This window comes from Capricornis sumatraensis, chromosome 1 (assembly GCF_032405125.1).
Source record: "Capricornis sumatraensis isolate serow.1 chromosome 1, serow.2, whole genome shotgun sequence".
In the NCBI taxonomy this organism is placed as follows: Eukaryota; Metazoa; Chordata; class Mammalia; order Artiodactyla; family Bovidae; genus Capricornis; species Capricornis sumatraensis.
In genome coordinates, this window is record NC_091069.1 from 224,787,318 (window position 1) to 224,859,406 (window position 72,089).

General features: G+C 40.4%; 1 non-coding gene across 1 annotated transcript; it reads left to right on the forward strand.

Moving 5' to 3' along the window:
- Positions 1-31,802: 31,802 nt before the first annotated feature.
- Positions 31,803-31,874, forward strand: TRNAC-GCA (transfer RNA cysteine (anticodon GCA)). The gene has a single exon. It is a non-coding gene; the product is annotated as a tRNA-Cys (tRNA).
- The last annotated feature ends 40,215 nt before the right edge of the window (positions 31,875-72,089 follow it).

Genomic DNA, 72,089 nt, shown 5'->3' on the forward strand with positions numbered 1-72,089 from the left:
ATGTCACAAAAAGTTGTAGCCTTTGGATTTTTTTCTCAACCACCAAAATGTAAAAATCATTCTTGTGGGCTGTACGTAAACGTGGCCATAGTTTGTCAGAGGTCTTAATCTCAGATTCTGATAGGATATCAGACTGGCTGAACTCTTACAAATCAGTTAGTACAACTTGTTCTTTTATATTTGGCTTCCCAGGTGGCTCAGTGGTAAAGAATCTGCCTGCCAATGCAGGAGGAGACATGGATTCAGTCCCTGGGTCAGGAAGGTACACTGGAGAAGGAAATGGCAACCTGCTCTAGTATTCCTTCCTGGAAAACCCCATGGACAGAGAAGCCTGGTGGGCTACAGTCCATGAGGTCACAAACAGTTGGATGAGACTGAGTACGTTCTTTTAAATATTAGAAAATAAGGACTAAGTATTAATGATTGACCAAGTTGTTTGCACTGTTCATGTACACAAAGAGCATCAATAGCACTGACTCAGAAGTATTGACTTCTGAAGTCAATTAAAAAGGTATGTTCGAACTGGGGAAAGAGTATGCAGGATTTCTTCTGCTTATTAGAATTGCATATGGATCTATAATTACCTCAAGAAAAATTTCAATTAAAACTAGATACATTTAAGCTAAAGAAAATCCAATTTTTTAGACACCACATCCTGCTGTAGAAAGAAATCAGGAAACTCTTTCCTTCTAAATAACATTTGAAAATATTTCCTTAGCAATCAATTAATTTCTTAATATAGAAACAAATGCCTGTAAGAGTTAACCATGCTGCTGCTGCTGCTAAGTTGCTTCAGTTGTGTCCGACTCTGTGCGACCACATAGACGGCAGCCCACCCAGCTCTCCCATCCCTGGGATTCTCCAGGCAAGAATACTGGAGTGGGTTGCCATTTCCTTCTCCAATGTATGAAAGTGAAAGTGAAGCCGTGTCTGACTTCTAGCGATCCTGTGGACTGCAGCCTACCAGGCTCCTCCATCCATGGGACCTTCCTGGCGAGAGTACTGGAGTGGGTTGCCATTGCCTTCTCCTCTGATCTGTTAACCCTATTCATAAAATAACTAATGATACAAGCAAAGTATTTAAATTTCAAGCAAAGGCTTAAATACTCGAGTGGGTTAACCATATAGATGCCAAAATACCAAAGAACTCCAGACAAATTCACATCCACTTAGAAATATGCACCATTGAACACGCAATGACGCAAGCCATCATCCTTTATAAAGTGTGTTACAGGGAAGTTTTACAGTTAATCTTGTCATTAAGGATAAACCTGGTTAAGGAGCGCCACTCCCAATGCTCTTGGCCAACAGGGAAGTCTCTGGGCTGTTTCAGTGTTAGCAGTCAGGACAGTACTTTGCACTGCAGTAAAATACTCTGTGACCATCTGTATTTTCTATGGTAAAGGTAAAGATGGAGAAGACTTCTTAGTCCCTGCTGAAATGCAGCCGTGTCTATAGTGAGACCTACTTAAATTCCAAACCATCTGTAATAGAAATAAAATACTAGATGCCTGATTATTATTGCTGAATCTCTTGTAGAAGACCTAAGCCTCTATTGGAGCTCCTAATGGCCCTGTATAGTTTGGAGTTTCAAAATAATAAACCAAGGTAGCATGTATAAAAGGAGGGTTTTATACATTGGTTAGAGAGTCTCACAGTTTGCTAGAATCTACAAACTGATTTAAGAAATGATTGATTGATTCAGCAATTGAATGATTGATTTATTCATCATTCAACATTCATTGAACTTTATCCATGAACCTTGCCCTGGGTTAAGTACTAGATCAAATTAGAAAACTTTATTTTGGGAAGACATGAAGTAATAGTTGAAGTTCTGGCTCTAAATGTGGCTAGAATATGTTCAAAAGTGATAAGATGGTATAAAGCAACCCAAATATCTCCTGAAGTTCTGTTAAGCCTAATAAAACTGCATGTGTAGTCTTCTTTGTGAAGATTCCCTATATGGACAGAAGGATAGATTGTACAGAGATGTTTTGTCTTGTGCTCATGCTGTTGTGTCTGACCCTGTGAACTATAGCCCGTCAGGCTCCTCTGTCCATAGAACTGTCCAGACAAGAACACTGAAGTGGATTGCCATTTCCTATTCCAGGGATCTTCCTGACCCAGGGATCAAAACTGCACCTCCTGTGTCTCCTGCATTGCAGGCAGATTCTTTACACACTGAGGTGTTGGAGAAGCCCCTGTACAGAGATGCAGACATTTTAATAAACTTTTATAAGTTACCTCATTTAAAACCTTTCAGCTCTCTCTTAGATGATTTTATAGAGTAGATGTTCTTTAATCTATTTTACACTGGAGAGCAAATTAGACCTAGAGATGGTTAGAGACTTGCTGATACCAAGTTAGGGAAGCAACCAGTCATTCAGGCAGCAGTATAGTATAGTAGAAGCAAAAGGTGGGCTTTCGGTTCAAAGTGTCCTAAATTTACATTTATAAACAAGGCTGCTAAGTCACTTCAGTCTTGTCCGACTCTGTGCGACCCCATAGACAGCAGCCCACCAGGCTCCCCCGTCCCTGGGATTCTCCAGGGAAGAACACTGGAGTGGGTTGCCATTTCCTTCTCCAATGCGTGAAAGTGAAAAGTGAAAGCAGAGTCGCTCAGTCGTATCCAACTCTTAGCGACCCCATGGACTGCAATCCACCAGGCTCCTCCGTCCATGGGATTTTCCAGGCAAGAGTACTGGAGTGGGGTGCCATTGCCTTCTCCACAAACAAGGCAACTTGGGCAAATTTCTCAGCCTCCTTGAGACTCAGTTTTCTTATCTTTAAATGAGAATAATACCCATCACTTTGAGTTGTTATGAGAATTAAATGAGAAAATGTGTGTCAAATGCTCGGTATGCAGTAGTGAATTGAGAAAAAGTGAGCTTAGGTGTCCTCAATTTTCCTCTTGCCTCCTAGAAGAGGAACACTGAAGATATAGGCTTTTTGGTTTATGAGTCAGAGGTATGGATTTATGCTTTGCCTTGTGCCCACGGGGCATGATTTGGTGGGTCGCGTGGAGGAAGAGGGCTGTGGGGTCAGGGGTTTCTTAGTATCCAATTGCACAGTCTTCACTCTGTCCCCTTCTCTCTAGTATGTGCTTCTATATTCAACTGCACCTGTCCTTCCCCCAAGCCCAGACACCTGTTTCTCCAGAGCAGTGCTGTCCAATCAAACTTTCTATTATACAATAATGGAAATGTCCTATATTTATGCTTTCCAATACCACAGTCACCACATGAGGCTTAGGCACTTGAAACACAGCTAGTGTGACCGAGGAGCTGAATGCTTAATTTTATTTAATTTTAATTAGTTAGCATTTAAATTTAATTAGCCACATTTGGCAAGTGGCTACCCTATTGGACAGCTCAGCTCCAGAGAATTAGCCTCCAGCAAGGGTAGGGTAAGTTCAATTTCCTAGCTGCTTGCACAGCTTTGATCCCATCCTGCTAATTGCAGTCTGGTTTCTTCACCTCCACTTCCAGAGACAGCAGTGACACATTTGTGGAACTCTGGGAGATTTTGTGTTGTAAATTGCTTTGGGTCTCAGCTTTCCCACGGTAGGCTCAGTGTTGTGTTGATTTGTGATTCCCCCCCAAGTTTCATACGTTGGAGCCCTATCTCCAGTATCTCAGAGTGTGACCTTATTCTGAAACAAGGTCTTTGTTAAGATGAGGTCATGAGAGTGGGCCCTAATCCAAGATGACTGGTGTCCTCATTAAGAGGAGAAAATTGTATACAGAGACATGTACACAGGGAGGACATGATGTGAAGATGAAGGCAGAGATTGGGTCGTGCTTCCACAAGCCTAGAAACTCCAAAGATTGCCTGAAAACCACCAGAAGCTAGGAGAGGAGCAAGGAAGAGATTATCTTCCACAGCTCTCAGAAAGAAGCAACCTTGTCCACACCCTGATCTTGGACTTCTGGCCTCCAGAACTGCACGGAGATAAATTTCTGTTGTTTAAGCCACCCAGTTTATGGTACTGTGTTACAGCAATCTTAGGAAACGAACTCATTCAGGACTCAATTCTTTCCTGCCTGCATCCTTGGTTCCCACTCGTCCTGTCTGAGCACTTTCACACTTTTCTTGTCTCCTATCTTATTGTCCACATCTTCTTGATCAGGTGGCGCTAGTGGTAAAGAACCTGCCTGCCAGTTCACAAGACATAAGAGACTTGGGTTCAATCCCTGGGTAGAGAAGACACCCTGGAGGAGGAAATGGTTACTCACTCCAGTATTCTGGCCTGGAGAATTCCATGGACAGAGGAAGCTGGTGGGCTATGGTCCATGGGATCACAAAGAGTGGAACATGATTGAAGCAAATGAGCACATGTGCAAACCTTAAAGAATAACAGTGAAAACATTCTTTACTGTCATATAAGTATGGATCAGGAAGAGGCCACACTGGCTGGGTTCCATACACCATCTTTTCTGGTAGGAGCTTCTCTGGTGGCCCAGACAGTAAAGTGTCTGCCTGCAATGCCGGAGACCCGGGTTTGATCCCTGGTTTGGGAAGATCCCCTGGAGAAGGAAATGGAAACCCACTCCAGGACTCTTGCCTGGAAAACTCCATGGACGGAGGAGCCTGGTAGGCTACAGTCCATGGGGTCACAAAGAGTTGGACACGACTAAGCGACTTCACTTCTTTCTTTTCTCAAGTTTTGGCTTTTAAAAGTTTTATTTGAAAATATGAGTCCGTCTTATGTTCCCTTAGCATTTCAGAGAAATGATGATGCCCTTAGAGAAACAAGATTCCCTTATTGAGAAAATAAATTTAAAAATTTCCCAAGGGGCTAACTGCTGCGTGGAAGAAGGAAAGAAAATCATTTTTAGGGAAGAGATGTCTCCACGAACATCTCTCTTCTGTTTAAAATAAATGAAGAAAGTTAAAATTCCTGATGTATTCGGGTGGCAGGGAAGTGAAAGAGGGTTGGAACATATACATTTTTGCTTAGAGAAGGTACTCTATCTAGAAATCTGGTAAGTGATTACTGCAATGTCTACTTAGATAGCAATTACACAAAGTTGCAAGTCAGGAAGAAAAGCAAGAATATGACAAGTCCTATATTTAAAAGCCATTTGATGGAAGCAAGGTTCTAGGTTGAATAAGAAATAAACAACTGAGTGAATCAATTTCACCTTGGAGATTTCAACCATTCATAGCAGCAATGATTTTCCAGGTTGGAACTGAAGAACTGAAGTTTTTATTTTGCCTAACAAAGAGAGAAATCTATAAAGGATGAAAGAGAATTTTCTTAATCATCCCATCCTTATTCCCATTTCCCATGTAACCAAAAGTTTTCTGCTGACAATTTGGTCTAAATAAATGTCATTATCCTTTATACAAGACTTCTGAACAGTAGTAATAATATACTAAATGTTATATTTATGAGCATTAATATGTTTCAACATGTCAATAGTTTACTGCTGAGTAGCAGAACGCACCAAAATGTAATGGCTTTAAACAGAACCTAACTTACTATTTATTACTCTTTATAATGAAGGTTGAATGGGCAGTTGGTCCTGCCTGGAATTGCCCATGTGGCTGCATTCAACTGGCAACCTGCCTGGGGACCAGGTTCAGCTCAGGTGTCTCTTCAGGGGAATTTAGTTCTTTGTGTGGTTGATTTGGGCTGCCTAATAGCATGGTGGTCTCAAGCATTCCAAGAGGGATCATTTTAACCCAAAGAAATAAAATAAAAAACTGTTAGTTTTCTTAAGATTGGGCTTAGAAGTCCCAGAATATCTATTTCACTGTATTGCATCTATCATAAGTATTGCACACTTCAAATTTCCTCATCTGACCTCAATACTTGTTGAAGTAATCTTCATAATTCGATTTCAGTAGATTTACCAGGTACAAATTTATGTGTCAATATTCCTATTTGTTTAAGATAATTTTTTTCATGTGGACCATTGTTAAAGTCTTTATTGGATTTGTTACAATATTGCTTCTGTTTTTTGTTTCGGTTCTTCGGCTGTGAGGCATGTGGTATCTTAGCTCCCCAACCAGGGATTGAACCCTGCTCCCTGCCTTAGAAGGGAGAGTCTTAACCACCGGAGCACCAGAGAAGTCCCTGTGTTTTATTCTTCACAGGGGAAAAAGCCTTTTTAATTCAGTGATTATGGAGATTATTTAGAAGTATACCTAAAAAGTGTGTCAGTGAAATTAATAATTTCCACAGCAATAACCAAATGAGCAGCTGGCATCCCACCAGAGTTTTTTTAAAAAAAAAAACGTCATCATATAAATTTTAGAAATGAGTAAAAGCCCACCCAGCTTCAAGGAGAGTAGGAGTGGACTGCATGGCTTGTGTGAGGAGCAGCTCTGTGTACAGGGACGGGAGGAATCATCTGGAGGCCATATTTAGAGATGATCACAGACAGGTACTGTGCATACTGCTTCGTATGTATTATCTCATTTAATCTTCACAACAACCTGACCAGATAATTACTCATTTCGCCGCTTTGTGGTGGCTGAGTCCTGTGGCTTGTGGGATCTTAGTTCCCCGACTAGGGATAGAATTCATGTCCTGCACGCTGGATCACCAGGGAATTCCCTGCCTCTAATTCTTAATGCTCAGCCAGAGCCAGGGCTTTCTCCAGACCCAATAGTATCTTGCCCTTTTTACCAACTCTGAAAGCAGAAAGGATTCCAGATTTAGCTGAAGAGCTGTGGGTCTGAATCTAGCTCTATTACTTTTTGAGGGTGTTTCATATCTTTCTGTTTGAAGCACTTCACCTGTGACATGAGAATTGTAGTGTTTTGTCCAAAGGGTTCCGGCAAGGAGTAAATTTAACACAATATAACACAATAAACAAAGTATACAGAGTTGGGAAAGAGAGCCAGTGGTTTTAAACACTGGGATTAAGAATATTTTTATATGACTTCCACTAGTGTTTCTTTTAGTAAATCATACCTACTGGAAAACAGTTTATAAAAAAGACAAAAGCTGAGGATAGATTAGAAAGCCTGCTGCATAATAAACCACTCTAAATTTTCATCTATTAAAACAATAGGTTATTATTCCTCACAGATGTGTGGATTTACTGGATCAAGAAATCATTCAGGATTTATAACTGTGGTTGTCTTCAGAAAATACAATCTTCCATCTTAGTTGTTTTGGTATTTAGATTGGTATTTACAGAAATCTAATTACTGTATCTTTGATTAGGAAAACCTCTGAGAATCAAAAGGGGTCTGGTGTCTTGATATCACAGTGATCAATTTCTTTTCGATGCCTACAAACCTTGATAGAAATATTGGCTGATTGACCACCTTCCTCAAAAATCTGCCACCAACTCCCTTTGTGTTCTTGGGAAAATCTCTTTACCTCCCTGAACTTCAGCTTGTTTCTCTGGAAAGCTGTGGAGAGATGGTTGAACTACATGGTCTCTAAACTCCTTTCCATTGCCAACATTCTATCATTAAAAAAAAAAAAATCATAGGCACTATGAGTGTGTGTGTGTAAGTCACTTCAGTCGTGTCCACCTCTTTGAGACCCCAAGGACTGTAGCCTGCCAGGCTCCTCCATCCTTGAGAATACTGGAGTAGGTTGCCATTCCCTTCTCCAGGGGATCGTCCTGATCCAGGGATCAAACCTGGGTCTCTCACATTGCAGATTCTTTACCATCTGAGCCACCAAGGAAGCCCATTAGACACTATATGAAGTGAAAATATTTCATAATCTAATTTTTGCAGAATCTTCAAAGGCCAGGAGAATATACACTGACAATCATGCTCTAACACAAAAACATGCACATGGTATAAATCAATGTCTTGGGTGTGTGGAGCATCTGAACAACTTTGTAATTTCTACTCTTTAAATTTGATTAAAAAAAGTCACAATATTATATATTAGGAAGTAAGATGATTTATAATAATCTCATTCTAATTTTATTATAGAAGCTTGATTCCATGTTAAAGTTTGGCTTACATCTAGAGACTAAAGAATTTTTAAAAATGCTAAATTATAATCAATTTAGCAGAGCAAGAGGACTGAGAATCATTTTGTAGATGGAGAAATAGGGAAACAGAGAGAGGCATTTTATTAGGAGCACTGAGTTTGGGTATGTCTAGAAGAGAAAGGTCAAAATAACGAGGAGCTTAGAAATGACAGTAAATGAGTGGTTGAAGGAACTGGAATGTTGGTTTGAATGTAGGAAACTATTCTGTTATCAAAAATTTAAGGGATGCCATCTGCTGAGAATGATATTTTGGGGAGCTTCCTCTGAGAGAACTAGGTAGAAGTTACTATTAATAAGTTCAATATAAAAACTTCCATTCAATATAAGACATTTTTCAATTATTATAGCCCATATTCAGACCTGATGTCCTTAAAATAGTGAGGTTTCTATTACTAGAAATGTTTAAACAGAAGCCAGATACACCTTGGCAGAGACGTGGCAGGATCGATTCATGCAAAGTACTAAAGTACAGGGTGGACACAGGACTGGGTGGCTTTGGGAGCAGTTTTCATTTCAGGTTGGGGTTTTTTTTTTTTTTTCTTTCAGTGACAATCACTGACAATGGTAAGAGGCTAAGTAAGCAATCAGTGGGAAAAATAGTAGCTACATCTCTAACACACTTTCATGGAGATCTCATAAAAGAAACACTAAGATTGCAACTGGTGAATGCTCAAAGGCCAGGAACAGATGGAGCACTAACAAGGAAATATAAATAATTCATAAGCTTAAGAAAAAATATGCAACCCCACTGATAAAAGAAATGCAAATTCAAATATCAATAAGATAGCATGTGTCATTTATTAAATTGGTGAAGGAAAGAAAACTAACACATAATTTTGATGAAAATGCAGTAAACAGTCTCAAACATGGTTGGTGAAAATATAAATTTGTTTAGAGACTTCAAAAAGCAGTTTAACATATTTAAACCACTCTATATAGGCATTTAATCATATTAAAGAATTATTATCATTAGATGCAATTACTGCATTGAAGTTAAGGTAAGAAACAAACTGCATTTTTATATTCCAGAAATACAGATTGAAATATTAGCAGATGAAATCATGGTGTTTAGAATTTGCTTGAAAATTATCCATTGAAGATTAGCAGTGCCTACATGGGACTATAGATGAAAAGTGATTGATTACACACTGATCTTTGTTGAAGCTGGGAAATGGCTACACAGGGATCCATTTTGCTATTCATTTTTTTATTTGTATAAAATTTCTTATAATAAAAAGTAGAAACAGTGATCAAAAAAAAAAACCCACTTTACATTCTCTGACTTAGATAAATTTCCACCTAGGAAAATGTCCTGATGATGTGTGCTGATTGGCATACAAAACTTCATGCACAAAGATAATTTCTCACTGTTTCCTGGCTCACTATTCTGCAGTGTCACTCACCTGTGTAAACCATTCAGGGGCACCCCATTGCTGTCAGTATTAAAATAAAAAACTTGAACTCATCTGCAAGGTCTTAGATCCATCTGACCTCTGCATACTCAACTTGGCAGGTGTCCAGAGCACACTGTGCCCCAAAGCTGTGGCCTTTTCTTAGGGAATACCCTCTTCTGACCTCCTCCTTCAGGTCAACTTCCACTCCTACTCCAAACCCCAGGTCAATGTTATTCTTCAGGGAGGCATTTCTGCATTTCCCCAGATGGCGTTAAGCCTTCATCATATGCTCTCACAGGACTGGGTCCTTCACTCTTGCAACTCTCTTCTCAATTCTAAGGCATTTGTGCTCAGTAGTGTCCAAGTCTTTGGGACGCCACGGCTGTAGCCCACCAGGTTCCTCTGTCCATGGAATTTTCCAGGCAAGAAAACTGGAGTGGGTTGCCAATTCCTTCTTCAGAGGATCTTCTGGATCCAGGGATCAAACCCACATCTCTTGTGTCTCCTGTATTGGCAGGCGAGTTCTTTACTAACTGAGCCACCAGAGAAGTACCTAATTAGATAATTATATACTTGTTGCTGGATCATGGAAAAAGCAAGAGAGTTCCAGAAAAACATCTATTTCTGCTTTATTGACTATGCCAAAGCCTTTGACTGTGTGGATCACAATAAACTGTGGACAATTCTGAAAGAGATGGGAATACCAGACCACCTGACCTGCCTCTTCAGAAATCTGTATGCAGGCCAGGAAGCAACAGTTAGAACTGGACATGGAACAAAAGACTGGTTCCAATTAGGAAAAGGAGTATGTCAAGGCTGTATATTGTCACCCTGCTTATTTAATTTATATGCAGAGTACATCATGAGAAACGCTGGACTGGAAGAAACACAAGCTGTAATTAAGATTGCCGGGAGAAATATCAATAACCTCAGATATGCAGATGACACCAACCTTATGGCAGAAAGTGAAGAGGAACTAAAAAGCCTCTTGATGAAAGTGGAAGTGGAGAGTGAAAAAGTTGGCTTGAAGCTCAACATTCAGAAAACGAAGATCATGGCATCCGGTCCCATCACTTCGTGGGAAATAGATGGGGAAACAGTGTCAGACTTTATTTTTTTGGGCTCCAAAATCACTGTAGATGGTGACTGCAGCCATGAAATTAAAAGATGCTTACTCCTTGGAAGGAAAGTTATAACCAACCTAGATAGCATATTCAAAAGCAGAGACATTACTTTGCCGACTAAGGTCCGTCTAGTCAAGGCTATGGTTTTTCCAGTGGTCATGTATGGATGTGAGAGTTGGACTGTGAAGAAGGCAGAGCGCCGAAGAATTGATGCTTTTGAACTGTGGTGTTGAAGAAGACTCTTGAGAGTCCCTTGGACAGCAAGGAGACCCAACCAGTCCATTCTGAAGGAGATCAACCCTGGGATTTCTTTGGAAGGAATGATGCTAAAGTTGAAACTCCAGTACTGTGGCCAACTCATGGGAAGAGTTGACTCATTGGAAAAGACTCTGATGCTGGGAGGGATTGGGGGCAGGAGGAGAAGGGGATGACTGAAGATGTGATGGCTGAATGGCATCACTGACTCGATGGACGCGAGTCTGAGTGAACTCCGGGAGTTGGTGATGGACAGGGAGGCCTGGCGTGCTGTGATTCATGGGGTCGCAAAGAGTCGGACACGACTGAGTGACTGAACTGAACTGATACTAGTTGCATAATGACTGCCTCCCCTCGTCAGTGACCTCCACTCTCTTACTTACACCTGTATCGGCCAGAATTTCCAAATATAGTAGGGATTCAGTAAATGCAGTTTGAACTAATTAACTAGTAAAAATAATCTAAACCCAATTTAGCCATCTTAATTCTCTGATGAACTTACTTGGTTATATTTTAGCACATTAAAATGGAATGGCAGATTTTCAACCTTTCAAGGGCAATGGTAGGATGAGGGGCTTAAAAGAGAGGGTGCTTCCTTTACCTTAGTAGAAAACCATATCTCAGAACTTCCCCAAAGGAAAACTGCCTTCACACTATAGCTAGGACCACTTTGCATGGTAGAGCTCACAAAAAGGAAAGAAATTCCAAAATGTCTAATCTTGTCAGGTAATTAATAGATGAAAGAGATGGGATGATTAGGGGTAAAAAAGAGTGAACTTTAAACTGCACAGTAAAACCCTGGCTTTTAGTTCATTATCTCAGGAATACATGTTCTAGGGACAGCTGCATTCTCTTGGCTTCTGGTCTAAGCTAATAAGGTCAACAAATTTTCATCAAGGAGAGAGATGTTCCTGTTAATTAGGTAATGAATGGGACTTTGCCATTCTCTATATTAAATTACTTTAATTTTCAGAGCAAAAGAGTCTATTTCCTGGCTAGCTCACTTTCATAATCTAGACAGTGAAAATAGGAGGCAACAGGAAAAAAATGCAGTAAATTCTACTGCATTTCCTGGGGGTTCACATACACATGCTGGTTCATTTTTAGGAGTTTGAGCCAGAATGCCCCTCCGTTGGGGTCTGTCTGCTTCTCACAGTTAATGTGTAACTTTTGTGTGTGTGTGTGTGTGTAAATTCTACATAGATGATGGTGGGAGACACTTGATGTCATTTGTTCTCCAACCTCATTCCTTAGCCTCCACCCCACTACACACACTCACTTTAAAAAGACAACACTCAAGCAAGTTGTAAGGCTAAGCTTTTGAGAATTCAAGTGGGCAGCTTTTTATTTCTTTATATCCAGCTACTTAACAGTTTTGTTTCTGAATAAACAAGATTCTCACCACTGACTTAGCTTTTCAATTAAATCCCATAAACTTCAGCTAACGACCCTGGACATGACTGTAAAGATGCCAAGGCAGTTTTTAAAGATTTCCCTGAATGGGGAGGCTATAATTTGTTTAGAAGTGCCCAAGGGTTGCACATAGGGAAACAGGAAAGAAAAAAACATGAAGAAGTAGATATTCTCAATATACAGTTGCTTTCTTGTTTAACCGGGAGATGTTATTTGCTTCCATTCATTCAAACCGTTAGCTAAGTGCTGTTCTAACTGTGGGATTATAGCCATGAACTAAACCGACAAACTGTCCTCCTTCTGCTCAAACAAAAAATTTGCCCCTTCTTTTAAAACTGAATGCTATGGTAGTCTAAAAGATATTTCCTTTTGAAAATGCATCATTGCTTTTTCTATACTTATAGAGATAAATAAGTACAGAGAAAAAACAAAACAAAACACTCCTGGAGGGCTATGCCAGAATGTGGATGCTAATTTTTTCCCCAGGGGAAAGCAGTAGTTTCAGTGCTCATACTTGCCTGATTGGCATTTTTCTGTGTTTTCCATGTATTACCATGTTTCTGTACAACCATGAACAAAACGAATGTCTTGTTACCTGAGAAATGAAAATCTGCTCTTGAGAACTTCACTCCAGGTAAGGTCTCCAAAGCCCAGGTGTGCTGGTCTGAGGCTGAGTGGTGTGGAATGAAGGAACCCCCCAACTCCCCACCCCCCATTTATAGGTTGAGGAGAACAAGAGCTGGCTTTGAAGCAAAAACTTTCTCTGGAGTCCTGTAAGAGAGGAGAGATGAGGAAGGGCACAGAGAAATCTCCTCAGGTTCTAATCCAGGTGAATACCACAAAGGTGCCACTTAAAGTTTTCTTTTAATCTGTCAGTGAGCTGTTTCTTTTAGTCTTGTCTTTGTTGAACCACCAAAGGCATGGAGGCACCTTAGTTTAGTTCTGGATTTACTCTGAGCAAATACTAGTGTGGAGTAAGGAGCCAGCATGCAACCACATTACTCCATGGGAATCCATTTATCCTGCTTCTCCCCAGGGAACCCCGTGAGAGAGAGTCATAGACTTTAGGAGAGCTGGTAAGATCCTGAGCTGAGCATATCTGGAGAACTTTCAAATGTGTCTTCCCATCAGATACAAAGGGAGCCATCATGAAAAGAGGAACGTCAGCACAGAGGCTCAGAGATCGCTGATGTGAACTGTTAGCTCACCTCTGAAGTTGTCTCAGTCAACAGGTGTACCTGGAGGAGATGCATGGAGTCTCTGCCTCGTGTCTGGCCCTGAGCTGGATGCTGAGACCAGGGTCTTGTCCTCATGGAAAGTCCATCCCAGGAAAGGGGACAGATGACGGATGTGCAGCGCAAATAATCAATGAAGAATGTGTTAAATATTGGAACCAAACAGAAAGGGGAAGAAAGCGATGGGCAAGGAACTGAACAGTCTGGAAGGTCTCTGAACAAGACCATTGAGAGGAGATGACAGAGAGTAAGAATAGCCAGCATTTGTAAGAGAACCACCAGGAACTGCTGTATAGTTTAGAGATGACTTTTTTGTTTCTTCACAAAGGTCCAGACTTCCCCTCCTGTTTTTGTTTTCTGGATATGAGCTGGCTAGGAAGTAGTCTCTTTTATTCTAGAAATTTGACATGTTGAGAAAGAGGAGCATAAATACTGTAGAAGGCAATGGCACCCCACTCCAGTACTCTTGCCTGGAAAATCCCATGGACGGAGAAGCCTGGTAGGCTGCAGGCCATGGGGTCACGAAGAGTCGGACACGACTGAGCGACTTCACTTTCACTTTTCACTTTCATGCATTGGAGAAGGAAATGCCAACCCACTCCAGTATTCTTGCCTGGAGAATCTCAGGGATGGGGGAGCCTGGTGGGCTGCTGTCTATGGGGTCGCACAGAGTCGGACATGACTGAAGCGACTTAGCAGCGGCAGCAGCTGTGCCATTTTAATTCACGGAAAGAATTCAAGTCAAGTCACTAATCAGAATCTGGGTACTAATATCTGTATTTTAAGCACCGACAGTGTGCCAGGAGACATGCAATGTTGGGTTTTCACATAGGACCAAGTGCTTCTCCACCCATCAGCAATTGCTGTGGGGATCCCAGATTAATTTTTCTTATAATATTTTATCACAGTTCCATAAAAGGATCAAAAGTAAGTCTGCACAGAACAGGACTTAAGAGGGTTCATGGTTGGAAGGATTTTCTAAAGATGCTTGAAAAACCGAATCACGATGAAGCAGCATATCATAGCCAGAGATCATCTCTGCAATGGTATTGCATCCACTGAACCCAAGAGTCGCACCATTTATGGGGCACGTACCATGTGTGAGGCCTGGAACTAAAACACTTGGCATGCATCTCTCATTTACCCTCACAAAACCTCCCCCAGACTGCTTGCCCATTTAACAGAGGAAGAAACCACAACCCAGAGAGGAAGTGTGGGCCACAGATAGATTGCTGGCTAGTAATCAGGGCTTTCTAACTCCAAACCTGCAACCACATTTAATCACTATGAAATGCTCTCATCCTGGTTCACTGAAAAAAAATGGACATTTCGCAGAAAAGCCACACAGCTCATCTGCCATTCACTCTTTAACCCTTCTCATCCTGTGAAGAAATCCACAGGCAATGAAATGCCATCCAAGAATCATAGTTGGAAATCTTTAACTGAGGTGAAAAATAAGAAAAAGAATACCTGGAGTCAATATTGAAGCATGAAGCAATAATGATGGTGATGATGATGATAATGTCTCCTGGCACTTAAAACATACAGTCAACAAAGAACAAATATACATATTTGCAAATAGTTATCACTTTTCAATATCTGCAACATGCTATTTAGAGGTTTGGCTGCTCTCCCTCTAAATTTTTAAAAAATTAATAGCCAAGATGGCAGGTAAATATGAATGTATTTGATATTTTTTAAATAATTTCAAATTAATAAAAGCATGATTATCATATTAAACAAAATAACTAAGGACATGAATATTTCAGAGTGGAAATATATGTGAACTATAGTGCTACCAAAATAACCAACCTTGAAGGTAATAAAAGAAATGCAAATTAAAGTCCACGACTCTATACCCTATTTTCCCTATCAAATTGACAATGATGGAAAAAAGATGGTAACATCACAGCCTGTGAGAGTGTGGTGAAGCAGGACTGATCTATTACTGGTGGGAAAGAAATTGATATAATTTTTCTAGAAAGTAATCTGAAAATGTTTCACTAGCCTTGAAAAATATAACATCTATATAAGGGATTTTTACGTACCAAAGTGTTACTTATAATATTTAATGCCATGATAAAATGCTATAATATTAACTGAAAAAGATCACATTGCAAAATGATGATCAGTTTTGTAGCAAAAATGCTTTCCATAAATATGTGGAAATCAGACTAGAAGTAGAAGCTGAAAATGTTAGAGGGATTATCCACAGGATGATGACAAAGAGCTGAGAGATGCTATTTCTTTACTGGCTAGTTTGGCTTCCTTTCTCTGCCAGTTCTAGTTTTCTCAGCCCTGTTACATCTGAGACCTCCTAACCTGACCAGTTCTCCCTCCACCCGGCTGTTTCCCTGGGTCTGTGAGCAGGTACTGGTAGCCCCAGCTTAAAACCTCTCCTATAGCCCCTCTAGTCATCTCTGTCCTTGAGTTCCAAATGCTTTCATTTTGTGTCTTAATTAATTTTCCTATTATTCTCAATGCAGGTTTATTTTTTAAAGTTGAAATTGAAAAACTTTTTTTTTCCAGGTTTCATTAATTTTCTCTAACCTTTATATCATACCTCACAAATAAGATTTTGTCACAGCTGGATTTAGTAGATGCAGAGAAATCAAGTTCACTCTTTCCTGAAACACTGATAAGAAAAGAAGGGAGCAAGTCACTTAGAAAAGGTTTTCATAAGAAACCAGCTAAGTAATCATTAAGTTTATTTCTAATTGGTAGTGGGTTTTATCACAATTAGCTGGTATTAAGTTTCTTAAGTTCACAAGTCTGCCCCTAATATGGCGCATAGCTAGGTATTGGAACATTCCACAGAAAAAAGAAAAATAATTTTCTAGTTGATCTGCCCCTGAATGAAGGTAAGACCACAGTTTACCTTTTTCCTGTGTCCATCCCAGGTTAAGGGAGCAAACGTGCTCCCCCCAACTTTCTTCTTCTCCCCCAGGACCACCCTCTGAATGAAAACAATGCTTACTAAAGTGCAGCCTGAGAGGAAAAAAGGAATCAGGAAATGAAAGAGACTTGGAATCCGACTACTCAAGATGAGAGTAGTGAACATCTCAGTGGATATTTTTCCTGTTTATTTTATCAAGGCTGAGCCTGCCAGAAAATGTGCCTTCACTCACAGCCTCCATCTCCTCATCTCTTTTCTCCTCAGTCTGAAAAGACTGGCCTTCCCCTCCCTTACCCCACCTTCCTGGGCAAGGTAAAAAACAAAACAAAAAAACAAAAAAAAAACCTCCTTTGCCAAATTCAATGATTATTTTAATGGAGCTCTCTACTGCTCTTAAATTTATTTCTTCTGGTAATTCAACTTGCTTAGTTTATAAAATGTTTGTCTCTCCCTATTCTCCTTGAATCTCTCAGACGCCCAGGGCCTTTTTATCTACTGCCCACATTTCAAAGCAGGAACACAGCTCCATCTCTGACCAAATATTCTTCTCTCTCTGCAGCCATTCTCCTTGGGCAGTCTAAAGCAAATTTTCATTTCAAATCCTTATTTCCAGCCTTGACCTGTTCAGCTCAACTCAGGTGCTACTGCCTGTGGGTACATATCCGCTCAGCAGACAATAGAACATTGTTGGAAAGAACAAGGGCTTTGGGGTAAGGTATGTCTAGGTTTAAACATCCAGATCTGCTCTCTCTTTTAAATCTGTTCGTTTATTTAATTGGAGGGTAATTACTTTACAACACTGTGATGGTTTTTGCCATATATCAACACGAATCAGCCATAGGTATACATGTGCTCCCCCCATCCTGAACCCCCCACACACCTCCCGCCCTATCTCTCCCTCCCGGTTGTCACAGACACCGGCCCTGGGTGCCGTGCTTCAGGAATCGAACTTGCACTGGTCATCTGTTTTACATATGGTAATGTACATATTTCGGTGCTATTCTCTCAAGTCATCCTACCCTTTCCTTCTTCCACTGAGTCCAGAAGTCTGCTCTTTACATCTGTGTCTCCTTTGCCTTCCTGTATGTAGAATCATTGGTGCCATCCTTCTAGATTCTATTTATATGCATTAATATATAGTATTTTTATTTCTCTGACTTACTTCATTCTGTATAATAGGTTCTAGGTTCATTCATCTCATTAGAACTGACTCAAATACACTCTTTTTTATAGCTGAGTAGTATGTACCCTAACTTCCTTATCCATTCATCTCCCTATGGACATCTAGATTGCTTCCGTGTCCTAGCTGTTGTAAATAGTGCTGCAGTAAACATCGGAGTACATCTGTCTCTGTGAATCCTCCTTTTTTCGGTGTATATCCCGAGCAGTGGAATTCCTGGCAGTTCTTTCCCAGTGTTTTAAGGAAGCTCCACACTGTCCTCCATCTGCTGTACCAGTTTGCATTCCCTCCAACAGTGTAAGAGGGTTCCCTTTTCTCCACACCCTCTCCAGCATTTATTGCTTGCAGACTTTTTGTTGATGGCCATTCTTACTGGCATGAGATGGTACCTCATTGTGATTTTGATTTGCATTTTTCTTATAAGTGATATTGAGCATCTTTCATGTATTTATTAGCGATCTGTATATCTTCTTTGGGGAAATATAGATTTTTTGCCCACTTTTTGACTGGGTTGTTCGTTTTTCTGGTATTGATTGCATGAGCTGCTTGTATATTTTGGAGATTAATTCTATGTCAGTTGTTTCATTTGCTATTATTTTCTCCCATTCTGAGGGCTGTCCTTTCACCTTGTTTATACTTTCCTTTGTTGTTCAAAAGCTTTTAAGTTTAATTAGGTCCCATTTGCTTATTTTTGTTTTTATTTCCATTCCTCTGGGAGATGGGTCATAGAGGATCTTATGTTTTATGTCAGAGAGTGTTCTACCTATGTTTTCCTCTAAGAGTTTTATAGTTTCTGGTCTTATATTTAGGTCTTTAATCCATTTTGAGTTTATTATTGTGTATGGTATTAGAAAATGTTCTAGTTTCATTCTGTTTCACGTAGTTGACCAGTTTTCCCAGCACTACTTGTTGAAGAGATTGTCTTTTCTGCATTGTATATTTTTGCCTCCTTTGTCAAAGATAAGGTGTCCATAGGTGTGTGGATTAATCTCTGGACTTTCTATTTTGTTCTATTGATCTATCTTTACTAGTTGTGTAATTAATGGAAAATGATTTACTATCCCTATCACTCAATTTACTCATTTTCAAAATGAGTATAGCAATATTAATTCCCTTATATGGATGTTTTATGGATTAAATTAAATAGCGCATGTGAAGCACCAGTATAAAGTAAATGCTCAATAGATTTAGTCACTATTTAAAAATATATTTATTTTAATGTAATTTATTTACTTGGTTATGCTGGGTCTTAGTTGTGGTGGGATCTGGTTCCTTGACCAAGGATTGAACCCAGGCCCCCTGCATTGGGAGCGTGGAGTCTTAGCCACTGGACCACCAGGGAAGTCCTATCACCATTGTTGTTATGTTCCAAATTCAACATACCTAAAACTGAAGTCAGTGAATTCCATTACCCTTATCCAATACCCCAAGCCAGAGACATAAACTGAATCACTTTGCTGTATACCTGAAAATAACACAATATTGTAAATCAACTATACTTTAATAAAAAAAATACTAATCATACACACACAAAAAAAATGACATGTAGATTCTTGGATCTCAGTTCAATTCAGTTCAGTCGCTCAGTCGTGTCCGACTCTTTCCAACCCCATGAATCGCAGCACGCCAGGCCTCCCTGTCCATCACCAACTCCTGGAGTTCACTCAGACTCACATCCATCGAGTCAGTGATGCCATCCAGCCATCTCATCCTCTGTCGGCCCCTTCTCCTCCTGCCCCCAATCCCTCCCAGCATCAAAGTCTTTTCCAATGAGTCAACTCTTCTCATGAGGTGGCCAAAATACTGGAGTTTCAGCTTCAGCATCATTCCCTCCAAAGAAATCTCAGGGCTGATCTCCTTCAGAATGGACTGGTTGGATCTCCTTGCAGTCCAAGGGACTCTCAAGAGTCTTCTCCAAAACCACAGTTCAAAAGCATCAATTCTTCGGCACTCAGCTTTCTTCACAGTCCAACTCTCACATCTGTACATGACCACAGGAAAAACCATAGCCTTGACTAGACGGAACTTTGTTGGCAAAGTAATGTCTCTGCTTTTGAATATGCTCTCTAGGTTGGTCATAACTTTTCTTCCAAGGAGGAAGCGTCTTTTAATTTCATGGCTGCAGTCACCATCTGCAGTGATTTTGGAGCCCCCCAAAATAATGTCTGACACTGTTTCCATTGTTTCCCCATCTATTTGCCATGAAAGGATGGGACCCTATGCCATGGTCTTTGTTTTTTGAATGTTGAGCTTTAAGCCAACTTTTTCACTCTCTTTCACTTTCATCAAGAGGCTCTTTAGTTCTTCTTCACTTTCTGCCATAAGGGTGGTGTCATCTTCATGTCTGAGGTTATTGATATTTCTCCTGGCAATCTTGATTCCAGCTTGTGCTTCATCTAGCCTGGCATTTCACATGATGTACTCTGCATATAAGTTAAATAAGCAGGTGACAATATACAGCCTTGACGTATTCCTTTCCCAATTTGGTACCAGTCTGTTGTTCCATGTCCGGTTCTAACTGTTGCTTCTTGACCTTCATACAGGTTTCTCAGGAGGCAGGTCAGGTGGTCTGGTATTCCCATCTCTTTCAGAATGTTTCACAGTTTGTTGTGATCCATACAGTCAAAGGCTTTGGTGTAGTCAATAAAGCAGAAATAGATGTTTTTCTGGAATTCTCTTGCTTTTTCTATTATCCAATGGATGTTGGCAATTTGATCTCTAGTTCCTCTAACTTTTCTAAATCCAGCTTGAACATCTGGAAGGTCTCAGTTCATGTATGATTGGAGCGTTGCTTAGAGAATTTTGAGCATTCCTTTGGTAGTGTGTGAAATGAGTGCAACTGTGTGGTAGTTTGAAAATTCTTTGGCATTGCCTTTCTTTGGGATTGGAATGAAAACTGACCTTTTCCAGTCCTGGGGCCACTGCTAAGTTTTCCAAATTTGCTGGCATATTGAGTGCAGCACCTTCACAACATCATCTTTTAAGATTTGAAATAGCTCAACAGGGATTCCATCACCTCCACTAGCTTTGTTCATAGTGATGCTTCCTAAGGCCCACTTGACTTTGCATTCCAGGATGTCTGGCTCTAGGTGAGTGGTCACACCATTGTGGTTATCTGGGTCATTAAGGTATTTTTTGTGTGGTTCTTCTGTGTATTCTTGTCTCCTCTTCTTAATATCTTCTGCTTCTGTTAGGTCCATACCATTTCTGTTCATTGTGCCCATCTTTGCATGAAATATTCCTTTGGTATTTCTAATTTTCTTGAAGAGATCTCTAGTTTTTCCCATTCTATTGTTTTCCTCTATGTCTTTGCATTGATCATTGAGGAACGCTTTCTTATCTCTCCTTGCTATTCTTTGGAACTCTGCATTCAGATGGGTATATCTTTCTTTTACTCCTTTGCCTTAGCTTCTCTTCTTTTCTCAGGTATTTGTAAGGCCTCCTGAGACCACCATTTTGCCATTTTGCATTTCTTTTTCTTGGGGATGGTCTTCATCACTGCCTCCTTTACAGTGTCACGGACCTCCAACCATAGTTCTTCAGGGACTCTGTCTATCAGATCTAATGCGTTGAATCTGTCACTTTCACTGTATAATTTTAAGGCTTCATAATTCCTGACTCAGGAAGTTTGGACAAAGATATTTACTTTTGATGACTGAAAAACTCAGGAGGATAAGATTATGTCAGGTCAGAGCTTCTCAAAATTCTGTGTGCAGTGAGTCACAGGATATCCTGTTAAAACACAAATTGCTGTTTTTTTTTTTTTTATTTTATTTTTGTCTGAGCTGGGTCTTCCTTGCTGCTGAAAGACTTTCTCTAGTTGAGGTTCTTGGGCTTCTCGTTGCAGTGGCTTCTCTTGTTGTGGAGCGCAGACTCTAGGCACATGGGCTTCAGTAGCTGTGGCCCTCAGGCTCTAGAGCACCAGCTCAATAGCTGTGGCCCACGGGCTGCCCTGCTCTGCCACATGTGGAATCTTCCTGCACTAGAAATCAAACCTGTGTCCCCTGCATTGGCAGGCTGATTCTTATCCACTGTCCCACCAAGGAAGTTCACATTGCTGGGTTTTAATAGAGGGAGAGGGAAGAATATAAATATATGTAGGTTTTTTTCTATATCTGGAAGCACAACAGGGAATGACCAGGAATGGCAAGAAATGGTGGGGGCGGCACTTAGGCTTTTCGCCATGTACTTTTTCATATTCACATACATCAGGTGAGTAATTTTACCTCAAAAATAAAATAATTTATAATATATGTATGCTGCTGCTGCTGCTAAGTCGCTTCAGTTGTGTCTGACTCTGTGCGACCCCATAGACGGCAGCCCACCAGGCTCCCCCGTCCCTGGGTTTCTCTAGGCAAGAACACTGGAGTGGTTTGCCATTTCCCTCTCCAATGCATGAAAGTGAAAAGTGAAAGTGAAGTCGCTCAGTTGTGTACGACTCCTAGCGACCCCATGGACTGCAGCCTATCAGGCTCCTCCACCCATGGGATTTGCCAGGCAAGCGTACTGGAGTGGGGTGCCATTGAATATATAAATAATTGAGCAGCTTGCATCTTTAGAAACACTGATTCTGGCCAATTTTGTCATTTAACTTAGTCATATAAACGATTTTAGTTTTTTCTTTCCCAGAAACTAGGTCTGTAACTTTGGTAAACAGCAGATTATAGCACAAGTAATTCGTGAACTCCTGTGAAAGGTGGGTGGGGTCACGAGAAGGGAATTTTTAGCCATGAATTTAAAACAGCGAATGCACACTACAAGCTACTTGCAAGTACTTGAGTGTTTAAAATGTGATCCTTAAGATCTTTTGTCATGAGAATTGATCTCGTGTGACACCATCGGGTACAAACTGTTAGAAAACTGCATTTCCTTTGTGGTGGGAAAGGATTGCTAACAAAACTGATTCATAACTATTAGCATCCTCTTGAATGACAAGATCATTATGAATTCAGAGCAAAACATTGCTTCTTGGTCTCTCCTGTCTTTTAAAAGCTTACTGAGATATAATTGGCAAATAATAAGCTGCATATACTTAAAGTATACAATTTGATAAGTCTTGACACATGTATACACCCACGGAGCCATCACCACAATCAAGATAACAAACATTTCCATTACTTCTCAGTCTATGTGGGTTCCTTGTAGTCCTCGCCTCTCACCCCTTCTCTGCATCCCTCACTCACAACTACCGATCTGTTTTCTGTTCTCATATTAGTTTGCATTTTATAGAATCTTATGCAAATGACTTGCACAGTATGTACACTTTTAAAATCTGTCTTCTTTAATTCAGGTCATGGTTTTGAGATCCAAAAATTGTGTGTATTAAGAGTTAATTCCTATCTGTTGCTAAATGGTAGGTATTAGTGAGAGCAAGCCTCAATGTGTCTATCCATTCATCTGCTGATTGAACTGGGTTGTTTCTGACAAACCACTGATTGTATTTTATTTCCTCATAACCATCTACAGGTCATTCACTCTCCCCATTTTATAGATGAAAAAATGGAGACTTAGAGAGGCCAGGGAACTTGTCCAAGGTGCACACACTGTAGCTGGAACATAGAACCTTAAATGTTAGGATGTTTGAGCCGAATAAGGCATTAGAACACCTATTTTTCTCTTTAAATAACTACTTGGTGTTGAGATTTGAATTGTGATCAGTAAGAAATAGGTTTTTCTCTTTATTCAGGATAACATCAGCAGGTCTTACCCTGATAGTTAAATACCGATATCCCTTTATTAAAATTCATTCTTAATGTTCTCTGGGAAATTTTCTGTGATGCTCTATCAACCTAAGGTGACCTCCCCCCCTCCCCGCCCCCATAAAACAGCAGTATGCAGGGCTGACTTGCACAGGGTCACAAGAGTTGACTGTTACATTTTCAGAACTTAAATACTGTTATTATAAAAGTTTGCCTCTACCTGAGATGTCTGACTGCCATAGCCTTTCCTGTCCCCCCTTGGCTCCTGGTTTTCCTGACCTCCCAGGTCTGGATCAGGTGCCTTTCCCTGGGTATCCTGATTGTCCCCATCGTAGCACAGCCCTTACCAGGCCATGCGGGAGGGGACTGTTCGTGTCTGGTTCACAGTTGTATCTTAAGCCCTTAATTCATGTTTAAAATTGCATGTTCTAGAGTCAAGAAGATCCTTACCTACATTCTTTTCATTGATCGTCTCCATAACTCCATGAGATAGAAATTATTATTCCCATTTTACAAACTCAGGAAGTTAAATGATGTTGGAACTCAATACCGGCAGAACCTTAAAACTCTTTTCTCAATATCAATCTATCCTTCCATAATATCACTCTTTCCTAATGCAGTGGCAATCATTGACTGATAGTTATGTACTGTAATCAGAAACAGCTGTGTATATTACCTTATTCAGTCTCCACAAACCACACTAAGAAGTAGGGGAGGTCACTCGTTTGCAGGTAAGGAAATGATGATCAGAGGAGAACTGACTTGTTAAAAAGTGCTGTAGTTTTGCAAAAATGAATAATCACTGTGAGCTGAGTAGATAGGGAGACTTTATGGTGAAAGAAAGATTGGAGTTGATACTTGAAGGAATGGTAGTTTTTAGATAGAATTAAAGCCATCAGGAATAGGGATTTCCAGTTAGAGAAAACAGATAGGGCATGCGTGTTTGATGATGAGGAGACCAGAGGATGAGAATGGAAGTTCATGATTAAGAGTTAGAAAAACATAAAGACTGAGAAGTTGGTTGAGCCATTATCATGGAGAGACTGCAAAAAGAGTGTTTCAGAAGTTGCATCCAAAGGAAATTGGAAGAATTTTGTAGAAGCAACATGACAAAGGGTGTATTTGATTTTTTTCCTTTCCTTTTAAAATAGAATTTATTTTTATAAATTCTAACTTTCTTGCGTATTTCTTAAACTATTTTTTTTTTCCCTTGACAGGAATCATCTAGCCTAGAGTTCCCACTTTCTGGGAGACAGAAACCATGAGAAATGGAAAGTGCTGAGAACTTGAACTCTGCTATTTCAGGGTGGAGCAGGACATACCATTCCACTCTGTGAAGAAGACTTGCTGACTTTTTGTAGTTGAGAAAACACTGGAGTCCTGTGTGATTGGTGGAGTAAATCTTACGGCTTATGAGAGAAATTCTGTTCCGTTTACTCTCCTTAATCGCTTTCAAACTCAGCTCAGAAACTCTCAGCAAGGATCAGCAACGAGATCCCACAGTTGCTTTGTTTTCCCCTTTTATTTGGCCTTTCTTTCAAAACACTTTCTTTTCTTTTTTCAAACTGTGAACTTTTTATTTTGTACTGGGATATCCCCCATGGCTCAGCTGGTAAAGAACCTGACTGCCAATGCAGGAAATGCGGGAGATCTCCTGAGACACGGGTTTGATTCCTGAATTGGGAAGATTCCCTGGAGAAGGAAATAGCGACCCGCTCCAGTATTCTTGCCTGGCAAAATTCCATAGACAGAGGAGCCTGGCAGGTTACAGTCCTTGGGGTCACACATACACTCACACAGCGGATTAACAGTGTTGTGGTTGTTTCAGGTGAACAGCGAAGGGACTCAGCCATACATGTACATGTATGCATTCTCCCCCAAACCCCTGCCCCATCCAGACTGGCAAGTCACGTTGAGTAGAGTTCCATGCGCTATACAATAGGTCCTTGTTGGTTATCCATTTTGAATATAGCAGTGTGTATATGACCTTCCCAAACTCCCTGCTAATGTTTTCAAAATAGGGTTTCCGTGGGATTCTTACCTGATTTTCTTTTTCTTTCTTTTTTCCTTTCTTCATTCCTTCATTTCTTAAAATTTTTTTTAATTTTATTTTTGCTGTGCCGCAGGACACGCAGTATCTTAGTTCCCCATTGAGGGATCAAACCTGCATCCCTTAGGTGGAAACTCGGAGTCTTAACCACTGGACTGCCAGGGAAGTCCCCTCTTGCCTGTTTTTCATTGGCATGCTTCCTCCCACTCTCCTTATTTTCCACAGGAGACGGGACCCAGGAAAGGCAGACCTGCCCACTATCTGCTCTTCACTAACGAGGGGCTTTGGGGTCATGTGAACTACATCTTCTGTAGACTGAGAGGCCAGCCTTGGAGAGAAACTAAGTTTGGTCAGGATTTCTCAGGCTCCTCTTGTGATAGAGCCACATGCCAGGGGAGGATTTTGGAGGACGATGTTTTAAATGCAGAAGGCCAGAGAGCAAGTGGAGCTGAGTATTTGTGCTCCTGAGGCCTGATGTCCCTGGAGGGGCTCCCAGCTGGCTTGGACATCCAGAAATTTCAGTCCTTGTGCTTAGAATCATTCCTGCAAGGAGACACTATCCTAACTAGGATACCTGACAATTTATCATACAGACTAGGACATTTTTAAGAATAAAAGAGATTATCAGAATAATTAAAATAATATAGTTTTAAAAGTATTTTTGAATGACAAATTATTGAATTTATAAGGTAGTAATGGGTCAGCTGATAAAGAATCTGCCTGCAATGTGAGAGACCTAGATTCAATCCCTGGGTTGGGAAGATCCCCTGGAGAAAAGGGATAGGCTACCCATTCCAGTATTCTGGCCTGGAGAATTCCATGGACTATATAGTCCATGGGGTTGCAAAGGGTCAGACATTACTGAGAGACTTTCACATCACACACTCAAAAACTATTTTCAAAAGTAAAAATACATATTCATATGTATTAAAGATTAAAAAAATTTATGCTATTCAAGCATAAAAAACAATAATTTTTTTGGTACATGGTAACATATTTTGAAGTTCTCTTAGGTGTAATCTGTCCCTAATAATACATCATAGGTGTTTTTTTCCTAAAGGCTATATTCTTTTCAATAAGGTCCCTTCATTTTTAATTTTTCATAAGATTTCCTAAAACCCTCAAATTTGCATTTTATAGTTAATTTGAATTGTTAGCAGCTTTTTTCTTCATGGTTATAATCTAAATTGAAAAGTTAAAAATTTTAAACTCTGCATAATACCTGATAAGCTCAGAACAAAGTCAAAGAGTTTCAATTCTAATTTTATTTTATTTTTTGCATTAAAATATATAAACACTTAAATCTAAATATTTTCATAGGTACTTTCTTTTTTTCTTCTTTAACTGTCAATTTTGCACCTTTGTATGACAAATATTTTTTAAAGGAAAAAATCATCAAAAACTCTCTGTCATGATTCTTTTGAGTATTTAAACAAATATACATATTACAAAAATATAGGCCTTTAAATTTCATTCAATTGCGGTATAGAATGCAAATTTAGGCAGTTAAAAATAAAACATTTATCTAACAGTTCTTTGTGTAAGTCAAAATAATGGAAAGCACGATTATGAAATTTTAAAATTAAATCTTATAAACCATTTAAACTCTCATTGTTCATTTTGTTCAATTCCTCCCTTTTTTATGTGGCTTAGTTTCAGTATCTTCTTGTTTGCTTTAGTTTCAATAATTGCAATTTGCTAAAATGTAGAGGCTGAAGTTTTGGGGAGCTCCTCTTATTGAATACTTTGAATAAGCACTTTCAACTGATTTTAAACAAAACATTGCAAAATTTAAACAATATATTTACAAAAATGTTCAATGTCATTACAGGACACTTATATTGAGTTAGAAATTTGTTCTTGAAAGACTCAAATGTTTCTAAAATCTAACTAATTTAAATGGACCAAAAAAAGTGAATTTATGGTGGCTCAGATGGTAAAGCGTCAGCCTACAATGCAGGAGACCCTGGTTCAATCCCTGGGTTGGGAAGATCTCCTGGAGAAGGAAATGGCTACCCACTCCAATATTCTTGTCTGGAAAATCCCATGGACTATGGAACCTGGTAGGCTACATACAGTCTATGGGGTCGCAAAGAGTCGGACACGACTGAGCAATTTCACTTCACTTGCTGCTACTGCTGCTAAGTCGCTTCAGTCATGTCTGACTCTGTGTGACCCCATAGACGGCAGCCCACCAGGCTCCCCCATCCCTGGGATTCTCCAGGCAAGAACACTGGAGTGGGTTGCCATTTCCTTCTCCAATGCATGAAAGTGAAAAGTGAAAGTGAAGTTGCTCAGTCGTGTAAGACTCTTTGCAACCCCATGGACTGCAGCCTTCCAGGCTCCTCCGTCCATGGGATTTTCCAGGCAAGAGTACTGGAGTGGGGAGCCATTGCCTTCTCCCATATGCCACCTTACCTAAGCATTTTCTTGCTTCAACATCAGTGTTGCCATGAAAATTATGTAGCTCAGTTATTTTATCTTTATATTTATTAAAATATTCATAAAATTTGATAACACAGTTTCTGTTACAATTGGTAGAGTATCACAGCTTGTTTGAACACAATTATGAGTCAGCTGTATAGAAATAAATTCCAGTACATTTTTGTCCCATAGCACTGTTTTTTCCCCCCATAGTTCTGAACACTACCAAAATTTGTAAACATATAATGACTGCAAAAACAAGTAATTTAATTACTTAGTGTTGCACTTTGTAACTGAATTTACAGTAATAGCACTCAAAATAATTTCAGGCATTTTGCTTTAAACAAAATAAAATCCTGAAAGTTTTACTTTGATTCCATTAAAAAAAATTTTGGAAGTTTTTAACTATTGCTAGAACTAATGGGATTTTTTGGTGACACCAGATGACACAGATACAAAATTGGCATCATTTAATAGTTTGGCTAGATCACTGAAAAAGCAAGAGAGTTCCAGAAAACATTTATTTCTGCTTTATTGACTATGCCAAAGGCTTTGACTGTGTGGATCACAATAAACTGTGGAAAATTCTGAAAGAGATGGGAATACCAGACCAATTGACCTGCCTTCTGAGAAACCTGTATGCAGGTCAGGAAGCAACAGTTAGAACTGGACATGGAACAACAGACTGGCTCCAAATAAGAAAAGGAGTACCCCAAGACTGTATATTGTCACCCTGCTTATTTAACTTATATGCAGAGTATATCATGAGAAACGCTGGGCTGGTGGAAACACAAGCTGGAATCAAGATTGCCGGGAGAAATATCAATAACCTCAGATATGCAGATGACACCACCCTTATGGCAGAAAGTGAAGAAGAACTAAAGAGCCTCTTGATGAAAGTGAAAGAGGAGAGTGAAAAAGTTGGCTTAAAGCTCGACATTCAGAAAATGAAGATCATGACATCCAGTCCCATTACTTCATGGGAAATAGATGGGGAAGCAGTGGAAACAGTGTCAGACTTTATTCTTTTGGGCTCCAAAATCACTGCAGATGGTGATTGCAGCCATGAAATTAAAAGACATTTACTCCTTAGAAGGAAAGTTATGAACAACCTAGACAGCATATTCAAAAGCAGAGACATTACTTTGTCAACAAAGGTCCATCTAGTCAAGGCTATGGTTTTTCCTGTGGTCATGTATGGATGTGAGAGTTGGACTATAAAGAAAGCTGAGTGCAGAAGAAGTGATGCTTTTGAACTGTGGTTTTGGAGAAGACTCTTGAGAGTCCCTTGGACTGCAAGGAGATCCAACCAGTCCATTCTAAACGAGATCAGTACTGAGTGTTCTTTGGAAGGACTAATGTTGAAGCTTAAACTGCAATACTTTGGCCACCTGATGGGAAGAACTGACTCATTGGAAAAGACCCTGCTGCTGGGACAGATTGAAGGCAGGAGGAGAAGGGGACGACAGGATGAGATGATTGGATGGCATCACCGACTCAATGTACATGAGTCTGAGTGAACTCTGGGAGTTGGTGATGGACAGGGAGGCCTGGCGTGCTGTGGTTCATGGGGTGGCAAAGAGTCGGACATGACTTAGCAACTGAACTGAACTGAATAATTTGGCAAGTTCTTGCTTATGTTAATGTAGTCAAAATATTATCAGCTATCTCTTTACACATCCATGTATATAAAGAAGCTTAGAGTTTAAAAAGGACAAAATTAAAATAGAAAAAGATCATTGCTGCTGCTGCTAAGTTGCTTCAGTCATGTCTGACTCTGTGCGACCCCATAGACAGCAGCCCACCAGGCTCCTCCGTCCATGGGATTTTCCAGGCAAGAGTACTGGCGTGGGCTGCCATTGCCTTCTCTGAAAAGTCATTAGAGCTACATCAAAAGACATGCTTCAAAACGGCTTGTACAAATATACCTTCTGAAGCTGCACCTGCTTAACTCTTGTATTCAGTCCTAGTCTTTTTAAATTATTAACTTTTGAAGCAGCCTCTGGTGCTTTATTAGATTTGTAGCTCTTTATTTTCCAGTGGTCAATGATTTCACTTTGGGTCCCATTATGGGTCATAAATGTGTACATTTTGTGCAAGTTTTGCTCTCATAATTCACTTCCTTGAAAGATGGAAGTTCTGTGCTTCAGTTTTCATTAAACTCATACTTTTACATCCTTGAGGTCATTGCTCTTGAGTGGGTTTCTTGAAAAATAAAAAAAACATTGTCAAACAATAAAATAAACAGTTGTACATTTACATCATTCAATAAATGGCAAAGCCTCCATAGGTTCAGACCACACAGCTCTACAGCAGGACGGCTCGTGATCTATTTCCTGGGCATAATTACCTGACCCATAGTTCTACACGTTGTCCATCGACATGATGCTTGGTGACTGTGCATTACAGAGAATGTCACAAGATGACACACGAAGTGGCTGGCAAGGTCAACACCATGGAATATTTGACTCACCATGGCCTGAGACCTTTTGTCCCTAGCAACTTGTGACTGAATATACCTCATTTTATCAGTGAGGGCCCTCCATGGTGGCAAGGAAGCATTAACTATCTTGCTTCTGGAAAGAATTGGGAAAAGAAAAATGAGACATAGCTGGTTTCTTTCAGATTTTCCATATGTTAAAGTGAAAACAACATTGCACAGCCATCCCATATACTATTCAAATGTCCACCCAATCCATTCTGGCTTGTTTTGACATAGCTACTAATAAAAACATGATTAAAAACCGAAGTGTCTGAGGCAAATGCTTACACCAAAAGGATGCTGAGAGTATAATTGTAAACTGGGACTCTTATGAACAAACTGGGATATATAATCACCCTTGGTAAGTATTAGTTGCTCAGTCATTTCTGACTCTCTGCGACCCCATGGACTGTAGCCCACCAGGCTCCTCTGTTAATGGAATTCTCCAGGCAAGCATACTGGAGTGGGTAACCATTCCTTTCTTCAGGGGCGTCCTCCCAAGCCAAGGATCAAACCTGTGGCTCCTGCATTGCAGATAGATTCTTTACCATCTGAGCCACAACAGAAGCTCCTTAAACCATGATGTTAATTTATTGTGTTGATCACTCAGTCATGTTCAATTCTTTGCAACCCTGCGGACTATAGCCCACCAGGCTCCTCTGTCCATGGGATCTCCCAGGCAAGAATACTGGAGTGGGTTGCCATTCCCTTCTCCAGGGCATCTTCCCAATCCAGAGACCGAAACTGGGTGTCCTGTATTGCAGGCAGATTCTTTACTGTCTGAGCCACGAGGAAAACCCAATAATCACCGGTAAACTCAATCATTTCTTTCTTTTTTTGGGGGGGGGCGTGAATTTGGCTACGTGACACAGTCTACTTGTCTTTCGAGTTATCATTAGATAAACCTTATCATGTATTTATTCTTAAAGTAAAGCAATTCACTGACTTTTGAGTTTATTTAACTTCTGGAACAGGACCTTTAATAAAACGTATTACAAACATTGTGCTTGGCCTCATACTATGAAAAAAATCCCAGTTCCCGTCTGGCCCACAAGGCCTTGTGGAAGAGGGCCCCCCCTCCCTTCTCTTCAGCTCCATCTTGTTCCATTTCTTCGACATCATGACTTTCTGCCAAGCTTGTCTCGGTTCAGTTCTTCAGATAAACCAAGTCTTATCTGTACTCATAGCTCTTAAAGGCTGCTTCCTCTGTTAGGCTTGCCCTTCCTCCCATGCTTCCAAGCTTGGCTCCATGTCTTCTTGGGGATGACCTCAGCTCAAGCTTCACCTCTTTAGAGAGATCCCCCCTGGCTGCTTGCCTAGGAGAGGTCTCCTTTGGTTTTCCTCAATCTCAGCTCATATTTGTTTCCTTCATAGCACTTACTGCTTTTTGTTGCAGTTAGTTTATTTGCTGGCTTCTTTATTTTATACAATAACAGTCCCTACCATGAGAATGTAAGACCCAGGCCCTTTTCATCTTCATATCCCCAGGGATGAAAAGGGTGGCTGGCACTATTTATTGGATGAATGAATAACATAATTAATATTGTGATTAAGATGCCAAATACATATCAAAAGATTTATAAACAGCTGGGTCAAATATACTGTATATGAAAATGTTGATTATAATACCAATTTCTTAAAAAAGTTTTTTTAATAATGATTTCTATTTTATAGTCTTCCCTGGTGGCTCAGATGGTAAAGCATCTGCCTGCAATGCGGGAGACCCAGGTTCGATCCCTGGGCTGGGAAGATCCCCTGGAGAAGGAAATGGCAACCCACTCCAGTACTCTTGCCTGGAAAATCCCATGGACAGAGGAGCCTGGTAGGCTATAGTCCATGGGGTCGCAAAGAGTCGGACATGACTGAGCGACTTCACTTTCACTTTCTATTTATATTTAGTAAGTTATTCTCAAGGGTACCACTTCTGTTCATTACAGAAACACTTCCCAGACTCTCTAAGTCTGAAAAGAAACAGGCAGCTGTTCAGGGCTACTTGCTGAGATGGTCCTGTGGACATCAACATCCATCCAAGCACATAGGGTTTAGACACTGGGGAACTGGGAATTTCAGCCAAGAACTTCTTTCAGCTTTTTACCTTTATAAACCTGCCCTTGTATGGAATTGTGGTTTTTGAACAGATGGTTGAAATGGCTTCGGTAATGGAAGAGTTTGTTATGTTGTTTTCATAAGCTACAAACCATTGATAACTTTATTTGTATTATTTGATAAACATGCCCCGTTCTTTTCTGCATTTCTGCTCTGAAAATGTTCCGGTTTCTGGAAAAAATTTAATCTAACGTTATTAAACCTTTTGTAAAACAAAATGAACATCTCCTCATACTTTATCATTTAAAAAGATAATTCCTTGAGTTTGGTTTTAAACTATCCTCATTCTTTTAGTTCCAATGAATATCATAATCACAAACAAATAATTTGTAAAATATTTTTAATGCACTGCATTTTTTCAATTACTCATTGGAAATAAAAGAATTCTTTATAATTTAATATTCCATGTATGGTTTTGGCTAAGGTTATGAGAAATTAGAGAACTGTGTTAACTCTCCATGAATAAGGGATAGAAACTAGTACCTCAAATTACACATGAAAACCAGTCTCATTTCTATAGTCTTTGTGTTTTCAACTCTCTACAATAATGGTATGGCTAAATATCTAATCAGTTCAGTTCAGTTCAGTCACTCAGTTGTGTCTGACTTTTTGCGACCCCATGAATTGCAGCAAGCTAGGACTCTCTGTCCATCACCAACTAAAGGATTAATTGGATAAATTACAATACATCCATGCTCTGGAATATAATAAGGCATTAAACATGTTGTAGAAGAATGCGCTGTGTGCTGTGCTTTATTGCTCAGTCGTGTCTGAAACTTTGTGACCCCATGCACTGCAGCCCACCAGTCTCCTCTGTCCTTGAGGATTCTTCAGGCAAGAATATTGGAGTGGGTTTCCATGCCCTCTTGCAGGGGATCTTCCCAACCCAGGGATCAAACCCAGGTCTCACACACTGCAGGCATTCTTTACCGCCTGAACCACCAGAGAAGCCAAAGAATACTGGAGTGGGTAGCCTATCCCTTCTCCAAGGGATCTTTCTGGCCCAGGAATCAAACCAGGGTCTCCTGCATTGCAGGCGGATTCTTTACCAACTGAGCTACCAGGGAAGCCCTATAGAAGAATAATTAATGACCAAAAACTATAAGTGAAAAAGGCAGGAAATACAAGCATATGTGCAACATGGTATCATTTTTTTAATATAGGAAGGCAGAGAAACGTTCATGCAGAGGAAAAAAGGACTGGCTGGTAATGTCACTATGTCAAAATACTAATGATGGTTTTCCCTGAGTGGTAGGATTCTTTGTCCCTTCCCCTCTTTCCTTTCTTTCTATCGTCATTCCTTCTTTCCTTATCAAGATTAATGAAGAAAAGAAAGTAGGATAGGGAACAATTAGAGTTAGCAACAGTTAATTTTCTCATATAAAAATACATATTAATATCATTTAAAAAACTGGAAAAGTACCAGAGGCGATATGAGAAGGAGAGTATAAATTACTCACTATACTCCTACCTCCCTGCCCTCCAATTTTCTTCCCTAGAAACCACCTCTGTTAATACCATTTTGTATTTAAATATATAACTAGAACTTTAACCATCTTTTTTTTTTTTCTTTCTCACAGAATTGTTAAGCCCTAACAATGCACAAAAGCAGCTGGCTTGCTATATACCTTTCACTGGCAGTTTTCTTTCCTGGCTTTGTTCCCTTGCCGTTGAGTATTGCCTTCAAAGTTCCAGATAAACTACTTGCATTCAAATCAGCATTTCAGTCCTCTTCTGGGAACCCAAATTAAAACACAAAAGATGTTATTTAATTTTCATGAAGTTCTGTGAGGTTGATCGCACCATGATGGAGTGATCACTCACCTAGAGTCAGACATCTTGGAGTGTGAAGTCAAGCAGGCCTTAGGAAGCATCACTGTGAAGAAAGCTAGTGGAGGTAATAGAATGCCAGCGGAGCTATTTCAAATTCTAGAAGATGATGCTGTGAAAGTGCTGCACTCAATATGCCAGCAAATTTGGAAAATTCAGCAGTGGCCCCAGGACTGGAAAAGGTCAGTTTTCATTCTAATCTCAAAGAAAGGAAGTACCAAAGAATGTTCAAACTACTACACATTTGCACTCATTTCACATGCTAGCAAATTAATGATCAAAATTTTCATAGCTAGGCTTCAACAGTTCATGAACCAAGAACTTCCAGATGTTCAAGCTGGATTTTAAAAAGGCAGAGGAACCAGAGATCAAATTGCCAACATCCACTGGAATATAGAAAAACCAAGAGAATTCCAGAAAACCATTTATTTCTGCTTCATTGACTACGCTAAAGCCTGTGACTGTGTGGATCACAACAAATTGTGGAAAATTCTTAAAGAGATGGGAATACCAGACCACCTTATCTGCCTCCTGAAAAACCTATATGGAGGTCAGGAAGCAACAATTAGAACTGGACATGAACAACAGACTGGTGCCAAATTGGGAAACGAGTACATCAAGGCTATATATTGTCATCTGCTTATTTAACTTATATGCAGAGTACATCATGCAAAATGACTGGCTGGAGGCAGCACAATCTGGAATCAAGATTGCCAGAGGAGATATCAATAACCTCAGATATGAAGATGACACCACCTTTATGGCAAAAATGGAAGAGGAACTGAAGAGACTCTTGATAAACATACAAGAGGAGAGTAAAAAAGCTGGCTTAAAACTCAACATTCAAAAAATGAATATCATGGCATCCAGTCCCATCAATCATGGCAAATAGATGGGGAAACAATGGAAACAGTGCCAGACTTTATTTTCCTGGGCTGCAAAATCACTGCAGATGGTGACAGCAGTCATGAGAATAAAAGATGCTTGCTCATTGGAAGAAAAGCTACAACAAACCTAGAGAGTGTATTCAAAAACAGAGACGCCACATTGCCAACACAGGTTTGTTTAGTCAAAGCTATGGTTTTTCTAGTAACCATGTCAGATGTGAGAGTTAGATCATAAAGACTGAGTGCTGAAGAACTGATGCTTTTGAACCGTTGTGTTGGAGAAGACTGTTGAGAGTGCCTTGGTCTGTAGGGAGATCAAACCAGGCAATCCTAAGGAAATTGGTCCCGAATATTCATTGGAAAGACTGATCCTAAAGCTGAAGCTCCAATACTTTGGCTACCTGATGTGAAGAGACAATTCACTGGAAAAGACCCTGATGCTGGGAAAGAGTGAAGACAGGAGGAGAAGGGGACAAGAGAGGATGAGATGGTTGGATGGCATCATTGACTCAGTGGACATGAGTTTGAATGTATCTAAATACGGAGACCTTGTTTTTTGGGGCTCCAAAATCACTGCAGATGGTGATCGCATGAAATTAAAAGACGCTTACTGCTTGGAAGGAAAGTAATGACCAAACTAGACAGCATATTGAAAAGCAGGGACGTTACTTTGCCAACAAAGTTCCATCTAGTCAAGGCTATGGTTTTTCCAGTTGTCCTGTATGGATGTGAGAGTTGGACTATAAAGAAAGCTGAGTGTGGAAGAATTGATGCTTTTGAGCTGTGGTGTGGGAGAAGACTCTTGAGAGTCCCTTGGACTGAAAGGAGATCCAACCAGTCCATTCTAAAGGAGATCAGTCCTGGCTGTTCATTGGAAGGACTGATGTTGAAGTTGAAACTGCAATACTTTGGCCACCTGATGCGAAGAACTGACTCATTGGAAAAGACCCTGGTGCTGGGACAGATTGAAGGCACGAGGAGAAGGGGATGACAGAGGATGAGATGATTGGATGGCATCACCGACTCAATGGACATGAGTTTGGGTGAACTCCAAGAGTTGATGGTGGACAGGGAGCCCTGGCGTGCTGCAGTCCATGGGGTCACAAAGAATTGGACATGACTGAGAAACTGAACTGAACTGAACTGAAATTTGGAGATACTAAGACTCACTTGAGGCCCTTACCCCACAGTTAAAGTACATTGAATGGAATGCTCACTTTAAAAAAATGCCTGAGAGAGACCCTGGGAAATTGAACAATTTTCTGTAATTTCTTAAGTGTTAAGTGATTCTCCTAAAACTAACACACTTGTTAGTCAACTATACTCCAATATAAAATAAAAAGTTTTAAAAAACAAACTGATTCAAATATTTTGGAATGATAGACTGATTTGAGGATAATCCTACCATCATAATTAAATGAATTTAAATAATCTGAACTTACATTAGGTTTACATTCATTTGGGCCTTTGTTATCTAAGATTATTCTACATCTCAAAAATACTATAAATATACAAAGACATACATATATTAAAACACATATATATGTCTACTTATTAATATATAAATGTACATATATACATATATAAGTTTACATATATAGATACATATATATATATACACACACATATAATCTTAGAGGAAATACTTCTGAGATCAAAGAATTATAGACATGATGATATAAAATGATTTGGAGGTTGTCATTATTATAGGTAGTCCAACAAAATAATATAAACTTTTAGGTAATACTCAAGTGTAGGAAATGGTGGTGTGTACTAAAGACTAAAGATAGATCTTAAATAAGTTCTTAAATTTTAACTTTTAAGGAAAAGGACAAATAAAATCATTAGTATATTGAGACGATGTCAAGGGAGGAAAACCAGTTGATTAAACATTAAGAGTCTTCCAGAGCATGCATATTCATCTGTGGGGCCCCAGGATGAGCCCACTGATGAACATAAGTATTTCTTGATGGTGTGTTAGAATTTTCAAAAACTTAGTTATTTTCATGTTAGGGGAAATCAGAGTCTGATGGAACTGGCTAGTACTAACCAAGTTTATAACAGCCTGATTAATGACCAGGTTGCTGATTAAATAATTCGAAGTGAAAAAAAAAAAATAGACCTAGTAAGGAGTCTAGAATATTTATGTTCTCAGGTCAATGTTTTCTCTCACTTGTGCAAAAGTGCGGGGAATTTGAGTTACTATTTTAAGATGCTTGGTGAAAACAAATTCAGAATAAAAGAGGCTAGATCATCTTAATGAAAAGTATCACTAATTATAAAGAATCAACTGAAGTAGAAATGATTTGGATAAAATGTATATTTTTTTTCCAGAGGCTCAGACTGTATATTCTCAATGGAATTTTAAAAATTCTCTTTTTAATACATTTTGGTGATATTGCTCCAGTCCCCACAGAAAAATTCACCTCTAAATTATGTGTTAAAGATCATTTGTCACTGATTCATTTGCTAGTGATGGTTTATTCGCTAAGTCGTGTCTGACTTATTCGCTAAGTCGACTTATTCGCTAAGTCGACTTATTCGCTAAGTCGACTTATTCGCTAAGTCGACTTATTCACTAAGTCGTGTCTGACCCTTGCAACCCCTTGGACTGTAGCACACTGGGCTCCTCTGTCCATGGGATTTTCCAGTATTTTTCAAGAATACTGAAGTTGTGTTGCTATTTCCTCTGGACCCAGGAATTGAATCCCAGTCTCCTGCATTGCAGGCGGATTCTTTACCAACTGAGCAATGATAGGACTTTGCTATAAAAAAATTAGATTCAGCCCACACCAAAATTCAAAATAATTGGCGCTAGCAAATGAGTCAGGGCTTCTCTCCTAGCTCAGTTGGTAAAGAATCCACCTGCAGTGCAGGAGACCTGGTTTCGGTCTCTGGATCAGGAAGGTCCCCTGGAGAAGGAAATGGCAACCGACTCCGGTATTCTTGCCTGGAAAATCCCATGGACAGAGGAGCTCAGTGGGCTACAGTCCACGGGGTCTCAAGAGTCGGACACGACTCAGCAACTAAACCACCGCCTATCAGTACAATTGAGAGAGGTTTCCCTCATAATATTTTTCTTTATCATTTACTTCATAATATTTTTCTATCAATTTCCACTTCTTTCTTTAAACGTTGTTATCTACTTCCCCTGCTGATGACCTTTACCTTTATGTCATTTGGATCATTATGCCACAGACTGAATGCTTTGGAAATGCTGAAACACTGCACTTTTATGCAATTGCAATGTGTTAGTTCCATTTTGCTGGCACTTACCACTAAAACCCTTGACTAACAAACAAGTTGAGAAACAAAGGATGAAATTTCTGCCTTATGGATCCCCCCAATGTTCTTCATTGTAAGAATCAAGTTGGGGGAGATACTCAACAAACTGTACTCCCCACATTTTCTGTGGAGAGAATTTAAGAGTTCAGTGTCATGCACTATTAGATATATTAGGAACAAGATAGCACATTCTTCCTTTCAATCTTCATATCGTTAGCATTTATCTAGTGTCTGATGGAGAAAGTGTCAGGAGGTAATGGTCCTTAGATTTCTCACATTTCTAAACATCTTCCATGTACGGGCATTGACTGCCTTTGTTCTGGAGTATTTTTTCAGAGAGAATGATAAAGTAAACTACCTTAGAGGGAGGAAATATCTCCTTCAACCGCAAAAAGCCACCATGCTTGCTATTCAGTATAAAAGACCTGGTTCCTGAAGCTCAGAGTTCTCTCAAATGCTGACGCTAGCTACTGCTACAGCTCTAAGTAATAAAGTCTTTTGTTTCCGACCCAGGAATATCACCACTTGGGCCAGCATCTATGAAACTGGCAAGCTAATTCGTTAACTTGAAAGTAGGACAGAATCTTCTGCCCTTCACAGTTCCTGAGAGTAAGTGTTCAAAAGAAAAAAAAAAATCTGTTGAATGAATGAATTCAAAAAAATGTTTAGGGGGTCTTATCATTCTTCTGAATAATGAACAGTTACCCAGAGAAAGAGCCCAAGAACTTCTCTTTGCAAGGAGAGAAGTATTTCACAATATATTTTCATCAAAGTACCAGTGTGTGTTAGTCAGCCTGTGTTTATTTTAGATATCAGTGTTGACTTTAAAATGTTGGCAGCAGTGTGTTTGGACTTGGCTAAGCACTGAGTTGTACGATGGGAACCGTATGTTTATTTTAGCATTACCTAGTCATATAGGAACTTCAGACCTTCGATAGTTTGGCTTCTGCATCAGTGACCCTAATGGACAAAGCCCCAGTTTTGGTACACAGAGCTGAAATTCTATTCTCTTTCTAGAAATAATTATTTATCTTAAAAACAATGCTTTCACTTGGAACACAGAATGCTAACTTAGATGTTTATTTTTCCCTCTGCTCCATTTTAGAACACCTGACGAATCTGAGCCTAGAAGCTCTTTACCAAAGGGAAGTGACCTAGTCTCTCTGTGTGGCAGATGGCCAAGCTGCCACCTGTTCCCCCTCCCCTCCGCCGCCCACCCCAGTGAATCATGACTCTGAGTCTGAGAAGAGTGCTGGTGCCAGGCAGCTGGGGATCCAGGAAGAGAAAGAAATGCTTCCCAAAATTAGACAGGTAATTTAAGGTCAATCGTCATGCATAACTATCTTAGAAACTGCCAGGCATGTCAGGAGGGAGAAAGTACTGGCACCCAGGAGACATAGATTTTCTCCTAGATTCGTCACACTTTCTGCGATCCTGGGCAAGTCATTTGCACTCTCTGGGTTTTAGTTTTCCCAGTTGTCAAATGGTAACAATACCTGCTTTGCCTATACGTAATACTGTTTCATGCATCAAATGAAATAGCTCAGGCTTAACTGGTGGTTCAGTGGTGAAGAATCCACCTGTCAGTGGAGAAGACATGGGTTCCAGCCCTGGTCCAGGGAAGATCCCACATGCTGCGGAGCAACTAAGCTGGTGGGCCACAACTAACAAGCCTGTGCCCTAGAGCCCAGAAGCTGCAACCAGAGAAGACATGGCAATGAAAACCCCGTGCACTGCAGCTGGAGAGTAGCCCCTGATTGCTGCAACAGAAGAAAGGTCACACAGCAACGAAGAACCAGTATGACCAAAAATAAATAAAATTATTAAAAAAAATAAAGTAGCTCAGTTCAGTTCAGTTCACTTCAGTCGCTCAGTCATGTCTGACTCTTTGCGACCCCATGGACTGCAGCACACCTGGCCTCCCTGTCCATCACCAACTCCCAGAGCCTACCCAAACTCATGGTGGGTGGGTGATGCCATCTAACCATCTCATCCTCTGTCATCCCCTCCTCCTCCTGCCCTCAATCTTTCCCAGCATCAGGGTCTTTTCCAATGAGTCAGTTCTTCGCATCAGGTGGCCAAAATATTGGAGTTTCAGCTTCAACATCAGTCCTTCCAATGAATATTCAGGACTGATTTCCTTTAGGATGGACTAGTTGCATCTCCTTTCAGTCCAAGGGACTCTCAAGAGTCTTCTCCAACACCACAGTTCAAAAGCATCAATTCTTCAGCACTCAACTTTCTCTACAGTCCAACTTTCACATCCATCCATGACTACTGGAAAAACTTTGACTAGACGGACCTTTGTTGGCAAAGTAATGTCTCTCCTTTTTAATATGCTGTTTAGGTTGGTCATAACTTTTCTTCCAAGGAGTAAGTGTCTTTTAATTTCATGGCAAGTCTAGTAAATAAATGTAGCAATCGTATCACCCTTTTCTCAACCTTTCAGTGATAAATTTAGAAAGACTTTGAAGACTCTGGTGGCTCAGTCAGTAAAGAATCTGCCTGCAATGTGGGAGACCTGGGTTTGATCCCTGGGTTGGAAGATCCCATGGAGAAGGAAATGGCAACCCACTCCAGTATTCTTGCCTGGAGATTTCCATAGACAGAGAAGCCTGGTGGGCTATAGTCCATGTGGTAATAAAGAGTCGAACACAACTGAGGACTAAGCACAGAAGACCTTTAGGCAAGTTTACACAAATGGAGGCATTATTAGTATGGAATATATCCACCATATTCCTTTTGAGTTTTTGCTTCACTTTTTTTGCACTGAACAAAAAAATATTACTCTAAGGAAACAAATACAGTTGGGAACACCATGTACACATAATTGAAATATTTAAATCCTGGCAAAACCAACTTGCTTTTGGGGGCACTTTTTATGTGATAAGCTGGATCAAAGTAATCAAAACTAAAACAGAATCAAATAATCAAATCAGCATTTAATAAAGATACAGAAGTTATGATTTCATTCTGACTCATTAGATGTTCTTAAAGGAGTTATCAATTAACTTTGACACAATTTGCCCCAATAAGACCCTGAACAGGATAAAGAATGCTAACAGCTTGTTGATTTCTGTCATGAATCACCTTCCTGGGTGGTGTAGAAAGACTTTTCATGATTCTTAGAGAAGAGGAACTGATTACACAGGGTCTTTGTGGTGCCAAGTCACTATAATAAAAAATTGTATGTTTTGACATGGAATGGGAGAAAAGAATTAATATTCATATTTTTAGTTCTCACTGTATGGTGTAACAATATAATACTAAGACTAGTTTTCAGGGAAATATGGAATAAAATTCATAAATATGTGCTGATAGAGATGTTCATAAAATTGACAGACGGGATAAATATTTCTTTTTTATAACTTAAAAACATGCAGAAATTAATATGCTTCATTTGGGTTTTAACAAACACTCCTAAATGTGGTATATTTGTCCTAATATAAAAATGCAATGTTACTGAGCAAAACAGAGATGAAACAACCTCTAGAAAAGCATTTTTTAAACTTCAAATTTCATCTTTAGGCTCATCTGTAAATGGGTTATTGTCATTTTACAGTGCTTCCTTAATAAACTGTAATCACCAGTTTCATGTTCTTATGAGATAATCCTTTTAATAATGGATCTATGACTTGGCTATAAGATAAAGTGGTGAATTATTTACGTATAGATATATTATCTCTAGTTGTGATTCATCTGTAACTTTCTGTTGAAGGATATCTTTATAGTACTGAGTCTGCCATATGTGTTTCAAGATATGATGATTTCCTAAAACACTCAGTAAATAACAGCGTCTCTATTGTGAATTTTAATTCTACTTTAAATATATACTACATATTTTGGACACAAGACTCTTGAAGCAATCACCTTGTTAATCACTCATGTGTTTTCATAAAAGAGAAATATTCTAGTTTTTGCTATTAAAAAAAAACCCAGCAAATGTTTTTCAGCAGATACAACTGGAGAATATCCTCATTGACAGTCAGATTAAGCTAGCTGAAAAGGTGCAGGAAGAACAACAACAATAAATAACCATGTGTTTTCCTGCTTAATTTAATGCTTATTGCTTTATCTATAACATAATACCAATATTAGTAAAATAAATTTTAGGACAAGCTAGAGTACATAGCAACCATCTCTCCAGATGAATCTGAGTTTAAATTTTCACTAATTCACTTTCATTTATTTCCATAAATTTAACATGAATGTGGAATACCTTTGTTTTTTCCTGTTGTACAGGTGAAGCTTCTAAATATCTTCATAATGAAAAAAACTCAAACACACACAATGGTAGAAAAAAACAGTATAATGAAACCCTATGTACCCATCAAGCAACTTTAATAAATATAAACACGTGGTCAATCTCATTTTATCTATACTTCATTTCATTTCATTCAAAAATACTTCAATGTGTTTCTCTAAAAAATATATAAATCTTAAGAGAAAAACCATTCACATAAATGGAATATGGTTTCTGTATTGGTGGAGTTTGGCAGAGTACAGGCTGAAGGGTAAGCATGGAGACTTAATGAAATGCCTGCAAATGTTTGCAAGTTTAAATATTTATTTCAAAACAGAAGAGCCATTGTATTTCTTGGTGGCTGTATAATTCCGGTTGGTTGGCCATTTCTAATACCTTTTATAACTAGTTGTGAGTGGATGGAGGAATACTTTGGTGGTTCAAGAAAACCTGGGAAACTTCATGTGTTCTTGTGATGGAGTAGGATGGTTTTACCCAGCCACAAAGCAGCAGGGAAAGAGGTCCTGAGACACTCCATGTGCAGAGGAAATTTTCTGCTTTTCTCACACTCTGTACCAGTCTCTAGTCTGGAGTATTTCTTCCTTAAGGTGCTGTCATTGACTTTATCTTTCTCTGGTCTGGCCCCAAGGTCTGTACACACAGTAAGAAAAAGACATATAAAAGAGACCCAGCCCTACTTAAATATATAGTGGACTTCTGCAGTGTTTGCTGAGCTCTTCAGAACTTACAAATTTCATAGATATTGCCACCTTTAAACTTCACCATAACCCTGCTAGGTGGCTATTATTTTGCCTGGTTTATGGTGATTGAGCCAAAGATCAAAGTCAAGGGACTTACCGAGGTCATGGAGGAGACGAGGCTGGGGCACAAGGGTTCTCTGGCAGGTTCATGTTTGTTCAATTTTTCTGTGCTGTCTCTGGGTTAAAGCTTGTTTGTTTGTTTTTTAATAAATTTTTAAAGTTGTAAAGATTAGGAAAGGAGTATGGAATGAGTTTACAGTGTTTAAGAGCTTAAATAAAGTTTAGGTACACAGGCTTTAAAGGAACACAACAGTAGTAGAACTTCCTCTTCCTTCGCCCACCTCCTGACTGGGAACAAAGATGCCTCTTGGCTTCTCATGGAGCGATGGGTCTCATTAAGATGATCTCCACATTAATAGGAGAAATGGAGTCAATGTATTGATCCCAGGTCCCTGAAAACACAAAGGTCTTTCATCTGGGTACAGGGACAGAATTCAGTAGTCCGTGGGTTTGGATGAAGAAAAAATTTTTCCTGAACCTTTAGCACTTCTTTCAAATATGAATATGGATTCCAAACCACAGCAATTATTAATTGTTTCTGTGAGTCTGTCACCAAAGTAAATGTTTTCTCTCAACATTACAATTGTTGTAAACATCTCGAAGATATCTTTTTTGTTCATCACTATCTCAAAATACTGTTACTAGATTTGGAACTGGATTTTATAATTGCTGTGCTAATAAAGACACATGTATTATGTTATTATGAAGTTTAAAAGTCATTTTGATCATTGTATTTATTTATTTCATTGTAATAATATGTAGTTTATTTTATACACTTAAAAACATTACTCCTAGAAGAAACATAAGTATTAGTATGCTGTCCTGGGGTCTGTGGTACAAATAAAAGTTTTAGAAACTTGCTTTAAAGGAACATCCACTGAAAATCTTAAATTATTCTTAAGGGATAAAATTTTTAAAACTTTTTTTTGTTTAATGAAGAAACTATGTTGAGGCAATAATTCCCTGATTTCATCGTCTCTTCCATCTCTCTACTTGGTACATTGAACTGATAAAGAGCACAATTGCAATAAACTTTCATTGAGAATGATGCTTCTTTTTCTCTTTGGGAAAAATGACCAACCTGCTAAGAACAGACCAAGTTTGGCTCATGGGACACTTCCCAAAAGGAGAGATGGTTTAAGCTGGAGAAAATGGAAAGGAAAGGAATATCTGGGTGGAGGAATTAGCCAAGGACAAGACCTGACCTTTAAAAGGACATTTTGAGTTAAATCTGAAAACAGCATTTGTCTTTATGTGGAAAACCGTGCCCTTTACTAACCCTTCTGTGTCCTCTTGACCACAGGTAATCAAATTATGCAGGAAATAATTTAATAATTTTATTTTCAGTTGACAAGCACTAAATTATATGTTAAATTTGTTTGCCTAAGGGAAGATATTTGTTGCACAATAACATCTGCTAATACATGTTCTTCTTAGAAAATCATTATATTGCAAATTTTAAATTTATGTACAGAAATGAAAGGATCTACGCATTTGGCTAATGTATACCTTCTTTAATATTTATTTAGTTAGTTAGTTATTTCTGGCTGCATCGGGTCTTCATTGTGGCATGTGGACTCTTTCATTGTGGCACACAGGCTTCGTTGCCAAGACATGTGGGAACTTTGACCACGGATTGAACCCAAGTCCCAGCTTTGGAAACTGGATTCTCAACTACTGGACCACAAGGGAAGTTTCTTGACTAATATATTTTGATTATCCATATATATCAAGAGGAATTCAGAACTTGCATGATTGTCTGATAAAAAACCCTCATAGTTCAGCCTTCTACTTTGCTGCTAGAAATCTTTTTGCTTCACTTGCTATTTCTTCTTACATGTGTCCACACTGGGCAGAATCTCTGAGAAATTAGTTAGGTGACTGTCGAGGGAAATATATAGAGCATAATGTTTAGAAACAGCAATAGCCAGAAGGAATGCATGGCTGCTCCTCTCAGAACTTGTATATTTACAGTGTCAAATTCTGTCCCCATGTGTGTGCCCCAGCTGATCCATCTTCCTGCAGTATTCTTCCTGTTCCCGTTTACTCTCTACAACCTCGAGATCTGCTAGGGCCTCATTTTCTTGCGAAACTGAGCCTGACCCTTCCACTTATTCCAGATGGGATTAATTGCCCCTGTGAAAGTTATGACCAACCTAGACAGCATATTAAAAAGCAGAGACATCACTTTGACAACAAAGGTCTGTCTAGTCAAGGCTATGGTTTTTCCAGTTGTCATGTATGGATGTGATTTGGACTATAAAGAAAGCTGAGTGCCAAAGAATTGATGCTTTTGAACTGTGGTGTTGGAGAAGACTCTTGAGAGTCCCTTGGACTGCAAGAAGATCCAGCCAGTCCATCCTAAAGGAGATCAGTCCTGGGTGTTCATTGGAAGGACTGATATTGAAGCTGAAACTGCAATCTTTGGCCACCTGATGCAAAGAACTGACTCATTTGAAAAAACCCTGATGCTGGGAAAGACTGAAGCCAGGAGGAGAAGGGGACGACAGAGGATGAGACGGTTGGATGGCATCACTGACTTGATGGATATGAGTTTGGGTATCTCCGGGAGTTGGTGATGGACAGGGAGGCCTGGAGTGCTGCAGTTTATGGGGTTGCAAAGAGTTGAACACGACTGAGTGACTGAACTGAACTGAACTGCTGATGTCCTCCTTCCCTCCTTCTAGGGTTGTGAACTGCTCTGGATGTCCACCATCCCTCGCCCCCCGCCAATCCTCCTACTCTCTACTTAGTATCATGCTCTAGGCTGTGACCATCTCAAGACTAGAACTATGCCTTTGAGTTACAGGTGAAGATCAGGCCCTCCAGACTTTCTGTAGAATTAAATAAGTGAAAGAAGCCAACAAATAAAAGGACTAATGTGACAGGCAACGTGAAGACTGAAGGATGTGTATGGAAGACAGGGGAGGTGAGTTGATCCCAAGCAGTCTCAGTCCCAAGGTGTTGATAGAAATGTGTGTGTGTGTTTGCATGGGAGGAGGAGTAGAATAGGGAAGGTGAGCTTTATATCTGACTGTATATCAATGTGTTGTTGTTGTTCAGTTGCTAAGTCTTGTTTGACTCTTTGTGACCCAATGGACTGTAGCACGTCAGGCTCTTCTGTCCTTCACTATGTCACAGTGCTTGCTCAAGCTCATGTCCCTTGAGTTGGTGATCTCATCCAATCATCTCATCCTCTGTCATCCCCTTCTCCTTTGGCCCTAAGTCTTTCCCAGCATCAGGATCTTTTCCAATGAGTTAGCTCTTCACATCAGGTGGCCAAAGTAGTGGAGCTTCAGCTTCAACATCAGTCCTTCCAATGAATATTCAGGACTGACTTCCTTTAGGATTGCCTGGTTTGATCTCCTTGCTGTCCACAGGACTCTCAGGAGTGTTTTCTAGCACCACAATTCAAAAGAATCAATTCTTTGGCTCTCAGCCTTCTTTATGGTCCAACTCTCATTTCTGCATATGACTACTGAAAAAACCATGGCTTTGACTACATGGACCTTTGTTGGCAAAGTGATGTCTCGGCTTCTTAATACACAGTCTAGGTTGTTCATAGCTTTCCTTCCAATGAGCAAGTGTCTTTTAATTCATGGCTAAAATCACCATCCACAGTGATTTTGGAGCCCAATAAAATAAAATCTGCCACTGCTCCCACTTTTTCTCCTTTTATTTGCCATGAAGTGATGGGACCAGATGCCATGATCTTCATTTTTTGAATGTTGAGTTTAAGCCAACTTTTTAAGTCTCCTCTTTTACCTTCATCAAGAGGCTCTAGTTTCTTTTCACTTTCTGCCATTAGAGTGGTAATACCTGCATATCTGAGGTTGTTGATATTTCTCCCTGAAGTATTGATTCCAGCTTGTGATTCCTCCAGTGGCATTTCACATGATGTACTCTACATATAAGTTAAATAAGCAGGGTGACAATATACAGCCTTGACATACTCCTTTCCCAATTTTGAACCAGTCAATTGTTCCATGTCTGGTTCTGTTTTTTTCTTGACCTGCATACAGATTTCTCAGGAGACAGGTAAGCTAATCTGGTATTCCCATCTCTTTAAGAATTTTCCACAGTTTGTTGTGATCCACACAAAGGCTTTTGTGTAGTCAATGAAGCGGAAGTAGATGGTTTTCTGGAATTCCCTTGCTTTCTCTATGATCCAACAAAAGTTGGTAATTTGATCTCTGGTTCCTCTGCCTTTTCTAAACCCAGCTTGTACATCTGGAAATTCTCAGTTCACATACTGCTGAAGCCTAACATGAAGGATTTTGAGCATAACCTTGCTAGCATGTGAAATGAGCACAATTGTAGGCTATTTTCCTTGGGCATTTTCCCTTGGGCATTTTCCTTCTTTTGTAGCAAGAATGAAAGTGACTCTGCCACTTTCTAGTGTGTAAGTGCTACATTTCTTAAAATCAGAAAAATTGTTTCTACACTTTCACCTACATGACTGGCAGAAAATTCAGTCTCAGTCATTCTTGGGGGATTCTCTCTTATCCTCTGGGGGTTCATTCAAGAATTTCCTGGTATCTAGGATGCCATAGCCTGTAGAGTCCTTATCAGCTGTGACTCACCACTTTTCCAAAGCACTGGTCGGTCAGGCAGTATGTTCCAGGCATACCAGAGATGCCTCTCAGGTGGTTTACTCCTATACCACACATGGGCCCATAGGGTCTCCTATGAGTTTGGAGATAAGTGTTGAGCCTCCGGTGGACATCCTAAAATGATTCATGTTAGGCACTTACATGCAAGGAACCCCAAGTCCTAGGTCCATCCAAAAACCTTCTTATTTCCTATGCACATGTCCCCTCCCAGCCTGAGGAAGCCTAACATTCCACCTTGATTAGGCAGTTTCTGTGGCTTTGACTGTAAAGCCCCAACTTCCATGTGTTCCTCTGGGGAATACATCCAGGGGAATTGCTATATGGTGTGTCATGGGCAGGAAAAGGAACTGAAAACACTGGTTATTTCTTTCTTAACTCACCTTGCTACACTGGTCTTCAGAAGTAACAGAAGTTTACCTCCCTCCTCCCAAAGCCTGTCCCCACCCGGACTTACACTGGCAGCACTGAATGTCCCCACAGTTGCAACCACTGTTTCACTTTGCAGCATGGAAGAGCTCAAAACACAGGGTCTTGGCAGTTATCCCAGTTTTCTTCATCCTGTTCATGACTCCAAAGAAAACACAATTTCTGACTCAAAAACAAGCTGGAGGTTTCTGTTGAGACCTCAAATATTTTCCCAGAGTCCACCATAAAAACAATAATGTTATCTTTTAATTTAAAATGATTTGTTCAAGTTTTTGTGGCAAAACCCTGCTATAGTTTTGTTTATCATACAAATAACCTCAGATTCACTTCTAAACAAAATATTTTCAGAAAAATAAAACAGACTTCCCTCTGCTGACCTAAATCTCAGGAAGAATAAGTGTTTGTTATAAAGTGTGAAACAAATACTTATAAACAATATTCTTTTGCCACTTGCATAATCTTGGCAATTATTACTTATGTTAGCACTGCTACTCAAAACCCAGCATTAATGTTTTCTTCAAAATATTTTACTTTGGTAGTATAAAGATACCGTATATCGCCAAAGACCTATTGCACAAGTGTGGTCTTTGGTAGATTATGCTTACACTTGCCTTCTTTTTTTGGAAACAGTAGGAAATTTATGAGAGGGGTTTTGGAAAGAAGAAATATTTTAGTGCTCTAACCCCATAATACTTATGTTCTCTTACAAACACTAGCAACTAGATCCCATTTGTAAGTAACATAGCTAAAAATCTGCCCCATTCTATGAGTAAGACTTCACTTTAAAATAAACACATTATCAAAAGACAAACAAATAATATGAGACAAAAATGATTAACTTGTGAATGTTCATATACTTCCTTTCTCTGTCCATTAAGAATAATTCCACCAGTGCCAACGAGGTTCGTGAGCATTTGTGATACAACACAGAATGAGACACAAGATGGGAATGTGTGTGCTTTGTTTTGGAATAGGCTAAATTTTGGGCTTCCCTTGTGGCTCATTTGGTAAAGAATCTGGCTGCAATGCAGGAGACATGGGTTTGATCTCTGGATCGGGAAGATTCCCTGTAGAAGGGAATGGCTATCCACTTCAGTATTCTTGCCTGGGAAATCCCATGGGCAGGGAGCCTGGCAGGCTACAGTGCAAAAGTTTCAGACTTTGCAACCAAACAACCACCTCCAGGCTAAATTTTGCTTCTGGAAGACAATAGACTAAAGGTGGAAGGAAAGGCAAAAACCAACTTAGAATAAATTTCTTGGGGGTTTGGACTGAATAGGTAGTTGAAATGACATAATTTTCTGGGCTGTTGCAGGACAGGCTGAGGTTCCAAAGACAAGGTGGGAACTGGAATTTGAGATGTACTGCCAAGTACTGTATATCAGTCACCTTGGCTTCCCTGGTGGCTCAGACGGTAAAGCGTCTGCCCGCAATGCAGGAGACCCGGGTTCGATTCCTGGGTCGGGAAGATCCCCTGGAGAAGGAAATGGCAATCGACTCCAGCATACTTGCCTGGAAAATCCCATGGACCGAGGAGCCTGATAGACTACAGTCCATGGGGTCGCAAAGAGTCAGACACGACTGAGTGACTTTACTTTACTGACAGACTCTACAGGAGTTTTTAAATGTTAGATTTTATTTTATTTTTTTTAAAAATAGATTGTACATTCACAGGTTCGAATTTTTTTAATGTACTATGTACTACAATGTTTATCAAGAAGAAGTCTCCCTAACACTCTAGGCCCCAGTCACTCAGTTCTTAACCTTGGAGGCCACCAATATTACCAGTTTCTTTCTCTTCCAGAGACATTTCATGCAAGTCCAAGCAGATAGACATTTGTATTATATATTCTTTTCCACCTCACCTTTATCCTGTAGTATCATATTACACAAAGCGTTCTGCACAGTTTTATTGCCTTTACAATATCTTGCAAAGGCATTATTTAGATAGAGATTTTTCTTTCTGTTTTTTGTTTTTGTTTTTTTTTGGCAGCTACAGAGTGTTCCATTGTAGAAACATACAAATATTTTTAACCCAGTCTACTTTTGAGGCTGCTGCTGCTGCTGCTGCTGCTGCTAAGTGACTTCAGTCCTGTCCGACTCTGTGCGACCCCATAGAAGGCAGCCCACCAGGCTCCCCCATCCCTGGGATTCTCCAGGCAAGAATACTGGAGTGGGTTGCCATTTCCTTCTCCAATGCATGAAAGGAAAAGTGAAAGTGAGGTCGCTCAGTCGTGTCCGACTCTTAGGGACCCCATGGACTGCAGCCTACCAGGCCCCTCCGTCATGGGATTTTCCAGGCAAGAGTACTGAAGTGGGTTGCAATTGCCTTCTCTGACTTTTGAGGTTACTTCTAATCAATTACCATTATATACATGATGTTGTGATTGTCCATGTTCTTAACTTATTTTGTGCCCATGCACCCCTTTGACAGTCCAGTGAAGGCTATAAATTTCTCACCATGATATTTTCATGGGATTTCATAAAATCCTTAAGATCAAAAGTAAACTAATTATGTGTGTGCTAAGTTGCTTCAGTTATACTTGACTCTTTGTGACCCCATGGCCTGTAGCCTGCCAGGCTCCTCTATCCATGGGATTTTCCAGTCAAGAATACTGGAGTGGGTTGCCATGCCCTCCTCCAGGGGATCTTCTTGAGCCAGGGATCGAACCCATGTCTCTTAAGTCCCCTACATTTGCAGGCGGGTTCTTTACCACTAATGTCACTTGGGAATAATTATCAAAATATTTTTTAATTTAGAAATATATGTTTATTAATTAATGAATTAAATAATAAGATCTAGTGCTGGGTCTAACCACTCTAATTTCAAGGTATGGATGAACATAAATGATACTTCAAAATATCAGCAGCAACTGTAATATGACATATCTGACTTATATTGGTAACAAAGGCACAGATTGATACATTATGGCTTCCTGCCTACTTTCATAATTAAAGGAAATGATAAATTTCAGCTAGAGTTTAGTGAAATCCAAAACACAAGAACTATTTTTCTGTTCAAGTTGATAAATTCCCTGAATTTTTCTGTGAGCCCTTGTGAAGAAGTTCTGCCTTGCATACACATTGTTTTGTAAACATTCAGGCATGCTTGTATATATTTGTAAATACCCAGAAGTACTTTCAATTAGCAACTGCTAATAAATTTTAAGTGAATGCATATTTTCAAACATGACTGTCAAACAGTCATTCTTAAAGCATTGAATGAGGATGTGCTAGTAAGCATTTTAATCTTTGTCAAGCTGAGCGGTGAAAAATGGTAACTTGGTGTAGATTTATTTTGAATTTGCCTTCTTAAAAGCCAATCTGAGCATCTCTTCATATATTCAAGAACCATTTTCTCTATGTTCTGCCCTTTGCTTATCTTCCTATTTGTTTGTCAGCAGGTTTGTTGTGTGCCGCAATTCCAAAGAAATCAATCAAGGAGTCTGTGTTGTAAACAGCGCCCCCTGGAGTTAGCAACACAGGAGGCCTAGTTATTGATTCCTGGTGGCTCAGTGAGAAAGAACCTGCCTGCCAATGCAGGAGATGCAGGAGACACAGGTTAGATCCCTGTGGATCCCTGTTAGATCCCTGTTAGATCCACAGATTGAGAGGATCCCCTGGAGGAGGAAATGGCATCCCATCCCAGTATTTTTACCTGGGAAATTCCATGAACAGAGAAGCCTGTCCGGCCACAGTCCATGGGGTCACGAGGAGTTGGACATTACTTAGTGACTAAAGAAAAACAGTGAAATAGTTTAATTGCTATCCTTTGAAATTTTACCTCAGGTAACTTTCTTTGCATCATCTAAATGGAGTAAAATAGAATCTGGAATCCTTAAGTCAGGAGCCTTATCTAGGTAACAATGCTGCTAAGACAAAATCTGGAAGAATTCACGACAAATTGATAACTGAAGTTATCTCTAGCAGGGAAGTGGTACCAGAAGTGTGAGAAAGATTTATTTTTACTTTTTCTAAAAAATGGATTATGTATTATCATATGGCATAAATAAATGAAAAGAATGAATACACATGATGAAAATTCAAATAATACAGAGGAGTATAAAAGAATCCCTTTATCCAACTTCTTCCCAACCTAAGAATTAAAAAAAAAAGACTGTGGTTGGTTTCTTGAGCCCATATTGTGGTTTTGAAATACCTTTTCCATTACACGGAACCAAAGATTCTTGGGGAAATAACTGATTGCCTGTCTAGGGCAGGAAATGTACAAGATGAACCTGGTACATCTTGTTATATCGGATAGCAAGAAAGTTATCAAAGATGACTAGGGCCATGGAAAAAGACACAAGATTCAACTAGAAGAAATTGCCAGTGACCAGAGAGAGAGCAATTTGAGTATCAGTAAAGATAATGACACAATGGCCTTAAGTACATCATGAACTCCAGGAGTTCATCATGGTATTCAGTTCAGTTCAGTTCAGTTCAGTTCAGTCGCTCAGTTGTGTCCGACTCCTTGCGACCCCATGAATCGCAGCACGCCAGGCCTCCCTGTCCATCACCAACTGCCGGAGTTCACCCAGACTCATGTCTATCGAGTCAGTGATGCCATCCAGCCATCTCATCCTCTGTCGGCCCCTTCTCCTCCTGCCCCCAATCCCTCCCAGTATCAGAGTCTTTTCCAATGAGTCAACTCTTCACATGAGGTGGCCAAAGTACTGGAGTTTCAGCTTTAGCATCATTCCTTCAAAGAAATCCCAGGGCTAATCTCCTTCAGAATGGACTGGTTGGATCTCCTTGCAGTCCAAGGGACTCTCAAGAGTCTTCTCCAACATCACAGTTCAAAAGCATCAATTCTTCGGCGCTCAGCCTTCTTCACAGTCCAACTCTCACATTCAAACATACTACTGGAAAAATCATAGCCTTGACTAGACGGACCTTAGTTGGCAAAGTAATGTCTCTGCTTTTGAATATGCTATCTAGGTTGGTCATAACTTTTCTTCCAAGGAGTAAGCGTCTTTTAATTTCATGGCTGCAGTCACCATCTGCAGTGATTTTGGAGCTCCAAAAAATAAAGTCTGACACTGTTTCCACTGTTTCCCCATCTATTTCCCATGAAGTGATGGGACTGGATGCCATGATCTTCGTTTTCTGAATGTTGAGCTTTAAGCCAATTTTTTCACTCTCCTGTTTCACTTTCATCAAGAGGCTTTTTAGTTCCTCTTCACTTTCTGCCATAAAGGTGGTGTCATCTGAGCATATCTGAGGTTATTGATATTTCTCCCAGCAATCTTGATTCCAGCTTGTGTTTCTTCCAGTCCAGCGTTTCTCATGATGCATATAAGTTAAATAAGCAGGGTGACAATATACAGCCTTGACGTACTCCTTTTCCTATTTCGAACCAGTCTGTTGTTCCATGTCCAGTTCTAACTGTTGCTTCCTGACCTGCATACAGATTTCTCAAGAGACAAGTCAGGTGGTCTGGTATTCCCATCTCTTTCAGAACTTTCCACAGTTTATTGTGATCCACATAGTCAAAGGCTTTGGCATAGTCAATAAAGTAGAAATAGATGTTTTTCTGGAACTCTCTTGCTTTTTCCATGATCCAGCGGATGTTGGCAATTTGATCTCTGGTTCCTCTGCCTTTTCTAAAACCAGCTTGAACATCAGGAAGTTCACGGTTCACGTATTGCTGAAGCCCAGCTTGGAGAATTTTGAGCATTATTTTACTAGCATGCAAGATGAGTACAATTGTGCAGCAGTTTGAGCATTCTTTGGCATTGCCTTTCTTTGGGATTGGAATGGAAACTGACCTTTTCCACTCCTGTGGCTACTGCTCAGTTTTCCAAATTTGCTGGCATATTGAGTGCAGCACTTTCACAGCCTCAGCTTTCAGGATTTGAAACAGCTCAACTGGAATTCCATCACCACCACTAGCTTTGTTCGTAGTGATGCTTTCTAAGGTCCACTTGACTTCACATTCCAGGATGTCTGGCTCTAGATGAGTGATCACACCATAGTGATTATCTGGGTCATGAAAATCTTTTTTGTACAGTTCTTCCATGTATTCTTGCCACCTCTTCTTAATATCTTCTGCTTCTGTTAGGTCCATACCATTTCTGTCCTTTATCGAGCCCATCTTTGCATGAAATGTTCCCTTGGTATCTCTAATTTTCTTGAAGAGATCTCTAGTCTTTCCCATTCTGTTGCTTTCCTCTATTTCTTTGCATTGATCGCTGAAGAAGGCTTTCTTATCTCTTCTTGCTATTCTTTGGAAATCTGCATTCAGACGCTTATACCTTTCCTTTTCTCCTTTGCTTTTCGCCTCTCTTCTTTTCACAGCTATTTGTAAAGCCTCCCCAGACAGCCATTTTGCTTTATAGAGAAAATAAAAAGAAGGTTAGCTTACTTGGAAAACAGACTTGGAATGGAGATTGCCTTGGAGAAGGTTTCTTAAGGAGGGCTCTAGGGAAATAGCAAACCACTCCAGTATTCTTGCCTGAAGAACCCCAGAGACAGAGGAGCTTGGTGGGCTACAGTCCATAGTGTCGCAGTCAGACCCAGTGCCTGAGTACATTGGGATCATCACTTATGAGGTTAGTGGAGGAAACAGGACTGGGGAACAGGAGAAATTGAACTATGATGCTGCTCCTGAGGGAACTTCAGCTAATCCCGCTGGGAGCCCTTGGAGTAGAATGGCCCTTCCAAGTAGTCTTTATTGAAGCAAGGGTGTATTCCTCCTCCTCAGTCATCAGAAGTGGGTGCCTCAGGCAGGGCCTTTCCTCAGCTGAGGCAGCTTCATTAGGCTGGGAGCAATGCCTACAGACATCCTCAGCTGGGGATGGCTGACATGCCCAGCACACTCTCAGCAGACAGGGAACCAGGGTCTCAGGCCTAAAGAGAATCTGGGCCATGCCCCTAGTGAGTTCATTACATGTCACCACCCTAACTTTCCTGCACACAACCCCAGGACCATTGCTTCTAAGTGAATAATGTGTAAGGCTTAGTCCCAAAGGGCAGGTCTCTACGTCAAATTCCTGATAACAGGCACCAAACCCATACAAGATGCTCAAAGGTTCTGTATTATTCACGTTCCTTATATCTATGTAACTCGGTGTGAGTATCTTATATGACATAGTCCCTAAGTTCCCTGAATTTCCCAAAGTGGCAATAGAGCTGGAATTACTCCCAGTACCATTTTGAAATGAAATCTAACATTAAATTTTTTTAAATTCTTTTTATTTTGAAATAATTTTTTTTACTTTATTTCACTTTACAATACTGTATTGGTTTTGCCATACATTGACCTGAATCTGCCACAGGTGTACATGAGTTCCCAAATCTGAACCCCCCTTCCACCTCCCTCCCCATATCATCTCTCTGGGTCATTCCAGTGCACCAGCCCCAAGCATCCTGTATCCTGTATTGAACCTAGAGTGGCGATTCATTTCTTACATGATAGTATACATGTTTCAATGCCATTCTCCCAAATCATCCCACCCTCTCCCTCTCCCACAGAGTCCAAAAGACTGTTCTATATATCTGTGTCTCTTTTGCTGTCTCGCATACAGGGTCATCATTACCATCTTTCTAAATTCCACATATATGCATTAGTATACTGTATTGTTTTTCTTTCTGGCTTACTTCACTCTGTATAATAGGCTCCAGTTTCATTCACCTCATTAGAAATGATTCAAATGTATTCTTTTTAATGGGTGAGTAATACTCCATTGTGTATATGTACCACAGCTTTCTTATCCATTCATCTGCTGATGGACATCTAGGTTGCTTCCATGTCCTGGATACTATAAACAGTGCTGTGATGAACATTGGGGTACATGTGTCTCTTTCAATTCTGGTTTCCTCGGTGTGTATGCCCAGCAGTGGGATTGCTCTTTACTGAAAAGTTGCAAAGATAATGCCAAATACTTGTGTGTAGGCTCTATCTAGATTCACCAATAGTTAACATTTTGCTATCTTCCTTTATTATTTTCTTATATAACTGCCACACAATGCTTAAAATCAAGAAACTCAATATTCATAAGACGTTATTATCTAATCCACAGTCCATATTCAAATTTCCCAATAATGTTCTCAATAACAAGAGTTTCCCCCCAGGTCCCAATCCAAGATTGTCCTTTGCGTTTAGTTGCTGTGTGTCCTTAGTTTCCTTCAATCCAGCTTCTTTCATCATTCTTTCCTTACTTTCACTACCTTGACACATTTTAATATTGCAGGCATCTTTGGCAGGAATACTGTAGAAGAGACTGTACTCACTTTCTATCCAGCACAATAAATTACCATAAATAGAGCAGATTAAAACAGCACACATTTATTATCTCACAGTTTCTATGGGCCAGGACTTTGGGCTCAGTGTAGCAGAGTGCTCTGTGAGGCTGTTTCAAAGGGCAGTCGAGGAATAGTCAAAGCAATCTTGAGAAAGAAGAATGGAACTGGAGGAATCAACCTGTCTGACGTCAGGCTCGACTACAAAGCCACAGTCATCAAGACAGTATGGTACAGGCACAAAGACAGAAATATAGATCGATGGAATAAAATAGAAAGCCCAGAGATAAATCCACGCACCTATGGACACCTTATTTACGACAAAGGAGGCAAGAATATACAATGGAGACAAGACAATCTCTTTAACAAGTGGTGCTGGGAAAACAGGTCAACCACTTGTAAAAGAATGAAACTAGAACACCTTCTAACAACATACACAAAAATAAACTCAAAATGGATTAAAGATCTAAATGTAAGACCAGAAACTATAAAACTCCTAGAGGAGAACATAGGCAAAACCATCTCCGACATAAGTCACAGCAGGATCCTCTATGACCCACCTCCCAGAACATTGGAAATAAAAGCAAAAATAAACAAATGGGATCTAATTAAAATTAAAAGCTTCTGCACAACAAAGGAAACTATAAGCAAACTGAAAAGACAGCCTTCAGAATGGGAGAAGATAATAGCAAATAAAGCAACTGACAAAGAATTAATCTCAAAAATATACAAGCAACTCCTGTAGCTCAGTTCCAGAAAAATAAACAACCCAATCAAAAAATGGGCCAAAGAACTAAAGAGACATTTCTCCAAAGAAGACATACAGATGGCTAACAAACACATGAAAAGATGCTCAACATCACTCATTATCAGAGAAATGCAAATCAAAACCACATTGAGGTACCATTTCACACCAGTCAGAGTGGCTGTGATCCAAAAGTCTACAAGCAATAAATGCTGGAGAGGGTGTGGAGAAAAGAGAACCCTCTTACACTGTTGGTGGGAATGCAAACTAGTACAGCCACTATGGAGAACAGTGTGGAGATTCCTTCAAAAACTGGAAATAGAACTACCTTATGACCCAGCAATCCCACTACTGGGCATACACACTGAGGAAACCAGAGTTGAAACAGAAACGTGTACCCCAGTGTTCAAGTAGCACTGTTTATAATAGCCAGTTCATGGAAGCAACCTAGATGTCCATCAGCAGATGAATGGATAAGAAAGCTGTGGTACATATACACAATGGAGTATTACTCACCCATTAAAAAGAATACATTTGAATCACTTCTAATGAGGTGGATGAAACTGGAGCCTATTATACAGAGTGAAGTAAGCCAGAAAGAAAAACACCAATACAGTATACTAATGCATATATATGGAATTTAGAAAGGTGGTAACCATAACCCTGTAAGTGAGAGAGCAAAAGAGACACTGATGTAAAGAACAGTCTTTTGGACTCTGTGGGAGAGGGAGAGGGTGGGATGATTTGGGAGAATGGCATTGAAACATGTATACTATCATGTAAGAAATGAATCGCCACTCTAGGTTCAATACAGGATACAGGATGCTTGGGGCTGGTGCACTGGGATGACCCAGAGGGATGGTATGGAGAGGGAGGAGGGAAGAGGGGATGGGGAACACCCGTGGCAGATTCATGTTGATGTATGGCAAAACCAATACAATATTGTAAAGTAATTAGCCTCCAATTAAAATAAATAACTTTATATTTTTTAGAAAATGCAGTCGAGGGCTGAGTTGTCATCTTCTGTTCTCCTGGGGAAGGACCTGCTTCCAAACTCAACCAGGTTGTTGGCAGAATGTACTTCATTTTGCTCGTAGAGCTTATGCCTCTTCAAAGTCAGCAAGAGTCTAGAATGGTTCTGCTAGTAACATGGAGGTTTACATGATGTAAGACAACTGCAGGATGATATCCCATCCCCTTTGTCATATTCTACTTATTAGAAGGAAGTCACAGTCCCACTTACACTCATGATGAGGAGGTTCTACAAGGGCATGACTATAAGGAAGTGGGATAATGAGGGCCACGTTCAAGTCCACCACAGTGATGCTCTGTCCTCCTTGCATCCTACCCAGCGGTTCATGGTACCCATTAGTCTCACTACCGGTGATGTTAACTTGGATCACTTGATTAAGTTTGTGTCCACTAGGCTTATCCAGTTACTCTTTTCCCCTTTGTGAAGAGTAAGTATTTTGTACAGAGATACTTTAATACAATGTCAATATTAAATTTTCATGAAACTTTTAATGAACTAATACCTCCATAAACTTGTGAATTCTTATTTTATTCAATGAGTCTTAATTCATTACTAATGTTCAAACTGTTCCAGATTTGGCCTGGAAAAACCCTTTAAAACTGGCCCATGGAACTTTCCTCATGGTCCAGCAGCTAAGACTCTGTCTACCAATGTAGGGGACACGGGTTCCCTCCCTGATCTGGGAAGATCCCACATGCCACAGCACAGCTAGGCCCATGTGCCACAGCTATTGAGCCTGAGCTCTAGAGCCCAGGAGCGGCAACTACTGAAGCCACATGTCCCAGAGCCACACTCCACAACAAGAGAAGCCAGTGCAATGAGAAGCCTGTGTACCACAGCTAGAGAAAGCCTGTACAGCAGCTAAGATCCAGGACAGCCAAAAATATAAATAAATAAATATACTTAATATAGTTTTTGCTTTGCCTCCATCCCTTCATTCTTTCTGGAGTTATTTCTCCACTGATCTCCAGTAGCATATTGGGCACCTACCGACCTGGGGAGTTCCCCTTTCAGTGTCCTATTATTTTGGCTTTTCATACTGTTCATGGGGTTCTCAAGGCAAGAATGCTGAAGTGGTTTGCCATTCCCTTCTCCAGTGGACCACATTCTGTCAAAACTCTCCACCATGACCCTCCCGTCTTGGGTGGCCCCACATGGCATGGCTTAGTTTCATTGAATTAGACAAGGCTTTGGCCCCTGTGATAAGATTGGCTAGTTTTCTATGATTCATGGGGTCGAAAAGAGTCGGACACGACTGAGCGACTGAACTGAACTGAATAGTTAATATATAATTGAAAAGTGAAGGGCTTTTCTAATGACTCAGACAGTAGAGAATTTCAATCCCTGGGTCAAGAAGATCCCCCGCAGAAGGGGATGGCAATCTACTCCAGTATTCTTGCCTGGAGAATTCCACGGACAGAGGAGTCTGGTGGGCTACAGTCCATAGAGTCTCAAAAAGTCAGACATGACTGAGCGACTAACACCTTCACTTTCACTTTTATTCTATTAATAAATAAAATTAAAAAGAAAACAAAACTGGGCCCTGTGTCCCTTTGACAGGTATCCATCATCCCATAAGTAATCCCTTACTTTCTGGTTTGTATGGCTTGTATTTTTTATTTTCTATATATGCACAAGTATATATTATGAAGCTTCAGTACCTTAATAACCTTTCTGGCTGGGGAGATAGTACCCCTCCTGGGGCCAGTCAGCTCGTAGAGATAGCAAAGGCCCAGCATGCCTTTGATGTGCAAACTAATCGATCCAAGGCCAGATGTCCCTTCTCTGGCCCTGGAGGGTCCGGGAGACATTATTCCTCCATCTTCATCATCCCAGGGCCAGATGCCAGGCAGCTAGGGAACACCCTATAGCTTAGAGCCTGCTGATATTATTCAAGCTAGCCAATCCCTTACCCTGCTGCCTTGTCTTGCCCTTGAATTTCCACCAGTGGTGGCCTATGCCCCTCCCCTCATTCCTACCTCTTTTGGCTCCTGACCACCCTGGTCTCTTCCATGTGGCACTGTATGACATTTGGTTTTGAGGACTGTGAGTATAATACATTTTGTTTTCCCAAGCTTCTCTTGTGCCTCCTCTTGTGGCCACACCTGACTGATCATTACATAAAAGAACACAGAACACAGAGCACAAGATAGTCCAGAATCATCTCATATTTTGCTGTTTCAGCCCTGGAATCAGCCATGTCTCCAAAGGGTCTTGGTTACCTTGATCAGAGAATGGTATTTAGAAACCAATAGGGGTCTTCCCTGATGGCTCAACTGGTAAAGAATCTGCTTGCAATGCAGGAGACCTGGGTTCAATTCATAGGTCAAGAAGGTCCCCTGGAGAAGGAAATAGGAACCCACTCCAGTATTCTTGCCTGGGAAATCCCATGGACAGAGCAGCCTGATGGGCTACACTCCATAGTGTCACAAAAAGTGGGAAACAGCTGAGGGACTAACACTCATGCCACCAGGTGGATGTACTATATAATGTACACCTGGGCTCTAGGTGTATTTTACTTAAAATGGTATCAACATTTGTGGCAATACCTCTTCTCATCTGAGCAAGCAACCTGGGTTGGAGGAATTATAATGGTTAAAAGAGTGGGCTCTGGACCAGATTGCCTGAACCCAAATTCTGCCACTGTGACAAACTGCGATACCTTGGGAGAGTCCCTTATAACTGATCACCTGTGTGATGGTGTTTATAACAGTGCCTACTTTGAATGGTTGCTATGAGAATTCATTGAGATGTACCTGTAAAGCTCTCATCTCATGCATGCCACTGCATTACTCGGTAAATATTTATTGAAGGATCCTCATGTTGTTCAGAAACTCCGAAGGAAGAATGAAAATGAGGGGGAAATTCTTATCTACATTCTTTTAGAGCCAGATATCTTGGAATGTGAAGTCAAGTGGGCCTTAGGAAGCATCACTACAAACAAAGTTAGTGGAGGTGATGGAATTCCAGTTGAGCTGTTTCAAATACTAAAAGATGATGCTGTGAAAGTGCTGCACTCAATATGCCAGCAAATTTGGAAAATTCAGCAGTGACCACAGGAGTGGAAAAGGTCAGTTTTCATTCCAGTCCCAAAGAAAGGCAATGCCAAAGAATGCTCAAACTACCGCACAATTGCACTCATCTCACACGCTAGTAAAGTAATGCTCAACATTCTCCAAGCCAGGCTTTAACAATACGTGAACTTGTTGGGTGTTCAAGCTGGATTTAGAAAAGGCAGAGGAACCAGAGATCAAATTGGCAACATCCGCTGGATCCTGGAAAAGCAAGAGAGTTCCAGAAAAACATCTATTTCTGCTTTATTGACTATGCCAAAGCCTTTGACTGTGTGGATCACAATAAACTGTGGAAAATTCTGAAAGAGATGGGAATACCAGACCACCTGACCTGCCTCTTGAGAAATCTGTATGCAGGTCAGGAAGCAACAGTTAGAACTGGACATGGAACAACAGACTGGTTCGAAATAGGAAAAGGAGTACGTCAAGGCTGTATATTGCAACCCTGCTTATTTAACTTCTATGCAGAGTACATCATGAGAAACGCTGGACTGGAAGAAGCACAAGCTGGAATCAAGATTGCTGGGAGAAATATCCATAACCTCAGATATGCTCAGATGACACCACCCTTATGGCAGAAAGTGAAGAAGAACTAAAGAGCCTCTTGATGAAAGTGAAACAGGAGAGTGAAAAAGTTGGCTTAAAGCTCAAGATTCAGAAAACTAAGATCATGGCATCCAATTCCATCACTTCATGGGAAATAGATGGGGAAACAGTGGAAACAGTGTCAGACTTTATTTTGGGGGGCTCCAAAATCACTGCAGATGGTGACTGCAGCCATGAAATTAAAAGACGCTTATCCTTGGCAGGAAAGTTATGACCAACCTAGATAGCATATTACAAAGCAGAGACATTACTTTGCCAAAAAAAAGTCTGTCTAGTCACGGCTATGGTTTTGCCAGTAGTCATGTACGGATGTGAAATTTAGACTATAAACAAAGCTGAGTGCTGAAGAATTGATGCTTTTTGAACTGTGGTGTTGGAGAAGACTCTTGAGAGTCCCTTGGAGTGCAAGGAGATTCAATCAGTCCATTCTAAAGGAAATCAGTCCTGGGTGTTCATTGGAGGGACTGATGTTGAAGCTGAAACTCCAATCCTTTGTCCACATGATGTGAAGAGCTGACTCATTTGAAAAGACCCTGATGCTGGGAAAGAAAGATTGAAGGTGAGAGGGGAAAGGGACGCCAGAAGATGAGATGGTTGGATGGCATCACCGACTCAATGGACATGAATTTGGGTAAACTCCGGGAGTTGGTGATGGACAGGGAGGCCTGGCGTGCTGTAGTCCATAGGGTGGCAAAGAGTTGGACATGACTGAGCGACTGAACTGAACTGAACCTCCTTTTTAGAAAATAAATAAAAAGTGAATTTGTCAAGGATCTTCATCCTCTTATGTAAATCTTTTTCTTTAAGAATTCCCCACCATAAATTTCATTTATTTATTTGTATCCTTTTTAGCTGTGCTGGGTCTTCTTGCCGAGCGCGGGCGTTCTCTAGCTGCGGTGAGTGTAGGCTACTCTTCCTTGAGGTTCTGAGCTTCTTATTGCGGCTTCTACTCCTGGTGCAGGGCACAGGCTCCTCTAGGTGCACAGGCTTCACTTAGCTGTAGCACGTGGGCTCGTTTGTTGGGGGAACGAGCTCAGTCGCTCCACTGCATGTGAAATCTTCCCAGACCAGAAATGGAACCTGTGTCCTCTCCATTGTCATGAGAATTCTTATCCACTTCATCCCTGGGGAAGTCCCCCACTGTAACATTTTTTTTTCTGATTTTATGCACTTTTAATACTATTTTTTTCCTATCCTCTGTGTTCACTGAATAAGATTTAAAATTTTTATAAAGCCACTTTTCATAACTTTTTGCTTTCCCTTCATATTTATCATGTTTTAAATTTATTCTCTAAAGAGGAATGCTCTGAATCTGTATCTTCCAATTTGACCCAGAGCCTTTTGAGGCCACTATGGCCACAAACAGCCCTGCTGCTGTCTGTGTCTGGGGGTCAGTGGGGTCCTCTTTCCATTCCAGCACTGGGAGATAGCGTCTCAAAGGCCACTTCATATCCACAGCAATCTTTGTGTAAGAGTGTTCCCATCAGAGACAAGTTATCATGGTCAGTGTGTGCATGTCCTGTAGAAGAGCAGGCCCCTGCCTTCAGCTCCCCAAACTTCTGCCCATTGTTGTGTGGGAGAGGGGGGCAAGGGTACAAACGTCCATTGTTATAGTTGGCACAGATGGTTTTGAGGCTTCTCTCTTCACTGACAGTTGCCAGACCCAATGCTGAGAAACACCACAACTTCAAATTGGTTTTACTACATTGTAAGAAGCTAGAAGTGTGTGTGTTAGTCACTCAGTCACATCTGACTCTTTGCTACCCCACTACTATAAGCCCATCAGGCTCCTCTGTCCATGGAATTCTCCAAGTAAGAATACTGGAGTGGGTTGCCATTCCCTTCTCCAAGAAATCTTCCTAACACAAGATCAAACCCCTGTCTTCCAATTGCAGGTGGATTGTTTACTGCTAGAAGAAGCTAGAAGACCACCTATGAAATGTTATATATACGATTCAAAGAAAAAATACTTTCCATTTATTTGTGTTCATGTTCTTCCTCCTTCATTTAAAAAAAAGTCAGAAAGGAACTCACACAAACCTCATGCCAAACCTGTGCCTGAGACTCTGATTCTTAAAGACATCTAGTCATCGCAGAAGACATCAAACCATTGAGAAGACAGTCAGGGAATTGGAGGAGGAGGCAGTCAAGAAAGATAAGGTCCTGTAATCATGCACCCCTGTGTTCTCACGATGGGGAGGAGAGCAGCCAGAACCACTTCTGCAAAGGCAGGAGCAAGGAGAGCATGAATTCTACATCCTGAGCCAGCTTTTAATAACATCTTCTTGACAACTGGCATCTCTAGCCCAAATTCCTGATTTAATTACTTGGAGAGACAGCTGTCCTGAAGGCTCTCACAAAGGAGCTTATTTGGTTTTTATTAGACAAGGAGCAAATGCATTAAAAATACTCTAGATGAGGGGGACTTCCCTGGTCATCCAATGATTAAGACTTCACCTTCCAGTGCAGGACTTTACAGGTTCAATCCTTTGTCAGGAAGTTAAAATCCCACACTCTTCATGCCCCCAAAACAAAACATAAACAACAGAAGCAATATCATGACAAATTTAATAAATACATTAAAAATGGTCCGCATCAAAAAAAATTTTTTTAATCTTAAAAAAAGAAATATTCTGGATGATTTTCATCTTTCAATTTGGTATTTCAGTCACTTTGCAATCCTTACTCAAGTTCTCCTCACCGTTTAAATCTGAAAAAGTAATTTCTGAATCACTGTGAAGGCCTTGTTGAAAAACCATGACTCTATAAAGAATCTTTGAGTCATTTGAAATAGGTCAGGCTAACGGTTTAACTTGAAAATGGAATGAATTTCCCACCAATGTAAGTGACGGTGTTTTTGTAACATAAGACAATGAAGGGAGTTGTTACTAGGTGATTCAGCTAATTTAGAATCTCAGCTGCCTTTCTGGGGAGGAAATCTGAGGCGTGGTGTTTGTACTAGAGGCTGGGGTCGTGCTAACTCAGACTTCAGTTCTCCTGCTTTGGGCCAGATGGAGGCTATGAACAAAGAGTTAGAAAGTAAGGTCAGCATCCACTTTAGCCAGAACTGAGCCTTGGATCCAATGAAGTCTGTCAGGTTTCTTTGAGTGTGTCTGTCTCTCTCTCTCTCATACATACACATACACACACACACACACACACACACACACACACCAAGTCTTAACTGATCCCCCTTCTATATTGCTGTTCTGGGTAAAATTCCCTAGGGCAAAATCAACAGTAACCCAAGTTCTCAGCTCACTGAGTATCAGTGGGAATTGTGCCATGCTGGCATTTGACTGACAGCCTCAAAACCAGTTTGACTGAGAGTGAAGGCTGTAAGGGCTAGGTGGAGGATTAACTCACCAACTTGGAAAGGTTACTTGGAGAGAGTTCACATTGCCTCTTATTTATGCTTCAGTCTGTCTCAGAGAGTGCTGAAGTCACAGAAATGGCTAAAAACTGAACAACAGAAGTGTTTTTAATTCAGAGTTCAGCCACAGGCACATCCAATCTCTGTTGTCACCAGGGAGCCCTGGAAAGTGATGCCTAAAAATCAGCTCAGAGCCAACCTCCTTTGGCTTCTATTGTGTGATCTTCTATTGCTACCTGACAGAAGCCCCACTGGGCTGAATTTTAAATGACAGGAAAGTAGGGGAGAGAGTTCCACCCCAGCCTTTCTGGAAAAATGAAAGGCAAAAGTATATATATATATATATATAACCTCAAAGGGCCAGTGGGGAAATCCTTTACACATTAGGACAGGATTAAGGAAATGAAAACAGGTTTTATTACTTCTCTTCTATACTGAATCTAGAAAAATAAATAGACTACTCTTATTTTTAACTACTGTTAATGTTGTTAAGTAGCTAAGTCGTGTCCAACTCTATGACCCCCAGAACTGCAGCATGCCAGGCTTTCTGGTCATTGACTATCTCCTGGAGTTTGCTGAAATTCATGTCCATTGAGTAGGTGATGCTATCTAAACATCTCATCCTCTGCCACCCTCTTCTCCTTCTGCCTTAAATCTTTCCCAGTATAAGGGTCTTTTCCAGTGAGTGAGTTAGCTCTTTGACATCAAGTGGCCAAAGTATCAGAGCTTCAGCTTCAGCATCTGTCCTTCCAATGAATATTCAGGGTTGATTTCCTTTAGGATTGATTAGAGTCACCTCCAGCACTACAGTTCAAAAGCATCAATTCTTTGGTGCTCAGCCTTCTTTATGGTCCAACTCTCACATCCATACATAACTACTGGAAAAACTATGGCTTTGACTATATGGACGTTTGTCAGCAACGTGATGTCTTTGCCTTTAACACACTGTTGAGGTTTCTTCACACCTTTCTTTCCAAGGCGCAAGCGTCTTTTAATTTCACAGCTGCAGTCATTGTTCACCGTGGTTTTAGAGTCCAAGAAAATAAAATCTGTCACTGCTTCTACTTTTCCACCTTCTTCTTCATAATATGTGCACCACTAATTTTTAACTATTCAGTTCAATTCAGTTGCTCAGTCGTGTCCAACTCTTTGCTGCCCCATGAAGTGCAGCACGGCAGGCCTCCCTGTCCATCACCAACCCCAGGAGTTCACTCAAACTCACGTCCATTGAGTCAGTGATGCCATCCAGCCATCTCATCCTCTGTCGTCCCCTTCTCCTCCTGCCCCCAGTACCTCCCAGCATCAGAGTCTTTTCCAATGAGTCAACTCTTCGCATGAGGTGGCCAAAGTACTGGAGTTTCAGCTTTAGCATTCCTTCCAAAGAAATCCCAGGCCTGATCTCCTTTAGAATTGACTGGTTAGATCTCCTTGCAGTCCAAGGGACTCTCAAGAGTCTTCTCCAACACCACAGTTCAAAAGCATCAATTCTTCGGTACTCAGCTTTCTTCACAGTCCAACTCTCACATCCATATATGACCACTGGAAAAACCATAGCCTTGACTAGACAGTGGAGAAGGCAATGGCACCCCACTCCAGTACTCTTGCCTGGAAAATCACATGGACAGAGGACCCTGGTAGGCTGCAGTCCATGGGGTCGCTGAGGGTCGGACACGACTGAACGACTTCACTTTCACTTTTCACTTTCATGCATTGGAGAAGGAAATGGCAACCCACTCCAGTGTCTTGCCTGGAGAATCCCAGGGACGGGGGAGCCTCGTGGGCTGCCGTCTATGGGGTCGCACAGAGTTGAACATGACTGAAGTGACTTAGCATAGCATGACTAGACAGACCTTTGTTGGCAAAGTAATGTCTCTGCTTTTCAATATGCTATCTGGGTTGGTCATAACTTTCCTTCCAAGGAGTAAGCGTCTTTTAATTTCATGGCTGCAGTCACCATCTGCAGTGATTTTGGAGCCCAGAAAAATAAAGTCTGACACTGTTTCCACTGTTTCCCCATCTATTTGCCATGAAGTGATGGGACCAGATGCCATGATCTTCGTTTTCTGAATCTTGAGCTTTAAGCCTACTTTTTCACTCTTAATGGTCTACATATCCTGATTGCTGAAAAACAAAGCCAAGTTCATGAAATACTGGCTGTAACCTTCATTCTGTGCTGTCCACCAGGGTTCTGTCCAATCAATCCGCGTTGGTGGAAAGTCTTCTCATTTGAAAACACCAAGTTAACTTAATTTTAAAATTTTATTTATTTTTAAATTAAGGTCTAATTGATTTACAATATTGAATTAGTTTCAAGTTAGCTATACATATAGATGCATATGGGTTTCCCAGGTGGCTCTAGTGATATAGAACCCATCTGCCAATGCAGGAGACATAAGAGATGTGGGTTTGATCCCTAAGTCAGGAAGATCCCCTGGAGGAGGGCATGGCAACCCACTCCAGTATTCTTGCCTGGAGAATCCCAAGAACAGAGGAGTCTGATGGGCTACAGTCCATGGGGTCACAAAGAGTCGGACACAATTGAAGTGACTTAACACACACTCATGCATATATGTATATAGCTATATTCTTTTAAAAAAGTATTTTCCATTATAGGTTATTATAAGATACTGGATATAGTTCCCTGTACTATAATCCTTATTATTTAACTGTTTTATATATAGTAGTATGGACTGGAAGAATCACAAGCTGGAATCAAGATTGCCGGGAGAAATATCAATAACCTCAGATATGCAGATGACACCACCCTTATGGCAGAAAGTGAAGAGGAACTCAAAAGCCTCTTGATGAAAGTGAAAGAGGAGAGTGAAAAAGTTGGCTTAAAACTCAACATTCAGAAAACGAAGATCATGGCATCCGGTCCCATCACTTCATGGGAAATAGATGGGGAAGCAGTGGAAACAGTGTCAGACTTTCTTTTTTTGGGCTCCAAAATCACTGCAGATGGTGACTGCAGCCATGAAATTAAAACATGCTTACTCCTTGGAAGAAAAGTTATGACCAACCTAGATAGTATATTCAAAAGTAGAGACATTACTTTGCCGACTAAAGTCCGTCTAGTCAAGGCTATGGTTTTTCCTGTGGTCATGTATGAATGTGAGAGTTGGACTGTGAAGAAGGCTGAGCGCCGAAGAATTGATGTTTTTGAACTGTGGTGTTGGAGAAGACTCTTGAGAGTCCCTTGGACTGCAAGGAGATCCAACCAGTCCATTCTGAAGGAGATGAGTCCTGGGATTTCTTTGGAAGGAATGATGCTAAAACTGAAACTCCAGGACTTTGGCCACCTCATGCGAAGAGTTGACTCATTGGAAAAGACTCTGATGCTGGCAGGGATTGGGGGCAGAAGGAGAAGGGGACAACAGAGGATGAGATGGCTGGATGGCATCACTGACTCGATGGACGTGAGTCTGAGTGAACTCCAGGGGTTGGTGATGGACAGGGAGGCCTGGCGTGCTGCGATTCATGGCATCGCAAGGAGTCGGACACAACTGAGCGACTGAACTGAACTGAACTGAGTATGTATCTGTTAATTCCATACTCTTAATTTATTCCCCTTCCAAGTGAACTTTAAAATCATTTATCTATTTCAAGTAGAACCCAAACAATGTCTGGAAATTCTGTTATTCAGAAATGCCATGTAAAAAGCCCTCAAATCTGGTCAACATTTTTCACTGGAAAGGGTGTGGTGAAATAATAGGAAAAAGCCAAGCGCGTGGAGGGAAGAGCATGAGTGTCTGAGTCATAAACTCCTGAGTAGGAGGAGTCCAGAGTGCGTCATTCACCAGCCTTGTGACCTCAGGCTGCATAGCAACCCTCATGAGCCTCAGTCCTTCACCTGGACTTAGCTCCCTACTGACTGCTGCAAAGTTCAATTACATCCTGAGAAGATGAGCACATGTCTATGTGATATTTAATTGTCCCTCCCTCCTTCCTTTAATGCACAGTAACTGGATAATAGTTTCTGTCATCCTCCCCAAAAGCAACTGGGATCTAGAGAAGGAAAAAAAAAAAAAAAAAACAAAACCCACAAAGGGAACCACGTGGTTGACCAGGTGCAAAATGAATCCATTTATGCACAAACAGATGAATTCATCACTTTTCACTGTTTAGGGTTTGTTTTAATTATCTATGGCTCTTCTTCTGAACTGAAATTAAACCTTCTGGATCTCAATGGCCTCATTTCTAAAATGACTAGAAATTTGGGTCACCTGCATCAGTGGATTTAAACTTGGGCTGTGCATTAGAACCACTTGGGGAGCTTTCTTATAATGCAGAGTCCTGGCCCCACCTTAAGAGAGTCCTTGTTCCCTTTGGGCTAAGTCAGGGTGTTTGGTTTTAGATATCCATAGCCCATTGAGACCCAGATGATCTTTGAAGTCCCTTACCATCTCACATGGCAGGCTCTAGTACAAACCACAAGAAATGACACTCAAATCAGAAAACAAGAGCCCTTTTCCCTAAAAGTTTTTGTGCACTGGTTTCACAGGCATGCTCTGAACCTTCGGCTCACTCATCCTTCTTTGGAGCAGCCAGCCTCCAAGAAGGAAGAGCCTGATCCACATCTTGGGGCTTCAGAACATGGATGAGGCATCCCAGGAGGTGTCTTGTCTGAAAATGTCTGTGAGGCCAAGGAGATTCCCTGGCTCAACGCGAGGCTAAGATGATGGCTGTGAGATGTTGAACTAAAGCTACCAGAGGAGGATGAGGGTATTGAGGAGAAATGGATGAGAGTAAAGGTAAATTCTAGTTTAATCCTGGGCCAGGAAGCTTATTTTTTTGTTGTTTGTTTGCGTTTCCATTTGTCTTATATTTAGATTTCCACTGTGGTAACATAGAGCATTTGTCTTTCTGTTTGACTTGTTTCGCCAAGTTTATTTCTCTCTAGGTCCATCCATATCACTGAAAATGGCAGAATTTCACTCCTTTTTATGGCTGAGTAATATTCATATATACATACATATACGTGTGTGTGTGTGTGTGTGTGTGAATACATCTTTATCCATTCATCTGTTGATGGACACTTAGATTGCATCCATATCTTGGCAATTTTAAATAATGCTGCTGTAAACATTGGGGTGCATGAATCTTTTTGAGTTAGTGTTCATTTTCTTCAGATATATACCTAGGAGTGGAATTGTTGGATCATATAGTAGTTCCATTTTTAATTCTTTCAGGGACTGCCATACAGGTTTCCATACTTTATAATCCCCTCAGTTTATAATCCCATCAGGGTACAAATGTTCCCTTTTCTCCGCATCCTCATCCGAGATGGCTTACCACTGCCCCCTCTCTCTGCCTTCCTCTTACTGTGGTTGTATACCCTGCTTACAGTTTCAAATAGAGAACAGCTCCTGGCTTCTCCTTTTCCTGAGAATGCTTGCTGCTCCATCAACTTGGTTGCAGAGATGGCTCCTGGCAGCCACATTATTCAGGCCCTCCAGCCCTGGGCACGTGTCCCAGTCCAGTCTTGCCCAATGCAGCTGCTCCCTTCCCTCAGAACCTGGAGTTGGGAGGGGTCTCTTGAACAGAGGAAAAAATGTAAACTTGACTATTGTCAGTAGCCATACTTTTTCATGTGACAGAGAAGAAAATTCTTTTCTTTCATTACAAAGAATAAAGTTATAAACAGAAGAGTCAAAGACATAAGATGGAGAGTAAGAAGGACATTCTGGATTTCCTACAGAGTTTGGTTCTCCTTGTCCATAGTTTCATCATCCTAGCTGCATCCCTACCTTTGAGTTCACAACTAATGTCCCTTTAGTTAAAGAAGTTGGAATTGACTTCTGTTACTTATAATCAAAAAAGCTCTAGGGACTCCCCTGGTGGTTCAGTGGCTAAGACTCTGTGCCCCCAATGCAGGGAGTCTGGGCTTGACCCCTGATCCAGGGAACTAGCTCCCACATACTGCAAGTAAAGATCCCACATGCTGCAATGAAGATCAAATATTCCACGTGCTGCAGCTAAGACCCAGAGCAGGTCAAATAAAAAAATATTTAAAAAACAAAGTGGCAGTGGAGGCAAAACCTCCAGAAATAAACAACTCTGAGTATGGTTACTATGTATGAATGGTTATGCTTCTCAAATGTCAAATGAGTGAGAAACCAGCACTTTCCAAATAAGAAAGGCAAAATACATGTGGCAGAAAGCAACCAAGAGGTAAGAGATCTGAGTTCAAATCTTCCTCGTAGAATCCCACCGCCACATAGAATCACAGACCACTGACATTAATTCTTAAATGTAACTCCTTTCTATTGCCCACTAGTTGGATGACATTGGGAAGAATCTTGTGGATTTAATAATAAAATTTAACCCTTGTGGATTTAATTATAAAGTGACCATAAAGATTCTGTGACAGGGTGGAAGCTGAACCACTCACTCTATCGAGACTTCTTCCAACATTACAACCCATGCTTACATTGCTATTATCTTGATATAATCAAAAGCAATTTTCCCTGGAATTATTCTTGAAGGCACATTACACACATCAAATGGTTAGGAGAGCTCACTGTAAGAGGCACATGACAACTGCTCATGTGCATGATGGGCAAAAAAGAAACTTGGGGAGTTTAAATATAACAAATGCCAGTTTTGCCCAACTTTTCATATGACCTTTGGGCATTGCTTAAAAGCAAATCATCTTAGAACTTGTCTGTGTACTTG